Genomic DNA, 68,054 nt, shown 5'->3' with positions numbered 1-68,054 from the left:
TGAGGAGGAGAACTCTGAAGAAGGAGGCATCCTGTGTAGGAGGAGGAGGCCTGAGGAGGAGGAAAAGAAAGAGGAGGACTCCTGAGGAGGAAGAGAAGGAGAAGGACTCCTGAGGAAGTGAAGGAGGAATCCTGAGGAGGAGGAAGAGATGGACTCCTGAGGAGGAAGAGGTAGAGGAGGAGGACTCCTGAATAGAAGGACTCCTCTAGGAGGAAGAGGAGGACTCGAGAAGAGGAGAACTCTGAAGGAGGAGGAGTCCTGAGGAGGAGAAGGAGGGGAACTCCTGATGAAGAGGTGGAAAACTCCTGGACAGGAAGAGAACTTCTGAGGACTCCTGAGGAGGAGGAGGAAGAGAAGGAGGAGGACTCCTGAAGAGCAGGACTTCGGAGTAGGTGAAGGAGGACTCCTGAAGAGGAGTACTCCTGAGGAGGACGAGGACTCCTGAGGAGGAGAATTCTGTAGAAGAAGGAATCCTGAGTAGGAGAAGGAGGAGGATTCCTGAGGAGGAGGAGGAGGAAGACGATGCCTTAGGAGAAGAAGGAGGAAGAGGAGGAGGACTCCTGAGGAGGAGGAGGACTCCTGAGGAGGAGAATCTAGACAAGAAGTGCTGAGGAGGAGGAAGGGTCCTGAGGAGGATGACTCGTATGGAGTAGAAGGAGCACACATGAGGATGAGCGGGAGCACTCCTGAGGAGGATGAGGAGAACTCTTGAGGAGAAAGAAGGAGAAGGACTCCTGAGGAGGAAGAGGAGGAGAAGGACTCCCGAGGAGGAAGAGGACGAGAAGGACTCCTAGGAGTTGAAGGATGAATCCTGAGGAGCGGAAAGAGATGGTCTCCTGAGAAGGAGGAGGAGGAGTCCTGAGGAGAAGAACTCTTTTGAAGGAGGAGTCCTGAGGAGGAGAAAGAGGGGAAGTCCTGATGAAGAAGTGGAAAATTCCTGAATAGGAAGAGAACTTCTGAGGAGGACATAGGAGGACTCCTGAAGAGGAGGAAGAGAAAGAGGAGGACTCCTGAAGAGGAGGACTTCTGAGTAGGTGAAGGAGGACTTCTGAGGAGGAGGAAGAGGAGGAGGACTCCTGAAGAGGAGTTCTCCTGAGGAGGACAAAGACTCCTGAGGAGAATTCTGTACAAGAAGGAGTCCTGAGTAGGAGAAGGGGGATTCCTGATGATGATGAGGAAGAAGACGACTCCTTAGGAGAAGGAGGAAGAGGACGAGGACTCCTGAGGAGGACGAGGACTCCTGAGGAGAATTCTGTACAAGAAGGAGACCTGAGTAGGAGAAGGATGAGGATTCCTGAGGAAGAGGAGGAGGAGGAATAAGAATACTCCTTAGGAGAAGAAGGAGGAAGAGGAGGAGGACCATTGAGGAGGAGGAGGAGGAAGAGGAGGACCCCTGAGGTGGAGAACCTAGAGAAAGAGAAGTCCTGAGTAGGAGGAGGAGAAAAGGGTCCTGAGGAGGATGACTTGTATAGAGCAGAAGGAGCACTCATGAGGACAAGCGGGAGGACTCCTGAGGAGGATAAGGTCTGAGGAGGAGGAGGAGAACTTTTGAGGAGAAAGAGGGAGTGGACACCTGAGGAGGGCGGGGAGGAGAATTCCTTAGGGGGAAGAGGTAAAGTCCAGAGGAGGAGGTGAAGGAGGACTTCTGAGGAGGAGGAGGTGGAGGAGGAAGAGGACTCCTGAGGGGGCGGAAGGTAAGGAGGAGTTCTGAGGAGGAGTACTCCTGGAGAACTCTGAGGAAGGAGGCATCCTGTGTAGGAGGAGAAGTCCTGAAGAGGAGGACTCCTGAGAAGGGGGAGGAGGAGGAAGAGGAGGACTCCTGAGGAGGAAGCATAGGAGGACTCCTGAGGGGGAGGACTGCTATAAAGGAGGAGGAGGAGGAGGACTCCTGAGGAGGAGGAGGAGGAGGAGGAGGACTCCTGAAGAGGAGGAGGAGGAAGAGGAGGACTCCTGAGCACAAGGGCTTGTGAGGAGGAGGAGGACGAGGAGGAGGAGGAGAAGTGGAAGAGGAGGAGGAGGAGAGGGGGCAGGAGGCATCCTGAGGAGGGGGAGGACTCTGGATAGTCACGCCGTCGATGCTGCAGTCGTTACCCAGCGCTCCTCCAGTGACGGGTGGCAGCGGCAGAGCCGCGGCAGAGGCCGTGTCTCGGTGCCGGTCCCGCTGCCGCACACGGCCCCTCCTCCCGGCGCACTTCGCTCCGTGGCGGCGGGCAGCAGCCCCGCTGCAGCGTGTCCCTGCGGGAGCCCCCGCCCCGCAGCTCCCCGCCCCTCCGCCCCGCGGCCCGGCCCGGCTCCGTCCCCGTCCCCGTCCCCGTCCCCCCGCCGCCCCGTTCTCCCCCGGCCCCGCTCCCCGCCGGGCCGCGCTGCCGGGGCTCCCCGCGGCGGGGGCGGAGCCGGCCTGAGCGGCGGCTCATGAATATTCATGAGGGCGGGCGGGGCGGCCCCGGCCCCGGGAGGCGGCAGCGGCCGGAACCGGCGGTGCGGGAGCGCGGCGGGGCCGGGGCGGGAGCGCCCGGGGCGGGGAGAGCTTTGTCCCGAAGCCCCCAAATTTCACCCGGTTCTGGGTTTTACGTCGTTGAAGGTCCGTTGCCAGAGCCCGCGCTGTTCAGGCGTGCTGGTGTGCGACTGAGTTGGCCTTTTCCCTCGGATTTGGCAGGTTTTTGGTGTCCGTGAGGGTACGTTGTGTCCATAGGGTTTGTCGGTCGGATGAATGGTGGGAAAGTTAATTTCCGCCCTTTAGTTCAAGTGTGGAAAAAAGGACACGCTCAATGCTTGCTGCTCTTTGTGGTGACGTGAATTGGGTGGTTTTAGGGTGATGAAGCAGCCTCAGAGTGGTGTTGCAGAGGGTGGGAGCTCCCGGAGCCAAGGTGCATCCATCAGAAGCCGGCACGAAGCCGGGAGGCGAGAGCTGGCCCCGGGCGGGTTCTTGCCTTCTGCCTGCGGGAGGGGTTCCCACAGCTCGCGGGTGCTGGGAGAGGCTGGGGGTGGGCACGGGGGTGTCCTGGGGCCCAGCGCCTTTGCAGAGCCTTGCTGCTCCTCTGGCTTCCAGGATGGAGAGAGTTCCGTTTCTGCGGTGAGCTTTTCAGTTGCACGTTTTTCAAAAGACAAAGTCTGTTTTTTCGAGTTCGAACATTCAGAAAATAATCTCCTTACACCTGCGGACGGAGCAGAAACCTGAAGTCATTAAGGTACAAGAAGTAATTGGAACGTGCTGAAAGTTTCTATGTGCTGCAAAGCTGGGAGTGCTTCTGATTGGGAAATATGGCAGCAGCACTTGCTCTGAGACTGGAAATAACTGCAGTAACGTTGTGGCTGTTGATGGCTATAAATGCGATGTCACTAATTGCCATCGTTTTTCTCTGCAAGCTTGTACCGCCTGATGTGCTGCCAGCCTGCCGGTTGTCACCTCGCTGCTGCATGACCGCTCCTGGGTGCTTCTCTGGGGTCCCCTGTGCACCCAGGCTTTTAAGGCAGCCTTGCTGCTGCCCCTTCCCGGTACCCAACCCCTGACCCAGCCCTCCTGCCCCAGTGACATACATCCCTGGGCATCCTCGGCGAGTCCCCGGTTCCTTCCTTGCAGCGGCTCCTCCGTGCTTCTCCTGGGCCGTCCTTCTGCCCAAGGGCAGCTCCTGGGGCTGCTCCTCGTCCTAAGGAGACAACGGGGACTGTCACAGGCTGCTCTGTGCTGTGCACTTCTCACAGCTGCATCTTCTTAAATGTTGAAAAAATGCCTGTGTGAAAATAAAATTAATAATCAGAGTAATTGATAAGGAATTACTAACCAAGAATTAATTGAGATTTAAACAAAATAGTTCTTCTTCCGAACACTTCTGTAGTTCAACTTGCCTATCTTTTCTTCACCTCGCCTTCAAGGTCCTGCTCAGTTCTGCTTTGTCCTGCATCTCTCGTTGTTTCTCGTACCGATCTCATGTAGCCAGGCAGACCGATTTCCTCCTCCTTTTCCCCCCTTTTCGCCCTCTGAATCTGTTCTGTCATCGCCTGGTCTTTGTGGAAAGACGTTTAAAAACTGCAGTTGCATGCTCCGGCCTTCCAGGAGGTGCCTGTAGCTGCAGGGATGCCGTGCGAAGCAGGTGGGACAGGCCTGGTGTCTGCTCCGGGTCGGTGTTTCCTCCCCTCTGGTGCTGCTGAAGGCAGGGTGCTGTGGACACGCAGCTGCAGCTCGGGTTCAGAGCAGAACCGGGTCTGCGGAGGGAAGAGCTGCCGGGTCCCGCTGGGTGAGCCGCCGTGCCGGGCTGGAGCAGCACCGCAGTGCCGGCAGAGCTCTGGTCCCTGGCTGCCTCCTGCCCCGCAGCCCGGTCCCCCAGCAGCGTCCTCTCCCCTCTGCCAGCCTGCTTGCCCTGGGACTGAGCTTGGGCTCAACCTTTTGTTCCTCATTAGTGCGTCAGGGGTTTACCGGGGGTTTTGTTTGTTTGCTTGCTTTTTATCTGCTATGCTCTGTTAAAACCAAAACCCCAAACCCAAACCCTTACTGTAGCTCTTTGGATTTCTGGCATTAAATTAGGTGGTGTTTTATGGGCTGAACTAAAGGAAGTCTGTAGGATTTCTGCCCAGGAGTGAAGTGACCAGAAAGGACTGTCCTGGTACGCTGCTGCCAGCCTTCAGTCTAGTGAAATGGCTGGTCGTGGTGTATGTTTGTTGCAAATACTCTGATTTTTAAATAATCAAGATTTGATCATATAGAAAGGTTAAGTTTGATTAATAAATAAAAGAATAAAATACAAAGGTATAAGTTAGGATTGTTACGTTTGAAACAATAACCATAGGAACCTCACCAGGGAGTCGCTGTTCCATATTAAGGACCTACTTGTAGCGAGATGGAACGATGAAGAATCGAATAGAGCAGTTTTGTCTGGGTCCTGTAACAATGTGACCTGGCCAGTGATGCTGCTTGGAAAGTTCCTTACCTTTCCCACCTTGATTCGAATATCAAGAATGCCAATCAATAAATATTAATAGAAACAACCATTGATTATTTTAAGTATGGCTATTGATAGAACAGTATAATCCAGAGAGCGATTAATAAAAATTAAATTACATATATTCTGTATGAAGGTAACTAGATATGATTTATCTGTGATTTAATCATAAACTAACTGCTGAACAATGTAGCATTGTGAATAGGTAGGATTTGCTTGTCAAGAGAATGACAAATTGTAGGCCTTGTCGGTAAACCGAGGAAAACTTAGGAAGATTCCAAGAATGGAATTTTGCAACCAACCTGAGCCTGCGCAAAGATGGGGTTCGACTAAAGGACACCATGAGGAAGACTATGGCCGACCACCAGAGGACCTTAGACAACCACCTGTGTACCTGGAGGCGCATGCGTCACGAGCATTTACATATATTAATGAGTTCTCAGAAATGGTATGAGTATGTTAATTGTTTCTTGGAAATGTGATGAATATGTATACTTTGATTGTCTATAACTTTTGTAGCAGAGAAACTAAGCACGCACACGAAGTGGAGCGATCCCCTGTGCGTCCAGCGCTGCAATAAAGAAGTGTCTGCTCACCCTCGTACAGTGTGTAGGTGAGTTTTTATATTACAGATTTGTAACATGTTTGACAGTGACGTAACCCAAATGCATGTTACATATACAAGTTTTGCCCTTGTTGCTGATCTGTCTGGGAGATAATTCTCAGGAGGTCATAAATGGTATGTTCTGCTGTGCTTTAAAATAACCTGTCGCCAGAAATGTCTTCCTTAGTGCCTGCGCAGAGCAAGAACCTCCAGTAGCGAGGGCGTGCTGACCCTCGGGCAGCTTCAAAGCAACGAATACTTGTAAATAGGTTAAAAATCCAGTCCCCTGGTAGCAGCGTGTCTAAGTCCACCTCACTCTCCACATTACTCAGCACTCAGTCAAAAGTTTTTGTGGGTAGGGGTGGATGAAGTCGGTATACTCTAGAGGGAGGTGCTAAAACTGGCCAGGCAGTTCATCTAAATAAATCAAAATTTACCTTTGAATGGAGTGGCATGCCTTTAGATGTGGGGGTGGGGTGTGTATTGCTTTTTCCTTCCTTGGTCTGAGCACAGTGTTTCTGAGAGGTGTTTCCACCTGGGGGAGGGAAACTCATCCAACAGCCATCATCAGCCTCAGGGCTTGTGGTCCTTGATGGAATCGTTAAGTGCTTGAGTGCTTGGGATAGCTTTAGTTGTGTGGTGCTTCTCATTCTGCTCCCAGCTTTTCCCATTAACGTTTGCTCTTTGGTTAATTTGTCTGTACAGTGTTTAGTAAACATTCTCCATTCAGAGCTCTGAGTCCCTTTTTTTTTTTTTTTTTTTTTAAAGGCAGGTAAACTACATTTGCCTTTCTTTGAAACCCCATGAATAGCTCTGGAGTTTACCTTGGGGGCAGGGAAAATAGGGACCCTTTAGAGTAGAGAAGAGAATTTAATAGGGGAAGCACTTCAGTGATATGCTGCTTGTGAGGAGGAAAGTACCTGCTTCAACTTCTTTTGGTAGCTTCTGCACTGTTTAGCAATAACTACTTAAAAGACTGACTACTTCAGCGAAAGAAGAAGAAATCACTTCTGATTTCTGTGTCTGACTGAAAGAACTAACCTGAACATACAGAAAACTGATGTGAAGAGCCATTTTTGTCATTATTGGGTCATCAGTGGTGGCCTTTGTATAAATCGGATGATGAGGAGAAATGGCCCTTTAATGCAACCTTGAATTAGAATACCTTGTTGCAATTGATGTTGTTTTTGAGGGGGAGCCGGTACCGCGTTTCCCGGATGGGGGGGAAGCAGGGAAACGTCCCCGCGGTCTCCCCCGGCTGGGGATGGAGCTGGAGCCAAAAAAAACCGCTGTGACGAGGCCCGAGCGCGGTGCTGCGTGGTGTGTGCCCCAACCAGCGCCCAAGGGGGCCCCTCCCGCCTCAGCGGTGCTTCTCGGAGGCAGCAGCCCCGCTGCTCAGAATGACAGAGAAAGGGCAGACCCCGTCCTTGATTTTATTTTCTCAGGATGAAACCTATCAACCAAGCTTTAACACCTACGGATGATGATTTTGTAACGGTACAGGAGCTACTGGCCAAAGTGAAAAGGGGTATTTTTAAAAAACCTCTTTAATTTAGATTGGGAAAACAATTGGGAATACACAAATTCTTATATGTGCCTAACTCACCAAAACCTCTATTGGGGTGAGACTTATTGGAACAACTAAAAGTGGAGATAAAATTTGAGAAAGGAAAAATAGAACTTCGAGTGGGGATGACCAGCTAATTGAACTTCTGAGTCTGGCCCTCAGAGATACTCCTGTTAGCTCAGAAGTACCTGAGGAAATCCAGAACCAAGTATATCCAGGGGTATGGGCCTCAGAAATACCAGGAAAAGCGAAAAATGCCTCCCCAGTAATGGTCAGGCTCAAATCAGGGGCGCGGCCTGTAAGAATTAAGCAATATCCCCTCAGAACTGAAGGTAGGGAAGGAATCCGACCAGTAATCAACCGATTACCAAATAGAGTAAGAACAGAGGAGGGGATAGAGGGTCTTCAGTGGCTGCAGTTTTGATCAGTTTTCTTCCCAGGGGCGCTGGTGCTTTGTGGGCAGAAAACTCTCCCTGGAAGTCCTCCTCCTGAAAGGTCTGTTAGGCACTGTACCTCCCACCTAATTTTTGATCTTTCTTTAATAAACCTTTTTTGTTGTTGTTGTTTGGGGTGTTTCCCCCCTCTCCAGGACGTGATATGCCTCTGTTTTGGAGAAAAGCAAGTAAAAGAGCAGAAGCTGGGACAGGACTAGGTAAGTCGGAGGAGTGGTAGAATATCATGGGCAAAAGCGCATTTGGATTTTGGTCTGCTCCGAAATTTTCGTACTGGCCTTCCAACTCGCTTGTTACTAATGTGGAGGTGATTGTGAATGAAGAGAGGAGGGGAGAGACAAAGGAGTGGAGGGAGCGAGGAAGGGCTCAGGGGATTTGCAACACCTCGTGCTGCATTAATCCATTCAGCAAGAGATCCTCCCCACTGCTCCCGGAGCTGTAATGTGCCGTTCCTCTAGTGTCAGAAGGGGTGACTTGCCAGTGACACTGGAGCTGTCGCTCCTCGCCCCTGACTTCATAATTCCCTTGGAAGCCAGGGCTACAGCCTCTCTCTTAAGAACGTGTGTTAGAGGTGCGAGTGCACAGGGACAGCAACGTGAACGGCGGGCAGTGCGAACAGGCAACGTCTCAGTCCATGGACAGGGAACTTGTTATTCCTGTCTTCTGGTGACGGGATGTCGTGGGCTTTAGCATCTTGCAGAAGGTTGTTCTTGAGAGGATGAGAAACAGGGAAGTGCTCGTCCGTCTTCCTAAGGTGCGGCATTGGGGAGGCACAGTTGGGCTCCCAGCGTGTGGGAGAATCTGCTTTCATACTAATTAGTTAGTATGTATTAAAATGAATTTGTCCTATCCTGCCCATGTAAAACCAATGTGGGGCTGGTCCCCGTGTGGAGCTGCTCCAGGCAATGCTGAGGCAGCCTAGTGACTTCATCCCCAAGGCTTTTCCTTATTTACCTTTTTGGTTCAGACTTCCCACCTTGTTTCCTGAAGTTTAAGACCCATCCCGAAGACCGTGTTGCCGTAACTGTGGTTTGAAGAATACCCAGTGTTCTTGCAAGTGGTTGCAGAAATTGCTGAAGTGATGTCCAGCTTCCTCATTCAGGGCTGTTCTGGATGGAGTAGAAGGGGTGGAAAATTATGATTCCTGTCCTGGAGTTTTCCTGGGGAAGGTTTCCCAAACCCCACATGTTAAGGTTGAAAATTTTCACGGTGGAAATTCATTTACAAATAATCTGGTTCTCCTGAAATCAGAGCGCTCTGTGTTATGCCTCAGTTTTGATGTTTTTCAACGTTGGTGAGTCACTACAACGTTAAAGACATATTTTGGTTTGTGGCACACTTGCTTCCCTCTCAGGCTTTCCCCTCCTGACCCCAGGCTGTACTTTCCTCCCTGTTACCACCTGCGTGAGGGTCCCTGCGGCAGTGTCCGAGGGAAAGGCTGTGCAGGTTTGTGTGTTGCAAGTCCTGCGGCTGGCCTGGCCCACAGCGGTGGGTCTGAGCCAAAAGTCTATTTTTCATAAGGCGATGGAGGTGATTTGGGAAAAAAACTCCACTTTTTCATGAGACTTGATATGAAATTTTTCAAGGTGTTTCAGGAAAGGAAGTAATTTGAGTTGGAGCTACTGTGTCAAGTATTTCTGATTGGTGAAAGTCTAATGATTTTCTCGCAAATACAAAACTTTCCCACAAAAAGCTTAAGCTTTGCAGAATATAAAATCTCTGTCAGGAAGATCTTACCGGCTGGTAATCTGCTCCCGCGCTGTGCATATACACCCTCATAGCACAGATCAGTTTATTCTATCATTCTGCATCTGCTCGTTGAGCGTTACAATCTCTGTCCAAGAGTAATTGAGCGTGCATTTGCAAGATAAGCGTAAGTGACAGTATCACATTTGTGACAGCAAATAACGCTGTCTTGGCCCTATTGCTGGGAGATGGGCCTGTTTGCAGGGAGATGTAATTTGAGATGGCAGACACCCTGCTTCAGAACAGGAGTGGTGCATGGTGCATGGTGGAAATGGTGGCAAGCTTTGTTTACTTCTTCATTTCTAAGCCCTGCAGCTGAGTTCCTACCTTAGAGATGGCAATTCCGGTCGCAGCAACAATGCGGCACAAGGTTCTTGTTCTGGAGGTGCAGCAAGGTCAGTAAGGGACCCAGCCGAGGAGCCTGTCCGGCCGTCTGGGCCATCTTTCCCCAGCTGACGGCAGGGTCGTGGCCTTTGACAGATGTGGAGTTGTTGTCGTTGGCAATCAATACCTCCTCTGCTCAAAGTGTGAGCAGCAGCCAGCCTGCCTCTGTTACAATCTCAGGTGGAGCGGGTCTTTGCAGCTGAGCGGCCGTGCTGTAAATGCAGCTCTACCTCCTGCCCGGTCTGTCTGGCCATGTTCTGGTCTGGGGCAGGAGCCTCAGTTCACATCTGGGGGGTTTGGGCAGCTGGGTGCAGGCTTTCTGTCCTGGCTTTGGGTGAGACGTGCTGTGCCGTAGGTTTCAGCCACTCTGTTTTAGTGTCTTGGAGGCTGCACCCCCACGAGCCAGCCCCGTTCAAGAGCAAACGTGTGCAGGTCCGTGCATCTGGACTCTGCTCTCCTCGCCTGTCCTCTTGCAGTGTGGAGGAAGGTTACTTTAATAAAGTGAGAAGCCTCTTCCATGGCTTAGTCTGCTCCTCTCTGGTTACGCCCAGGGATGATCTCCAGGGACTCCACTCTGCAGGGACCTCTCTCCCCATGTCTCTGGCTTCTTGGTCCTTTGCTTTCTTTCAGGAGATGCAGCTGAACCAAGGCGTCTGGTCCGTGCGAGCGGCAAGTCAGGGGGAAATAGGAGTTACCGGCAGGGCTGAGAAGCTCTGTGGGGTTGGGAGGAGGCTCAGACCATTTGAGGGCAGCGCAAAGCCCGATGTGCAGGGAGCCAGGGCTCACACGTGCCTCAGACTGACCTGCAGCAGTGGGGCAGGACAGGGGTCCCTCTGAGCCCCCCTCATACAAATGCCTGCTGCTGGAGAAGGTCCAGCTCAGTCGCTTGCCCCGTGCCTGGCACACTCACCTCCCAGGACTACCAGAGCCCTCAGCACTGCTGGTGCCCAGGGAAACCCCCAGCACCTCGGCCCTTGCTGGTGCCCCCTCCACAGCAGGACCCTCCCCAGGCCTGGTGTTCCACCCAGTCAGGGGCTTGACTCCCTCTTCCAGCTCCAGCCCCACCTCTGTCAAGGAACGTGACTGTGCAAGGCAGGAGCACGTGTTTGAGCAATCTTTGCAGGGTCTTCAGTTAGGAACACAGGGATGGTGGGACCCCCGGGACAGGGGACCAGAGGCTTACATGGGCTCGCAGCGGGGCCAGGGTGCCCAGCAGCCTGAGGGATGAAACTGCATCTCTGCTGGTGGGCTCCCTGTGTGGAGCTGCCCCTGCCCCACGCAGATGTGCCCAGGCCCGCCGGGGCTGGGGACCAGCACCAGTGGGGCCTGTGTTAGTGGGCAGGGGTCCGATGGGCCAGCCAGAGCCCTCTGCTACACTCTGTCCCTCTGCTCAGCCCCTGAGCCATAGCTGACCCTTTAAGATCCCCCCGACATTCCCTACTTGTCCCCCAGTGCCCCCCTTCTGCCCCCTGACCACACCCCTCTAAACTGCTGTGCCTCCCTTGGTTCTCCCCACCCATCCTCCAGTGCCCCCTACTCCCCCCAGTGCCCCCCTTTTCCCCTGATACCCCCCCACTGTGTCCCTGGGCAAGTGCTGTGGGGGGGCCCAGCATGGCAGGACACCGGGGAGGGCAAAGCCTGCTGTGGTGGTATGGTCAGGGCTCTCCTGGGCTGTTCCCTGCACCAGCCCTTGCTGGTGCCAGAGGTGGTCGTGCCGTGGTGGGAGGGGTGGCAAGGGGATCCCCATGGGCAGTGGGAGGGCACGGCCCCAGGACCCCATGGGGAGACCCCTGCTCTGGGGTCTGTCCCGGCATGACTGCGTTGTGCCCAGCCCACGAAGATCCGGGAGGGGCCATGCAGCTGGCAGCCCCCAGCCTCGGTGTCACCCACATGTGGTCCCGCCAAGCACAAGGGTGCCATCGGGGGAAAAAAGATACACTGCCCTTTAGGCATCTTGTGCTGAGCTTTATTTAATTAACTCCTTGGTGCTGGCTGGAGACAGGTATCGTGGAGAGACTCCTCTAGTGCCTGCTTCACTCGCGGGTCCTTGTTGTGCTGCAGTCCCAAGAGAGCTGGAAGGACACAGGCAGTGCTGTGGGGACCTGGTCCTGGCCAGGCACTCCCCTGTCTGCTCCGTTCCAGGGATCTTCCCACAAAAACAGACGTCCCAAGGAGCCGGATCTCACTAAAACCCTCTGAACCCTTCCTTCCCCACCCCCTGCCTTACCTCAGCAAAGAAGGCTGTAGCTGTCACCCGCAGCTTAACTGAGCAGGAATCCAGCCATGGGAAGAGGGTCTGCTTCAGACAGGGTGATAGAAGCCCAGCCTGGACCAGGACGCTGCGCAAGGGAGCACAAGCGAGGGACACACAGTTACCCAGGAAGGCCAGGTTGCCAAAATTCATGTACACCAATGCAGATACTATTCTTCAGCTCAGGACGGCTTCCCAGGCATGCTGGAAGGGTCCTGCAGGCATTTCCCTGGGCACAGCCCCGCAGGAGGCAGCCATGTGCATCCCTGCGACTCTTACCTGGTCAGGAGACGCACCCCATCAGAATGGGTCAGGGGGTCTTCAAGGAGAGCCCACGCTGCCCGATTCATGAGCAGCCGCATCCACTTCTCTGCCATGCATTTGCCTAGCACCAACTCTAAAGCCATAAGGAAAACCCTGGCAAAAGAAACAAAACACAAACCCAGTCAAAACACAGTCAAACAAAACAAGAAAAAAATCAAAACAGCAGCAGCACCACAAAACCAAAGAAAGATCAAATCACTGCAGTTTAGGGGAAGATTTCTCTTTAGCAGAGCTAAATACCCCGGGAATGATGCTTCGTAGACTGCAGCTAACGACACTGGCATTTTCATCATGCCCCAAACCCACTGAAGCAGAAGAAACTCCACGCCCCTGGACTGACTCCATGCTAGAGAACCAAGGCAACACCTAATACCTCTTCCCACCAGCATTTTGTGAAGAATGATGCCATTGCCCGCAAGAGTCACGCTCCCCCCCGGTGGGGGTCCGCTGAGGGAGTGCAAAGCTATCGTGCATGCAAGGGTATGCAGAAGGCAAGATGACAGCCGTCCACAGCACGAGCTGCCTCAGACCTTCCTGCCTGGGAGCTGGAGTTTCCCCATGAAGGAGCAGAAGTAAACCCAACCACGACGAGCAGTTTGCTCATCTAGGAAGCGGGGCAGGCAAAGCCCTCCCTCAACCCCACAAAGGCACGTGCCTTGGCGAGGGGAACCGAAGCCAGCCCCTCCATCTGCCCCTTCGGCTCCTTACCTGCACGGCTTCTCCTCAAGCACCTGGCCCTTGAGGAACAGTTGTCTTCCGCCTTCTCCCAGGGGGGAAAGCAGCCGCTCCTCGCCCAGGGTTTCGCTGGCCCACCTCAGGAGGCTGGGAAGGAGGTGGGGAAGCAGCTGCCTGAGCTCCTCTGTGCTCCTCAGGGCAAGCACCACTTCGGAGATGGCACGGGTGATCTGCAGAGAAACGTGACCAAGAAGCCCCTCTTCAGGCAAGGCCTTTTCCCACCAGCCTGGTTCCCCTGCCTGCCTGGGGCAGGGGGGTTACTGTCCGCAATTGTCACTTCTGCGACAGCCTTGTGGCTCAGGAGCACAACACTGTCCCAGCTCCCCACACTGCTTGAGGCCGGCCCAGCACAGCGCCCTGGGAGTCTCCAGGGGCATCTGCAAAGGGCACCTGACTCCCCCTTTTCCGAAGCAGGAGTTACAAAGCAGACGCAAAGCTACAGAAACGTGTCTGCCATTGAACGTACCATCAAAGTCTCCAGAGCAGTCTCATGGTTGTGCCACTCACAAGCGGAGGAGTTGGTCCCCAGGCAGTTGTTTCGTGCTCTGTTTAGTTTCTCCACTAAGCACCTCAGGACCTGAATCCCAATGGTGCTTCTCCCCAGGCTCCTCCACAGCTCCACCACGTCACTGCAAGGGAACAGATGTTCACCCCTGAGCCCGTATCTTCGCAGTCCTGCAGTGCCCTCAAACCCTCTCCTCCTCTGCAATGGGGCTTACAACGCCCCAGTCACGGCAGAGACACAAGCACACAGTCTTGCAACACTCAAGACAGCTCAGGCAGAAAAAAGACCTGCTTCTCAACTGGGCCACCCCAGTGCACGCAAGCTGTGGGGTCTCTGTTTGACTACAGTGGGGAAGTGGCTGGTGCACGTACCTGTCCATGGGCAGACCTTTCCGGAGGAGACTGCTGATGACGGGCTCCTGGTGAAAGTGGGCGAGGAGAAACACGGCCCAGAGCAGGAAGGGCCTGTGGGTGCTCTGCCGCATGTAGGTGCAAAGGGTCTTCAGGATTTTTGGCACCTGAATGGAAATGGAGGAGAAAGAAGGGCTCGGTGCATCCTTTACCCCCTCCTGCGGGGCCCAGACACAGTCATTCAGCACAGGAGCAGTGCCTGCTCCCGTGACACAGGGTCCAGACCTAGCTTGAAACCTCACCCCTTCCACCCTGCCTGGCCCTGGCTCACGTCTGGAGCTGGGTGTGCTCTTGGCAACTGTGCACACGTACGCACACATGCATGCGCTCACACGCACAGACTCAGTCACTGCATGTGCCTGGGCCCAACCGTACGAGCAGCTGCGTGCCCTTGTGCACACAGAGGACACGGGCACGTTTCACACCCAACGCTTGAAGAACTCTCCCCACATGTGTGTAGCGATGCAAGAGCAAAACCAAGCACGCTCTTTGAGACCCTGAAGTCGCCTTGCAGGGCCTCTGCAAGGGCACCTGACTCCTTCAGCAGCCCCTTGGCTCGACACACAGGTGGCATTTCTTGAGCCTGTGCCAACTGCACAGGGTGTCGTTAAGCAGCCAACAGGAGCAAAGACAAAGTCAAATGGGAAAAAGGTCGCCTTTACCTCCTGGACTATTTCCTTCCTGCATTCCACCAGGAAGATGAACACCCACTTCCATAGTGGCTTCACACACGTGGGTGTGACGTGCAGCAAGCTGGGCAGGACCGCAGTCAGAAAGTCCGTAGCCTGCGCTGGAGGGATGCACTTGCAAACAGCCTGGAGAGAAGTCAGGAACAAGAGAGACCACGTCACAGCTCTGCTCCAGCAATTCAGAATGGAAAGGAAACTTGACAGAACTGTTAGTTCGGCAGTCGTGCAGGGGGCAATCACTTTTTCCTCCTGCTATGCATACAGTGCTGTTTACATCTGATGCAGCTACCCGATTGGGAAGTGTCGCCCCCCATGTTGTTTGCTTATTATGTACCAAATTTGTATTCTGACAAGAGCAATCACACACGCACACATATACGGTATCTGCTCCAGCATGCCTGAAGGACAGTCTTGTCTCAAAGCCTCCTGCTACTTGCTAACAACAGCCATCCTGGACAGCTTGCTCTGGACACAGCGAGGGACGCTGGAGGGGAGCAGGGAGACGTGCAGGAGCCCAGGAGCTGGGCCCCCACCCCGCTCTTTTGGGGCCAGTTACCTTTGCTATTTTGGCGCAGGTCTGCACGGTGTCTGGGCTGTTCAGCTCCTCACCAAGGCACCTGATCTCATCTGCCTGAGGCACCACCTCCATGGTCCTGGCTGGAACAACCACCAGAAGAAAAGGGGAGTCACGCCCACAGAAAGGCAACCTCTGGCCCTAGATACTGCTAAAGGAGAACGCAGGGGGTGGCAGTGAAAGCCACAGGGAAACCCAGGGCCCTCCTGAACTCGGTGCAGCAGGATTTCCCGAGCCCGATAAATGGCTGACAAATCCCGGGCTGGAAAGAGCCCTCTTCCTCCTTGAACCATTTGTTGGGGCTTCAGGGTTTCAGCAGCTACTGGCCTCTGATCCCAGCAGCTGTGTCCCCTGTTCCCACACAGGCCACCATCGTCTCTGGGAGGCAGGAAACCTCCCCGTGACTGCCTCAGCACAGGCAGACCCTGCTGCCTGAAGAGGAAACGGTTCAAACACAACCCTTTGCGGCACGCCCTGGGTCTGCAGTTCAGATCCCTCTTCCCTGCCCAGTTTGCTCTGGGCAGCAAATTGGTTTCCTCTCTTGTGCTCGGCAGGAGATTTCTTCCCTGGCGGCGATGAGTTTGGATAGTTTGCCTGGGGAGCTGCCTGTCTCTCCAGGCTCAAGGCAGGGAGCAAGGGGGAAGGCACCCTCTGGAATGTCAGGGGCCTCATCCGAGCGAGTTGTCTGACCACCCTCTGTCTCTCCTGGAACATGGAGGGGGGCAGACATGGAGGGGGACAGTCCCCAGCATTGGTGGCAATGTCCTGCTCTCAGACAGCAGTGGGGGATGGCCCTGACCAACCGCACACATGCGCTGCGGAGGTGGGACTCAGCGACCCTCTCCCAGGGATCCTTCCTGACATGTCCAGGGAGGCAGAGGGCTAACAGGGTGGGGGCACAAAACCAGCCAAGCACGTTGCCTCCCGCTTCCCTCCTGGGGACAGGGCCTGGCCCTGCAGGATCCCAGTGGTGCCAGGCCGGGAAGGGAGGGAGGATCAGGCTGAGCAAGGCTGGGAAGCGCCCACTCTCCTTACCTTGCATTTGGAGAAGGTAGCCAAGGCAGACCCATGCCCTCTGGCGGGACGTGGCCAGGCAGTCGCTGGTCAGAGTCGCCAGCAATCCCACCAGGGAGCCGAACCGCTTGCAAGGACGTCCTCTCTGCAGGGGAGAGCAGCAGGAAAAGGGTCGCAGGCAGCCCCAGCACCCGCTCGCCTCTATCGCCCATCCTGCTCCCTGAGCAGCGACTGGGCAGAGGGGCAGGCAGAAGGGCTGCCCCGTAATCCCTGGAGCCCCAAAACCCAGCACCCAGTTGGGCAGGGCTCCCTTCTGGGGCCATGAATGGTGGGAAAAGGGCGCCAGGGCACGCGGGGGGGCTCTACTCACCATGAGCTTGAATCGCTCCTTGCACACTCCCAGCACGTGGGTGCAAACCTGCAGGGCTCTCTCCCGCTCCCATTCGTTGGCTGAGGTGAGCCAGCCCTTCAGGACCTGAGGCAGGGTGCATCTCTCTCACAACAGGCATCTTTCTCTCCCGGAGATCCCTCTCCAACTCCCTCCTTCTCTGGCCCCTTCCCAGTGCCCCACCGAGCACTGGCACTGCTGCCTCCACTGCCTCGCTCCCTCCAGCCGCCTCTGCCCTGAGCCTGCTGTTGCTACCCTGCCGGCATCTCCCCACTCCAGCCTTCCTCCAGGCTGCTCTCAGCCAGCTCAGGGCTGGCTCTGGGCTTTCCCTCCATCAGGGCCCACTGCTCTGCCTGGCCTGAGGCTGCAGTGGCCGGGCGCTCCCGTCCCCCAGCTCAGCCCCTGGCCCCGGCCAGACGCACAGCCTCAGAGCAAGGAGCCAAAGCCCCACGTTCCCGCAGGAAAGGTATCCACCTCCTAACACCCTCTAAGGCCTCCACTCTCTGCCCCTGAAACACTTTCCCTCTTGCCGCACAGCTACTCACATGGACCACGTCATCAAAGCAGGCAGAGGTCACCTCTGCCTCCAGAAAGGTTTCTAGGAGATGGCCTAGATCTTCCACGCATCTCCTGTGCAGAAGCTGAAAGCAGGAAAGCAGAGCTGAGGTTCTGCATCATGGGGGCTGCCGGGGCGCACTGAGGTGGGATCCTGACCCAGGGGTGGGCAGGCACTGGCCAGCGGGTACCTGCATGTTCACAGCTGCCCTCACTGTCTTCCTGCCCTTTTTCATCCGCTCCTTGGAAGGACAGGACAAGACAGTCTGGCAGCACACTGCCAGCAGCTTGTGATTTTCCTCCCGCCTCAGAGGTGGCCTCAGCTTGCTGGCCAGAGGAAAAAGGAAGAGAAAACACAAAGGAGATTTACTGTCTCCAGAGTGGCTCAAACCACACCTGGGTTCCTCCTAATCGAGGGCCCCAAATCCAACACCCCCGCCCACGCCAGCGAGCACTGCCTTCAGCGCCAGCAATTCCTGCCTCCTCCCAGGCAGCAGGCAAACCCCTGCCCCCAGGTTAAGGAACCCCGGGGGCTCCCTTCCTGTGGGAGACACCCGACATGGGGGACACCCTCCCACTCCACAGCCCCAGCAGCTCCCGGCCCCATGCTCAAGGCCACTGGGGCTGCCCCAGCCAGCTGGGATGGGGCACACTGGGAGTCCCCACAGCCCGGGGAACAGACCTCACCTCAACTCCTCCAGGGCCTGGAACACTCCATACACCAGGGAGTCCCAGGGCTCCCCCTTGATCCAGTCCTGCAAGTCCCAGAGAGAGAAGCACAGAGTTGGCAGGGGCACGGGACGGCCCTCCCGCCTCCCCTGGGGACACGTTCTGCTGCCAGGCCTGGGCAGACACTGCCCCGGCACCCCCACGCATCCCCAAAGGCACCGCAGGAGGGCCCCTGCTCCCCAGCCACAGCCACCCAGCACCAGCACTCAAGAGCCCCACCAGCTCCGGACACAGCTCCAGGAGCTCACGTGAAGCCCAGAGACCATCGTGCCTCTGGAATAACGAGTCCGACGGCACAGCCCAAAACTCCCCCGTGCGACCGCCCCGGCTACAGGCACTCACCAGCAAGGTCCACGTTGCCTCCTGCTTTAAGGACAGCTCAAAGCTGCCGCAGTCGCCCACAGCCTGGATGGCACAGCTGACCTCGGTGATGCTCTGCACCAGGGCGAGCTTGAGCTGCAAGTCCTGAGGCCAAAGAGAGCAAAGCACCCCTTCAACTCTTTGAAGGGCTGAGAGGTGGAAGAAGAGCATGGGCAGGGGAAACCCATGGGGGGCTGGATCTGGATGTTGAGGACAAACCCTTCCTTGGGAGATCTTTAGAAAGGGACCGTCCACCTCAGTGCACCCCAGCCCCAAGGGGCTGGAGCTGGGACACCCAGGCATCCCTGCCCTGTGTGCCCCATGCTCCTACCCTCTGTTTAGCTCTGGAGAGCCGCAGGATGTTGCCCACGATTTCTTTATCCACGCGGGTGAGCAGCTGCTCCTTGGGGGCACGCAGTGCAATGCCGCTGTAGGTGCGCATCAGAGCAGCACGAATGGCCTGGGCGCTCTCCATCTTCTGCCACTGCTGGACCTGTGTCAACAGAGATGCCCTGAGAGGTCAGCCCCGGGACTCTGGCAGGCTGCTGCGGCAGGCCCTGCCCCGCACCCTCACCAGCTCCTTGTTTCCCTGGGCACCTCCCAGCAGCTCCCCAAGCCACTCCTCGAGCTGCGAGTTCCAAGGCCAGAAGTTGTTCCCATCCCACAGCTGGGGATCTCGCATGGGGATGGGGATGAGGTGCAGCCAGCATCGCACACACTGCTGGCTCTTTTACCACTGATTTGAGAGGTCGAGGAGCTGCCTGGAACCTTTCTGTGGAAAGGTATCTGACAGAGCCTGTCACGGTCCTGCTCAGACACGCAGCCCATGCTCGTCAGGGGTGCAGATGAGCCCACTCTGCTCACCTCCCCAGGCCAGGCTGCACCGCTCTCTCTGTAGGGCCCTGCCCTGCCCTGAAAGGCTTCCCCACAGCCCCCAGGTGGGGAGCAGAGCCAGCGAGACTTCACCAGGCTCCTGCTCTTGGCCCTCAGCTTTGGGGAAGGGTCAGAGTGTCACACCGTGCCCACCCCCTTGTCGCCAGCTCCTGCTGAAGTTAAGTCAGGGGCAAGGTGGCTGCAAGCAAGCAACCGCTGCAGCTGCCCCAGCTGGGTGGCTCTGATCCACCCGGTGTCAAACCCCCTCCTCTCCAAAGACACCTCAGAGGCCCCAATGCCAGGACGTCCCCTCTGAAACAGAGGTCTCGGCTAGCTCTTACACGAATGCTTATCTCAAGGCAGCTGCCACAACTTGGCTGCTGCAGGTGTAGAAGTGAAAGAAGGCCAAAAAAGGAAAGCCAAACAGGGAAACCCTGGCTCCTTTACCTTCCAGCCCATGGAAGTCTGATAAAACCAGCCTCTGGTGAAAGCCCTGGAGAACATGTTCACCGTGTCCAAGACCAGATGGAAGTGGCTCTCAGCCGTGTGGGACACAACAGAAATCATTCCCTGCAACCACAGAGAAACAGGGAGTTGGCTCCAGCCCAGGCACTGGGCCATGGCCAGCAACAACGGCCAGGCAGGACATTGCGGCAAGGGGGAAATGGCAGCATGGAGGAAATCGAGGTCTGGAGCAGCCCTGCCTCTCCCCCAGGAACAGGCAGGGGATGCGCAGGACAGGAACATCACCTCACCTGGGCTTCAGACAGCTGCACAGGGTTTGTCTCCTGCAGGAACCTCAGCACCTGCCCTTGGACGTGTCTGAGATCCTGACAAGCTGCCAGCACTGTCCCAAGGGCCTTGTACAGGAAAAGCTGCAAGAGAAGAGGCCACGTCCGAGATGTGGTCATGGACCGACCTGTCAGGAAAGGTCTGGCCCCAGACAGACCCGACCACCCCTGGTGGTAGCCAGCCACTGGAGTAGCCCAGGGAGGCGCATTTTGGGGGCAAGAGAAGGGGAAGCAATGAAAACCGCCTGCGTGGGCAGAGCCCCAGCCCTGGCGCGGGGCAGGAGACACACCTTCTCCCAGGAGCCGGGGGCAGAGCTGCCCAGCTGCTGGCTCAGCTCCTGGCTCAGGCCCATGGTCCAGGCCCTGTCCTCGATGGGCTCCAGCGACGCTCGCAGGAACTGTGGGGAACAGAGAGGAAGCGAGTGTTCCCCTGCCCTTGGCCAGGATGCTTTCTACGCTCGCATGTCCCGGGACACTGCTGGGGGGAGCTACTGGGAACGGCAGACTCTTCCCCTGCCCCACCCAGCCCTCTTTTCACCAGCCTCCCTCTTCCCCTAACACCTCAGGCGAGACCCTCCCGGCATGCCAGACATAGAGGAGGAGGCAGTGCTAAGGCGTGTGCCACAGCGATAGAGGGCATTAGCCATCAGCTGTGGCACGGGTGCAGACAGCAGCTCCTCTGAGTGGGCAGGCACCTACTGCGGGGGGAGGCACAGGGCACTCAGGAGGTGCCCCCACCTCCTGCTGCCTACACAGGCAGCCCCGAGCTTCCTCCCACAACTTTGTCTGTTCCCTCTTCTCCCCCTCTATTTGTGACACCCCCCAAGGATGCTGTACCTTGAGCACACGATGCTCCCACTCTGCAGAGTCCAGGGACCTCTTGGTTTTCCCTAGAAAGCAAGGGGAAGCAAAAGCCCTCGCTGCTATTTAAGCTCACACCAAAGACGAGCCCTGTGGTCTCCTCTGCGGTCAGACCTCCCAACATTCCCAGGCCATCAGGCTAGAAAGGGCCTACAAGCACCTACACCAAAGCCCTTGTGAGGCCAAAGACACAGGAGGGATCCCAGGAACATTTGTCAGGGCCACTGATTTGCAGCTCTTCTCCCAGGCTATTGCCAAGGACAGCTGCTGCAAACCTGGCCTGGCCTGGCAACTTGGTTCTCCAAAGCCAGGGGCTGCACCCCCTCCAGGAGCACCAGTCCTGTCCCTCCCCCAAACACCATCCCGGCCAGGACATGGGGGTGCCGCCAAGACCTGCCCTCCAAAAGGACATCAACAGCCCCATCCATCCCCTGGGCCAAATCGACACTGGGGGACGGCTGCCCCCAGCCTCAGCTTTGGCTCCCTGGAAGGGGAAAGGCTGCAGAGCAAGTGCTGGGGAACTGGGGACAATTCTCCTCCGTCACGCTGGGAAGCTGCATTTTCCTGACCCCCTTCCCTCCCCCCAGCCTCTCCCTCCCCACCCGCACTTTACCTTCCAAGTACTGCAGCAGGAGGGGGATCTCGGTAGTCCACACCACCCCCAAGGCTCGGTGTATCCTGCCATGCAGGGCCTGCAGCAGCTGCAAGGCAGCGACTGCACGTTCGCCGCTCTTGTGAGGAGCTGCTGCCACCACCTAGGCGAGGGCAGGAGAGAAGGGTCACTCCTGCCACCAGAGCTGCAGTTTTTCCCGGGAGGGAGGGAGGGAGCTCGATGCCGCTCCTGCACCCGGGGTGCTGCTAGCCCCAAGAAAGGAGTGGGATACCGGACAGGCCCAGGCAGTCTCAGGCACACTGCCTCCTCCTTGGGGGATCCCGGCACGGGCCTCAACAGCATCTCTGCCCTGGGCTCCCCCACCACCCCTGGCCAGAAAAGCTCTTTCCCCCGGGCCCCACTACTCACCAGCAGTCGAGCCAGCAGGGCCTGGGGAGCCGGCAGCCGGGCTGTGGGGAGGAAGAAAGGCTGGGTGAGCCAACAAGCCCCCTCCGTGCCCTGCCCATCGCGCCTCCGATGCCCTGCACAGGGCTGAGGGCTGAGAGCAGCTGTGCTGCCACGGCGCTGACCCGGGAGAAATCCCCAGGGCTGCCCAGCACGGGACGAAGGCAGCTCCAGCATGGCCAGGAATGGGCCCCGGCTCGCCAGGAGAGTGCTGCGAGCAGGAGAGGCAGGCCTCTGCGCTGGGCAAGGGGCAATGCAGGGCAGAGCCCCTCATGCCCAGCAGCAGAGCCTGGCTCCGCCCTTTGGTTCTCCCAGGCTTCTGCTGAGGGCTGGCAGGGTGCATGTAGACACAGACTGGCCAAGCCCCTGGCTGAACCCATTAGCTTCTACCTCGCTCCTGGGAGTCCACGGCGTCAGGCTCCTCCTCGTCTTCTTCACACCCTGTGCTCTCCCGTCTCTCAACTAGGGCTCGGAGACAGCGGGAGAGCGGGATCAGCATGCCGCTGTACTGGGCTGGCACTACGTACTGCAGCAACCTCGGCCACAGGAGCTGCAGAGAAGAACCGGGCAATTCACCACATCAGCATTTCTATTCAGCTCAAAGACAAAAGTGACAGTCTGCGGTTCCCTGAGCCTTGTGTGCTTCAGCACATGTGAGGGGAGAGGTTCACAGCATGGGGAAGCATGAAGAAAAATGTCCTGAAGGCAAGAAGTGGCCACAGCAGCAGGGCACAGGGTGACTTACTTTGGTCATCCCTCTCAGAGAGACGTCCAGCGAGCCCAGGATGTCCACACACAGGGCTCGAAGAGCTCCTTCCTCCGGTGTTACCCAGGCAAAAAGGCCTCCTGCCACCTGTAAGACAGAGTTGGCAAAACCCCTGTTACTCTCAGCTCCCGACCGACAAGGCTCAGGCATGGCCTCACCAGTGCTCCTGCGCCAACCTCCCAGGAGCACTGACCTCCTGAAGGAGGACAAAAATGGCCAGACCCAGCTCGGGAACCACTTCCCAGACCCTGGGAAGGACTAGGAAGCCTGGGAGCAGAAAGAGACACTGCTTGTCTGCACGGTCCCCCAGGGCCCAAATGCTGCTGGCGTGCCATGGTGAGGAACGTGCCCTTCAGCAGGGCTGTGCTCGATGCCAGCCCTGGCAGCAGCACGCCCAGCCCGACAGATGTGGAGGAGAAGCTGGCTCTTTCCTTTGCCCTGCTCCCAAAGCAGAGCCTCCCCAAGCCCTGGAGCAAAGCAACACCCACAGATCCCCTGGTTGGAGGGAGGCTCTAGCCAGAGGGAAGATCCTCAGCAAGTCAGCAAAAGGCTCAGCCATGCCCATCCTTCATCTCCTGGGCACCCAGCTGGAAACACTCACCAAAGGGACTGCCAGACGGCCTGTCCCCTTGCCAGAAGGGATGCGGGTCCCCAGACTGCTATTGGATGGGCAGGGCATGCTTTGGAGGGCCAGAGTCTGAGAACACCACAGAAAGATCCTCTAGCTAGGCCCATTTGGCTGCAGTGGCTGTGTTTTGCTGATTGTCTGTGAGCACTTAAGGATGGAGGATGTCCTGTCCCTAGAAGACCCCTCCCTTTGCAAGGCAGCTTTGCTGAAGGTATCTGTGGGCACAGCTCAGCCTGTGGGGTGCGCAGGCAGCCCCACAGTCCCAGGTGGCACGCCCGGGTGCAAACCCTCATCATTCACTGACGTCTCCACCAACATCAGCACACACACACACGAGGAACAGCCATTTGCAGGTCATTCCAATGGCAGCGCCGGCGCTGATGGCCCTGCAGCGTGGAGCTCTCCATGCTCAAGGATGCCTGCAGAAGCTCTCAGCGCAGGCCAGGCACTGCTGGAAGCCCCAGGTGTCCTGCTCTGCCCTTACCAGTCTGCCTGAGGTCCGGCTGAACTCACTGAAGATGTGCCCCACCACATCCCATGCCCAGCAGCTCTGGGAGCCGGAGCTGAGCAGCTCCCGGATGAACTCCAGAACTGCCCTCCGCACCTGCCAGGGGAGAGCGTGGTTACGGTCCTCCTGTTCAAAACCCAAAGGGAAGCCGCCTTTGCTTGGGGGCAGCCTTTGTGGCTCGCGGAGAGATGACAAGCGCATGGCAGAAGCTTTCGCTCCTGCCATCAGGGCTGGGCTTTAGCACCAGGCTGGACGGGCATTTGCCCCACAGAGCACAGCGACCTCCCCGCTCCACTCTGCCAGCTCTCCCCGGGGACGAGCCATCACCCACTGCCTGGGCAATGTGCCGGCACTTCCCCAGGCACCCCAGCTCTGCCCTGAGGGAAAGGCTTCCTCTGCCTCCCCTGGTGGCACTGTCCCTTCCCAAACCAGCTCACCTGGGCACTGGGGTCGTTGCACACTGACCCCATGGCCTCCATCACCTGGGGCAGCTTCTCTTTCACTGCAGGTGCTGGAAGAGATATGGAGAGGTGTGCATTGAGGCAGAGCCCCAATGGCAGAAGCTTCCAAGTTTTTCGCACACCAACGGGACAGAAAAGCGGGGCCTGACTCTGACTTCACAGGAGGCAGCGGCATAGCCAGAGCGACTCCATTTCCAGAGGCACAGCTGTTTTATAGGGACTGAAAGCTATGGTAATATGGTAACACAGAGCACGTGAGAAATGACTTGGGTACAAGCAGCTCCTGTGCACCAGCCCACCCGCCCACCCACCAGCCTGCCCGTGTTACTGAGCTTGGAGCATCATCCCTGGTGTGCACCATTTCTAACTGCCGGAGGAGAGCTCGAGCCCTGTCGCAGGGCGTCAGCTCGGCTGGGGGACCCGCTCTTTGCAGCTCCTTTTGGGTGCAGGTGCACCGCTTTCAGCCTGTTCCTGCTCTCAGCCCAGCAGCCCCAACCCCTGCCTTCTGTCCCTGGCCCATGGCACTGACCGTCAGAGTGGGCCAGCGCTCCCAGCAGGCCCAGGGCTGCCACGCGACCGGCCTTGCTCCCACCGCTCTCCGGGGAGTGCAGAAACATGCCCGTCTCCTCAGGGCATAGTCGTGCTGCAGGGAAGAAATTGCATTCTGCACTAGCAGGCAGCTGCCTCTGACTGCCGAGGACAGGGAGAGAGCCGCCACAGCACGACGGGGGATCGCCCAGTCTCCTCTCCTTACCCTGCAGCGCGATGCAGCGGGGAAGTTCTGCCTTAGGGGCCAGGCCAGGCTCTTTGGTCACGTCAGGGAGCTGTGGGAACAAGGTCTGTTTTAAAGAAATCTGCATCAGCATTGAGGGGGACTGAAAAGAAAGGGTGCTCTCTGCCCTCCTCTCCCAGAGTCCTGCTGCGACTTGGCTGAGAGGGAAATCACTGTGGGAACAGGGCTGCCCCTCAGGCCCATTCCGAACAGCCAGGATCAGGCCTCCTGCAGCCTTAAGGAACCTACGTGGCACCTGTCTCACAAATCCTGGCGTGTTCCTGGCCTGCAGGAAGGTCTGTGAGACAACGGGGGAGGAAGAGGAGGCTAAAGCTACCTAAAGGCACATCTGGGAGAAGGGGAGTCCCTAACAGCAGCTCCCAGGGAAAACCACAAACCCTCCTGGATGGGGCTTCTTGTTTGCCCTCCCCTCAGAGCAGCATCGGCAGGGTCTCTTTCCTCTGAACAGAGCCCGCTGTTGACAACTCCGTTTCCCAGCACTTCCCACTCATCAGACCTCAGCCCTCACTGGACGGGACTGGACACAGCCCTGGGCATTAGGGCAAAGCTCTTCCCACACACAGAGCCCTACAGAGATGGCAATGCCTCCCTTCCTGAGAAGACGAGCCCCGGGGACTCTTGCCTCCCTTCTGGCCCCTCCCCACATTTCTCTTTTCTTGCCCAAAGAGTGCGGGGAAGTCTCAGGCCTCCTCTGCTCTCCCCCTCCCTGTTCCTTCTCTAAGGCCTTCGCAGCTCCTCCTGGCACCCCACAGCTCCCCAGTGCCTCGTGGCACTCGCGCAGACCCACCCCAGCAGCCACGCCGGGCCCTGCGCAACACCTCACCTTGTTGACCCGGGAGGTGTCTTGGACCTCCTGAGATTGGTGCAGCAGCCAGAGGAGCTGCTCCCAGGCATGCTCGCGGTGCTGCTCCTCACGCAGCAGGACCTCCATCATGGCAGCCACCGCCCTGAGCACAGCCTGCTTGTCCTGAAGAGGGAAGGGAGAGGCTCTGCTTGGAGGGCTGAAGGTCTGCCTAGCACTCAGCATCGCCTGCACACCAGTCTGCCCTTCCCACTGGGAGGGGTTTCCCTTTCCCTTCTGCCCTGCAGCAGAAGGGCTCACTCCAGAGGAGAGAGAGCAGTTCCCCACGCTCGCACCCCAGCCCTCCCTGCAGAAAGGCCCCAGGACTCAGCTGCTTCCTGCCAGAGAGCCTCCAGCCCCAGGCACAGTGACAGCAGGCTCCCGGCCTGGGATGCTTTCTCATTCAGACCGCTGCCTCCCCTCACCCCTCTGCTCGCACCCCACCAGCCACAGACAGACCCACCAACGTGGACATCCCCGCTGTGGCCCCAGGCGTGGAAAGCAGCACTTCTTACCTCTTCTTCCTCGCAGCCCAGCCAATTTACCAGCGCGTAACGGAAGACTGGGTAAATGTCTTCACAGAGCTGCGCTTCCCCGTTGCGAGGGAAGGGGCATTGCTCCCGGCTGCCGAAGTATGTATTGACCCCTTTTGACCATTGCTCCAGAACTGCACCAGGAGAAAGGGAAGGGCAGCACGTGAGAGTCTGCAGCAGGGACGGTACCTTGCACCCTCACCCAAGCCTGCTCTAAGGACGGTCCCAGGCTCGGCAGGGCTCAGCCCAGGACCAGATCTGCATCTGAGGCCAAGCTGTGCCCTTGAGGTGTCTGGTTTCAAACACCCCACCGTTTCTCTCCTCCTCCCCATCCTTTTCCTCCTCAATGGCCTGTTCCCCTCCAGTATTTCCCAGGGGAAACAGGGGAACAGAAGCCATGGGAAGGCACTCAGGAGTTCCCCTGTGCAGCACCGTCGTGTCCTACCCACAGAAACCTCCGGGGCTTCTCCCGCTCCTTCTGCACACTCACAGCTGTTTGGGATCGCCAAGGCCTGACCTCGCTGTGGGCTGACACCTGCCATGTTCCCTCTGAGATCACAGGGACGCATCAAAGGCCACCCCAGCCCCTGACCCTGGGACCCCAGCTAAGGAGGGGACACTCACCACTGCAGACGGCACGCAGGATCCGGCCACTCCCCACCCGGCTCAGCATGGCACGCAGGGCAAGCAGCGTCATTCCCACGAAGGGGATGCACCGCAGGGCTGCAGAGAAGGCAGGGACAAAGGGACCGAGAGGGTCAGTGAGAGACACGGGAGACTGGGGTCGATCCCTGGCAAGGCTGGGGCTGCTGGGCCATGTGGGACATGCCAGAGGGTGTGGGGAGGGCTGCCTTCCCCAAGGGGGACACAGGAAAGCCCTTTAGGGAAATGGGGAGGACAGTGCGGGGCAGAGACCCTGCGGGTTTGTCTCCAGTGGGTTCCCACCCTCCAGGAACCAGGACTGGGCTAGTAAGGCAGAGCTGCCGGCCAGCCCTGGCACAGAGCAAGGAGGCATGGCGACTTCATAGCCCCCCAGTTCAACACAGAGCCTTCAGGAAGGGGGAGGGTGCTTTCTCCCCGTTATCACAGACCCCTACCCAAACCAAGAGGCCCAGGGTGCCGTACCGTAGCTGCGGGCCATTTTGCCCAAGGTGAGGAGCACGATCTCATCAGGGACCTTCCCCATGGCCTTCAGGTGGCTCTGGAGCTCAGACATGACAAAGTGGAAGCGGGAGCGGGCCAGAGCCACCAGGACGTCGCTAGCAGCCATCTTCACATCATCTGTCACACCCTGAAAAAGTGCCACAAGTTAAACACTCCCGAGAAAAAGGCTGAGGCACTCGGACAGGCTGAACGCCCCTGCCTCACCTGCAAGACCCCTTGGGGCAGTTTGCTCAGGCCGGGCGCCTGCTGCCTCTTGTACCCTGGGGTAGGCGAGCAGCTCCCCGGTGAGACCAGGGAGGCTTTTCCCTAGCACAGCCCTGTGCTGCTGCCTTCTCTCCCTCTCTGCAGAGATGCCAGGAACAAACAGTCACAGACTCAAGGACCCCCTGGGGCCTCTCCACGGGGCTGCTGGGTTCCCAGGGCTGTTCCTCAAGTGAGCTTGAACCCAGCTCTCGCTCAGTTAGAAACAGCCCCGCGTCCACCTCTCTGCACTACTCTCTGCATCTCCTCTTCAAATTCCCTATAAGGAGGAGTCCCCTTCGGACCTCCACTGGGTCTGAATAGTTGAGGAACATCTCTGTGCTGCTCTGGATTTCCCCAAAAACCAGGGCCAGAGACAGGCTGCTTTGGCGGCCTTGAAAGAGAACAAGCTCACCTGGGCTGCTCGCATGTCACTGGACACCTCTGCTATCAGGCGGTTCACGACACCGCTCTGCAAACTGCCATCGTCTCCTTGCAAGAAGCTCTCCAGCTCCCGGTATGTCTCCACTCGGTCACCCTGGGGACAGACCACACATGGGAGTGATGGGACTTGCTTTGCCCTCGTTGCCAGGGACCCACGAGAGAGACCTACTGCCCCCCAAATCATCTCTCTGCCATGGGCACGAGGTATGAGCTGCAGGCATCGGTCAGGACAGCCATGGGGAACGGCAAGATCTTCCACGGCACCTCTAACACTACCAGAGAGCCAGACAGGGAGGTTGATTCCACCAGGGTAAAGGGCCATGCGGGAGCCTAGGAAGTCGTTCCTGAGGATGGGGGATGGTGGAGGTCAGACGGACAGTGCCAGGCGAGGAAGGGGAAGATGTGGGAATGAGACCAGTCCCTGAGGAGGGGGAGCCATGAACTCCCTGCACCTTGGGGCACAGTGTCGCTCCCCTCGCACAGGCAGGAGCCCAGGCGCTGGGACAGTTCTGGAACCAAAGCTAAGGTGGGGCCTTGAGCGCTTGGGCAAAGGTGCTGGAGAGATGCTGGGATTTATGCCAGAGGCTTTGCCTTGTCCAGGAGAGCACTGCAAGCTCCCAGGGAAAGGAGGGAGGGAGCAGTGGCATTAGTCCAGCTGGAGCAGCAGGATCGGCGCTTGGGGACGAAGCGCCTGCAGGAGGGCAGAGGTGCCATCAGGCGAGATCCCCCTCTGCCACGGCACCTGGGGAAGTCAAGGGCTTGGAGGGGAGCCCTCGAGCCCCCTTGTCTCACCTCACGGTCTTGCAGCCGCTTTAGCAGAGAAGCCCCACTAGCCACAAAGGTAGTGATGGCTTCAGGGACAGCCTTCTTTGCCCTGCCTCCATCCTCAGGATGTGCAGGTCTGGACTGAGAACCAAAGCACGGGCAGAGAGCTGGAAGAAAAGAAAGAAATGGTTTTGCTGGCTGCAGGGCTTTGCACCAGGGAGGGGGGAGGATCTTCCCAGCCCCTCCCAGCACTAACAGCCCGTGCTGGGCTGTACTGGCAAGAGGGCAGTCACTGGGACAAGGGAAGGGAGTCTTCCCCTCACTGCGGCACTGGGAAGACCGCACTGGGAATACCACACTGGGGGACTGGATCCATTCTGGGCTCCCAGTGACAGAATGGCAGCAATGCGCTAGAGCGAGTCCAGCACGGGGGCCCCGAGCTGGGCGGGACATGGACATGGGACCCTGCAAGGAGGTGCTGGGAGGGCTGGGGCTGGGCAGCCCCGACAAGAGTTGGCCGGGCCAGGTCGTCTTTGAGCAGTCCCCAGCTGCCCCACGGAGGGCAGGGAGAGGATGGAGCCAGAGCCCTCTCGGAGGTGCCTGGCAGCAGGATGAGAGGTGACGGCGACGCAGGCCCCAGCAGGCATCAGCCCCCAGCCCCCCACCACCGCCTCACCTCTGAGTGCTCTCATCCTCCTCAGGGCAGCAGGATCCCCCAGATGGACGCACTGCTCTCTCTGGGTCCTCCTCCTGCGAACGCCATGAGAAACTGGGGCAGCACCAGCCCCTTGGGAAGATATAGAGCCTGGCCATTGTGACACCCGTGCGGGGCGCGGCGCCTCACAGAGGGCTGCTGTGACACAGGGACACGTGCTGGGGACACGCTGCGGGGCGGGGACCAGACACGCAGCACCCTGCGGATCCCCACAGGCCCCGAAATGCAGGATTTCCCCATTCTCCATCACTTGAACTCACTCATGGTCCTCGAACAGTTCTAGCAAGGACTTTCTCCCGAGAGCCCTTCCCAGCCCCGTCCCCGATCCACGTCCCCCTCCAGGGACCCGAGGCCACCGGAGCAGTTTGTGCCACCGCTCACAGCCGCACGGCGTTACTCAGCCATCTGGCAAAGCCTCGCTGGCACCCAGGGCCTGAGAGCATCAGGCCACAAGCCTCCAGTAAACACGCACGGCAAAGTTTTTCCCCATTTTCCCATTTTCAGCCCAGAACAGCAGCGCTGATGGGGGGCCCCAGCCCAGCCTGTCTGGGCCCTCGGGGCACAGCTGCTCCTGGCCCATCCCGCCCTGCGGGCCGTGCTGGGCCTTCTCAGGGGAAGGCCCGGGCCCTCGCCCTGAGGCCTCGCAGCACGAACAGGCGGAAGGTGCCCAGCCCAGCCCCGGTCGGGCGCCCTCCTGCTCCCTCCCTCAGTGCCAGTGTCACCGAAATCGGGAATGAAACCCCTTCACACTGGTCTATTAAAGAGCAGGCATTACTGCATTCGGCGCCGGGTGCGTGGGGGATCTCTCCAGCCAGCATGCACCCCGGGCTGAAATCATGACAGGGATTTAAAACAGGTGACAAAGTTAGTTACGCCTACTGCTCCTACCCCTTAACTAACTATTGGTTAGTACCTTTCTTACTTCATCTTACAGATACAGTTCCAATTCCCTACGCATGCCCAGAGGGGAGGGGGCTTATTTGGGTTGGGGGCGTTTTCTAGCTAGGAGGTGTGGGTTTCACATGACAATGAGGCAGGTCAGCCTTAAAACAGTTTTGGCACTCTATTCTATTTTCCTAGACTTCGACCTTGTGGTAATCCTTACTGTTAGTTAGTGGAGACAGTTTTTAACTGTAATTTTATGTCTACATACCAGGTGCACGCATTACTAAGTATCTTCTTCACATTATTTCCATTCCTTTTACACTACTTTGACCCTGCGTTTCAGGATGTTCTGTAACACCAGCACCAGGCCGAGCCACTGACTGCGGGGGCCTGGGGTTGCGGCCGTCAGCTCCTGCTGAGGCGTAGGAGCCCCCAGGTGTGGGGGGGCCTGGCTCTCAGCCTGCGGAGAAGTGGCCTCACCCTCAGCCTGCGGAGAAGTGGCCTGTGGAGAGGGTCCAGGTCGGGCCGGTGCCCTCCCCTGCCCCAGCCTTACTTTCAGGGGCGCAGCGTGATGCTGTGTGGTTACGCACGGGTGGGCCGGGAGCGGCGAGGGGCTTCTGCAAGTAGGTTCCCAAGAGCTCAGTTACTGTGTTGCTCCTCTTCCATACTGCCCCTTCTGCCTTCCGTGCAGCGGATCAGCCTGGGGCTGAGTCAGGTGGGGCGAGACCTTGGCTGTCCCAAACAGGTATTCCCCCCTCGGGGCAAGACGTCTTGGTGCCAGGCCTCTGCAAAGGGAGGACAGACTCTGGGTTGGAAAGGGCAGAGCCAGCCATCAGAGGGATCCCTCTCTCTCCAGCCAGGTCCCCCGCAAGCCCCTCTCCGGCATCAGGGAACTCCAGTCCAACGCCAGGCTCCAAAACCTGCTTCTGTCTCACGAGGATTGTCAGAGAAGTCCCCTCTTCCCCGCCCCGGGCTGGCCCTGCAGCCGGGGGAAGCACCTTCCCTGTTTGGAGGTACTTACCAGGGCGGCTGCCGCTGCAGCTCTTGCTGCTGCCTGTTGGTCTCAGTGACGTGCTTGAATATGTCCCAGCCTGCTTGATGCAGCTCCAGCCTTTCCAGGACCCGGACCGCTCCTGGAGAAAGGTGGCTGCAACAGCAGGAAAAAGTCATCCCTCAGCTTCTGCTGGAGACCCCTTCTGCCTCCACGCCCGTCCGGCCTCTGCACCCACCCACTCCTCCGTCCACCCGCACTTTCGCCCCGTGGTGAGTTTTAGGCCTTGGCTGTGGGGGGAACCCTGGTCATGCCCATGTTAGGAGGAATTAGGTACACTTGCTTACTCTTTTATTACATGAGCAACAAATCACACACACACACGTAGTCACAGAATCACCAAGGTTGGAAAAGACCTGTAAGATCATCAAGTCCAACCATCAACAAAAAGAAAAACAAACAAACATAAAAACCCAACACACATCACACACCGCCATGCCCATTAAGCCATGTCCCGCAATGCCATGTCCACACATTCCTTGAACACCTCCAGTGAGGGTGACTCCACCACTTCCCCGGGCAGTTTATTCCAGTGTGTCACCATTCTCTCAGTAAAGACATTTTTCCTAATGTAGATGAACAGCAGAAAAGCTTTGGAGAAAAGCACTTCTTCAAATCTGTTATAAAGCTGTTATCTTCAAAAGCTACATACTTATTGGGAAGAGTTGAAGAGATGATTTAAAGGGAATATGTGAGGGAGAAAAAATAGTCTGTCAAGACTTATACCTCCTGTGCTTTCTGCTGATTGTTGTATAGTGTGCAGCACTACATCAGTGATGACACCATGACACTGTGGTGCACTGTGCTGCAACTGGGGGAAGAGCAGTCCCTGGGCACTGCAGACGGTTTTCCTATGCAGGATTATTACTGTGTTTGGATATGGTGTGGTTATGTGAGTAGGGAAAGAAATACCATTTCAGTGTGGTACAGCCAGGGATGGAGGGAAAAGGAACGAGGATCAGGGCAGGTCGCTCATGTGGGGATGAGGCAGTGGTTTGTTTGGGGGCTTAAAGATCTCTTCTGAGATGGAGATGGGGCTGTGTGTGCTTGAGACTGAGCTGAGGGATTCCTGTGAGGTGGGGGGGGGGGCAACTGATCGCAGTGTGAATCTTGGCTGCATTGGAATTGAGTCTGGTGGTTTCTTGCATCAACAACCTTTTCTGCTGTCTTCTGGAGGTAAGAGCCAATTGAGGTGGAATCTCACTGTGACTGTTGGTGCTGAAGTTCTCATCATAGCCTAGTCGGAGAGCTCTGGAGGAGACAGGAGAGGTGTCTTCTTCCAAAAGTTTGGCAGCTTACTGATTTGCTTCCTCACAGTTTATATGGTACACAGGGCAGGCAGGAGACCATCTGATGCCTCAAGGCTTTTATGCACGACCAGGTGAAAGCCTTGTCCAGTGTCCGGAGACAACTTCACACAGCCACAGCTCCCGCCGCGTGACGTGTGCCCAGATATCTCGGGACAGTTGCTGGAATGGGGAGGGAAAATGGTGGTGGAAGTTTCCTGCTCTCTAGTAAATCCTTGTTATCGTCACATTGCTTGTTTTGCTTTTTCCCCTACTGTACATTTCCTGGTACCACCACCATCATACACATTTTCTGGGACTTACAAAGTACTTTCCTTCTGTTTGTCCATGCCTGTGAGACTTCAGCTGCTCTGCCCTGTTGCACGGCTTATTTTGCTTCTCTCTGATCGTGCCTCTTAACTTATCTCTGAGGGCTTGATGCGCTTCCGTATTTTTTCCTCTTTGTCTTTCTCTGCATCTGTGGGTTTTTTTTATTTTTATTATTTTACACTCCTGTGCAGTGGACACCTTTCTTCCCTTCCCTCTGAATGAGCTGGGGCACTTCCTTGTCCCTGTCTGTGCCATTCCCCGCTCTCCTTGGGTAAACGGAGTCTCTGTGGCCTCCCAAGTCCTCACGTTCCTTTGGTGGCTCTTGGGGCCTTAAGTTCCACCGAAAGCCTTTCTCTTGCTGGCAGCGTGTGGTTTCAGATGCATCTTTCCCTTTCTTGTCACTCCTCTGCCCCATCAGAAAGAAGGGTCACATAGATGTTTGGACAAGGTTCTGGAGCAAGTGTTTTCTCATGGTTATTCCTCAGAGCGCCCTCAGTCACGAGGCATTCCCATCACCCTCTTCTTCAGAGCTGGCCTGGTCTCAGACATTGATTGCAACTTTCTTTGCTCCTTAGTTTGGGTGCAAAACACCGCTGGGTACAAAAGAGAGGATGCTGCTCCTGGCAAGAGCTGTTGGTATCAAAACTCCCTTGCATGATGATAGATGCTGTGAAGGGTCTGTGTACGCCCTGTGTCCTGCCTCAACCCGTGTACACGGTGGTAGAAGTCCTGCCTTTTGCTGCTCTTGAGCTTTTGACTGTTAGTGGCCTCTCAGTGGAGTCTTTCTTCTGAGTCCCACTCTTTGTTTTACAACGGGTCTGCACTTGCACACTCCTGTCCTGGCTTGTGGGGTAGCTGCTGATCCTCTCTCATTGCAGCTGTGAGCAGGTGCTGGAGCCTTTTACTGGAAGAGCAGAAATGGATGGAGTGGAGCGATTCAAGACCGTCTTGGGTGGCCTGGAGAGTGGAAAAAAAATTGATTTGGCAATAAAAACTGGCAATCTAACTTGGTTTTTTAGCTGCATGCAGTTTGACTGTCTGCAGGGGTAAATTCACCCCCACGCACATTTAAGCAGTCATGCTTACAAGAAAAGCCAAGAAAGAAATCACCTTCATCAGGGGGAAGCATTCCTGCCTTTTTGTGAAATTTTATCCTTCAGACAGGTAAAAAAAAGGCCCCTTCCTTATACATTGTAAGGTCTTTATTGCACTTGATTTTAACCACACACATTTATTTCAACTCAGACTAACGTCTTCATTTGCCAAATTATAAAGACCGGGGATTTCGGTGCCACAAAAATCTTACTTAGCATCTGTATGGAAGCTCAGGCTGAACTAGCAAGTTACTCTCAAAACTCAGGGAAGGTTGTTTGCTTTTAGTTTGCATAGTAGATACCTGTATAAAAAGTCTTCTATGGGTAGGTATTTCCCGCAGCAAAAAATAGAAATTAAAAAGGAAAAAGAAAAACAACAACAACAAAAAATCTAAAAAATACCCATAACATTTGATGAACTTTATTCTTTGACTAATAGCTGTTGCTATAACTAAGATCGCGAGATGTTGTTTCCAAAACTTTCAGACATTTTTCAGTACAGTTAGCTAAGTTTCATTAATCTGAGATTTGTTTATTTGTTTTGCAGCAGGTTTTATACTAATGTGTGTCTTTAAGAAAATTTCCAGGTTTTCTGTTTGGAAGGAATTGGGATTTGTACAGTCGCATAGGAAGGAACTGCAATGAAATTACTTCAGAAATAATTGGTAAGTGGTTGTCATCCTCAGGCCTGGAGGTACTGAAAAACCAGCGCATCCTCTGCAATGTTAATTAGCTATCAATAATAAGCATAAAACTCATTTGTACAGAGGTGATTAAACCTGGCTGCGTACAGAAGCGGGCTGAGTTCCCAACAGCGGCCCCGCCACTGACTTCAGTCCTCCACCAAACTCCTTTTTTCTTCTCCACCGCAATAAAACTAGCCTTTCCTGTACTGCTGTAACCTTAGTTCCCCCTTACGGCACATCCATTTCTCCCACCCAGAGAATAACCCGTTTCCCTCCATACGCCGTGGTCTCCCTACTGCAATAGGTGCTGGGGCCCAGAAGGTACCATAAAGGGGCAGTTCCCAATTCCCCAAACAATAAATGCAAATAACTGCTGGACAGCAATACACCACGGAAGGTGGTATGAAAGTTATTTTACTGCAGCCGCTACAGTACGTCACCGTACGATGCTGAGCTAGAACACTGCAAGGGAATGGGAAATGGCTTGGAGAAAAACTCTTGTGATTGCCCCTAGAGCTTCAGCAAGAAATGCAAAGATGAAAGCTGAGTTTTAAAAAGCACCTGCCATTTTTGACATAATTATCAGTCTGATGCAAAACACAATTTTTCACTGCTAACTGGAAACTCTTCAAGTGATTCTGGATTCCAAGTAAGATGTACCTTCCGTCAAGATATATTGAGGATTTGATGAGTTTACTGTATAGCCACAATTCTTCAGATTATGATGGTTTATATTGCTTTGTGTATGTGAAAGTCAATGAACTTTTTTGTCCCTTGCATGAAGTAGTCAAAACCTTTCTCCTTGTAAAAAAAATAAAATAAAATAAAAAAGGTTGTTGAAGTGATCAGAAAAGACTCTACTCAGTTTTAAATATAGAATATACAATGGCCTAAACTCTGCAATAAAAAAATACTGTAACTCTTGATTTCCGTGACAGTCGAGCCAAACCGTTCACTTCACCTTACCATCAAAAGTCAGCAGTTTCCACAGTTTCAAAACTATGTGTTGCAGGACGCACGCAGTGCTCTTCAGGGAGGACTCGCTCCCTGACTGATCGAGCAAGGCTTTTAACCGGCAGGATTACAATTCCACCTCTTAAAAGTTCAGTTTTCTTCCCCTGAATCCAAACTCATCTAACTAAAGAGGTCCTTCTTGCTAACAACAGCTTGAGGGCTTCTGAGGGTGCTTCCTGCTCCTCAATGTCTTTTTTTACCCCCCTCGACCACACTGTTCTGAGCAGAATTTTTTTATTTTTCTTTTTTAGCCTTTTGTCTACCCAGCTCCTTGAGTCTCTGCTCAACAGGGCAGCTGAGCCCACAGACTTTGTCAGGTCCCTGCTGACACAACTCCTAAGGATACTGAGGATAATTAGTACAAAAATAAATGCTTTTCATGTAAAAAGATACTTCAGTGGTGCATTAATAAGCGATGTCTCACAATGCAGCTACGTGTTTAAAGTGTTGAATCTTGAATTGGTACAAAGAAAGCCTCTGAGGTGTCATGGAGTATATTAGTGTTCATGTGGACTGATAATTACCCCATGGAACCTGATAATGAATCTGTTTGTTGCAAAACTAGTCCAGCAACTGATTAAATAAACCTAATCTACATTTTACTGCTAATTGGCTTTTCTTCTTTGCATGATGATGGAAAAAATTCAGTATAGAAATGGACAAAACCTTCACAAAGTGAGCATGCCAGGAACAGACCGAAGGGGAAAGAGGGAGGAGAAATTTTCTTTCCAATGTTATGAGACATTCACGAGGATGTCTTTTTTTAACTCCATTTGATGACTTGCACATCCTGATAATAAATGCTAATTTATTGAAGGCTTCCTGAGACAATGGGGAAAAAAAAAATTACTTACCAGATTTGATCAGACACAGAAACACTAAGGTAAATATAAAACTATGTAACAACAGCAAAAGAAGAACCCAAACAACAAACACCACAGGTTTTCTTGGAAACCGGAATTTATCTAACAACAGTAAATTCATTCCCAGAGAGAAAGTAAGATGGCGACAACTAGGGAACGCACACAGAAGCATACGGAGCAATTAGCAGACACAGGAGTTCATACATGCATCCTTTCATCTAGCAAAGACATGGGACATGGTTTTTCCTGTTGTTATAAGGCAATATATTTGGTTTGTGACACTTGAATTTTTGAAAGGTTTATGCTAGCTCATTGGAAGACAATACTGAAGCTGTGCTTTGCATTCCCCTAACGGAAATGAAGTGAAAGGATTTGCACATGTATTATGAGACAGAACTTTGAACAATGACTTTGAACGCTGTCTTATCGTGGGCTTTGGTGACTTTTTTGCAAGATAATAATTTTTGCAATGATTATTAGAGGACTCAAAACTCAGTAGATTTATTTCTTTTCCCTCCTGGTCTGGGAACTTGTAAAGCAGTTTACTCCACCACTGTCACGGGCACTGAATCGGACTCAACAGGTAGCACTTCACAAGCAAATTTCTGCCCAGGGAAGCAATACCTAATCTAAGGTGCAGATCACAGGCTGTTAACTTAGCTCTGTGTCCGTGCTTCAGCAGCGGTGAGGCAGTTTAGCCCACACTTACCACTCACCTACCGCAGGATTAAGCATTCAGAATAGCTCACGTGCTGCAAAAACATCCAAAGTTTGTTTACTCTGAACTACGAGTTTCTGCCTCCTCTACAAAGTTGCAGAAGCACCTCACAAGCATTTGATACCAGAGGCACTGATGTTTATATGACCTTAGCTGTGATCCTAGACCTAGTAAGGCCATGATAGCAATCAATTACAGTAGCTCATTGGTGGCACTGCAAAAGTGACACTCACAAAACCAGGCAACCACCAATGAAGATCGTCGCACCTTGTGGCAAAGCTCGGTCGGTTACAGGCAGCACCCAGCTGACCGAGAAGGGACTCTCACAACATTTCACCCTATATGCACACCCAGAGAGGACCATGAGATGACCTTTGGCTCTGCTTGGAAGACCTGCAGCTTCGGGGGAATTTACACTGTCTGTGCAAATGGCAGAACTGCAAACCAGGTTTTTACAAGTGTATAAACTGTAATTATACAGCACTGGGCCCAGCCTGGAGCAGATTTAATAATATTATTATTAATACTGCCATGAGTCAGACCAACTCTCAGAGGGCATAGTGTAAACCTTGATATTGTTCTTCAGGAAAATAAATTGCTTCTCTGGTAACAAAGAGATCCATTAATTTTGCCGGCCTTTTCCATCTCTGCACACCAAAGACCATAAACAAAGCTCACACTGTACGGATTCTTCATTGCCAATCTATCCAACTGCTTTAGAGCGTCGAAGGGAAAGAAGCTTGGAAAGGAAATATGATTCTGACCTCAGTAAATTCATGGATAGATGCCAGCTAAAGGTAAGTAATTGCGCAAGACTGAACAAAAATATTATTCTTACCAGTTACATGAAATGCTTTACTTTAGGGGTCAGCTGAGTAGATGTCTTGCCCTGTAAAGCAGGACTTCTTTTTCAAGCTACTGCTTCTGAATAATTCATACTTCAACTTTGTTCTAGAGTCATTAATATTCCTTCTCATGTTCATTGAAAAATTAAAAAGCAAATTAAAAAAAAAAAAGATGGTATTGGACTAAAAATAGTCCTTTGGCCTATGTAGTGGCTACCATCAAAAAACCCTCAGCAATCAGCATTCTGTTCCTTTTGCTACACACACTGGAGGTTCAACACCTACAGTGCAGTAAATTTTGATCTTTAAAAAAACCAAAACAACTGGTGCGAGTCACTTCAGACAAATCATTCTGAGGAGCGTATTGGCTACTATCAGCTTGTATATAACCTGACATCATAGTTAAAGTCTTACAGCATCACGGACTCAGATGGGTCTCGTCTATGTGGTGCAATGCAGCCGTTTCACATCACGCAGAAGGCTCCAACCTATCTCTGAACGAGGTCCTCTGCCCAGGCTGCTTTGTCAGATCAGAGCATCACAGGAGTCCACTGCCAGCCCCTGGCTAGTCCAGATGCTCAGGCTTCTCTGCACTTTATCACACTGCTTTTTGCAGCACAAATGTACTACATTTATTTACTAGCTGAATCTTTTTAGGTACCATCCATATCTTCTAAAGGAATTATCATTTACAAGTCAGGTAAAGATTTGAGGTACCAAGGTAAAACTTTGAGTTCAAACATCCTTCTTCCACTTCAGTTTATCAAAATTGCTACAGCACTCCAAATAGATAAACAGCAAAGAGCCGGTAGTTTATCAACAGAACCGGTTTCTTATTTCATAGATCAGATTTCTCAAAGTGCAGTTTGACACAAAAAAGCCAAAAAGCAAACACAAAAAGCCGACACCTGAACAGATTGTAGCTTATGAAGTTAAACGAATACATTTGGCAACTCAGCACCTAAATCACTAGTCAGATTTTTCCTAGCCTAGACACGCTCCTTGGCAGACACTGCTTTGTCTCCCAGCACAGCGTATGTGCCTGACGAAGGGCAGGAACGCATACAGAGCTGGATTCCTTTCATCTGTGAGAGCTGTATCAGGAAAATTCTATGATCTGCATTATACCTTAAGATAACCAGACAAAAACCAAGGTAACGACCAAACAGCGGTTATTAATAATTTCTGCCTCACTGCCTCTGTACTGGGCACTCCATCATATCTGTGCAGATACAATGGGGTCATACTCTTGTCACCCTGCATAGTTTGGGTGCCCTAGTAACCCTGATGAGGCCGCATACTCAGCTGGACAGTAACTTGTGGTAGCCCAGTTTCCTTAAAATGACACTAAGCCCAAGCCAAATTAATGTAAAATTTAAAGAAAAGCATTTATTCACAAAGTCAAAAACAAACAACACAGTTACAAAGGGTTATCAAATGCCAACATGTAGAAGTGCAAAAAAAAGAAGTGTAAGTCAATATAACAAGGTTAAATATGGAACATCTCTCCCCTTCCCTTTCACAGCTGATTTGCTGCTGTTACAAGCTGAATATCAAGGCTCCAGTCTTGCTACACCTTACAAATCAGGCTGCAGCTGTTAGGAAGTGATTCTCCAGTAGAGAGAAATCACCTCTGTTGGAGGTGCACGTGCCCTGCAAGACCCAGTCTTCTCCCAGAAGTTTCCCAAAGGGTCCAGACAGACTTATACCACCTCCCCGAAGCTTGTTCCAGCCCTCCCTTATCCAGAAGGCACACTAATCACACACCTTGATTACAATAAGCCCTGTCTTACCTCCTTGAGATTGCACTGGTTATTAAACCAGAGCCTGTACTGTTAACCTGTGCAGAAGCAATTGATCAACTGCTGTATATTAGACACAATTTCGGCTGGTCCTAAAATGAATAAAACAACTGTGGGAGATTCTGAAACTCGCTAAGAGTATCATCTGAATCAACCAAGCACAGTGGCAGCAGTGCTTGGTGACCCTGCTCAAGCATATTTGCAGCGGGACCCTGAGGCCAGACAAAGCAGGAAACCGTAACGTGCAGGTTGGCAAAAGACTACGAGGCACAGGACGGCAAGGATGAGTAAGGCAGAGAGGATGAGTAAGGCAGAGAGGATGAGTAAGGCAGAGAGGATGAGTAAGGCAGAGAGGATGAGTAAGGCAGAGGATAGCAAGAACCTCCACACTTAGAGCCTAAACCTCCCCCGTCTCCTGGTCGGAGGAAGCAGAACAGAGAGCGTGTCCTGCAATGAACAAGGGAAGTCATGATCTTAATGTCAATACTCAATGTTCTCTTAATGTCAATGTCAATCCGGAGGGGTAATACCTAGTGATTCAATTGGTTCTCCCTTTTCTTATTCTGAAATACATGAATCAAAGGTCATATATCAATATCAGTCAGGAAATTAATTCTTCTGCTTCACCCACCACAGAGACACACATCTCCATTATACCAAGCAGCAGTTCTCCTGTAAGGAAGGGGAGTTGGCACCATCTTTCATCAAGAAATTATAAAGCTCTCAGCTGCCCCTTTTTGTGATTCACTCTGCATGTTCCAGTGTGAAATGAGCCTCACGCTGACCTTTATCCCTACCCTAACTGACGCATTAACCGATCTACTTAGTGCAAGCATTTACATGAGAAAAAACATTGCTCTTTAGTGCCTCTTGATTGAAACCAGACCGTAGCAACACACAATCTTTTCAGGGACTAGTGACTAATGCTTCCTCTTCCAAAAAATCTTTCTCCTAAGGTCTGTAACAAGCCTGAATGGAATAATGTGTCAAGTCCCTTCTCAAAGGTGCTTCTTCAGGGTATTTCGAGAGCAAAACACGGACACATCAGGAAAAGCAATTCCACAATTTACCAAATTTCAGAGAGACTCAGCCCTTGTAGGAAACAAGCAGTTTGCCACTGTATCAAAGCTAGAACTGCACCATCTAGTCCTACATACCTCTTACCACGGTTTTCTTTTGTTTAGCACATAAAATGTGGCATAAAGCGTACGTGACCTTTCTAGTTACAGTTCTCAACTGTGTCCACAGAAAAAGACGACGGTCGCTTGCAAAATAAACGTATAAAAATAAAATGTATTTTATAACTATATATATGCATTTTACAATATATACAATATAATAATGGATTTTATATACATTTTTATATCTATTAAAAATATATATATAATAAAAATAACATAAAAAATAAACATATAAAACTCGCAAAAAATCAAGAGGACTTACAGGATCAGTCAGTTCTGGCAAGCTCGCTTGGTAGGTGAGAGGTCTACAGTCACAAGTATTATTCACCAAGACACAGGGAAGAAACATTGGTCCCACATCGTCCCCATCGAGCACATCTACTGTCAGGCTGGTTGTACTTGTCCTTCGCTCATTAAGATTCTGTCCTCAGTCCTGTGGAGCAAATGAGTTACATCTGGTGAGACTTTCTGAACTCAGAATCTACAAAAAAGTCTGAAGTTAAAGCGAAGGGCAAAACATATAAGCACCATAATTATCCAGGTTCTAGGAAATAGCTAATTACAGAAACTTCCGCCTCCGAGCTACAGCCTTTAATTTCATAAAGGCTCAGAAATACAATTAAGAGGTAAAAATTTACCTCTTGAATTAAGAAATGGTGTGAGACATCTATTACTCAGAAATAATACAGTTTTGAGAAATTAATTCTCAGGAAATGTGTGAGATGAAGATACATGTCTTGTTAAATATATATAAAAATGGAGCGTATTTGTATGACATAGAGAGTCCCTCGTGCCTTACTTAAAATCTGAAATGTACTCTTATGCTGCCTTGTGTAGCTCTACCGGATCCTATCTGTAAGTAAAAGGACTTTCACTTACAGAAACAGAAAGCATAAGCAGTAACAGCTACTTTTCTAATTGGCAGTGGGAAGGCCATGGACTGTAATGCTCAATCCACCTCTGCATGCCACATTTTAGGAAAGATTTAGCACCTCCTTCCCCGCCTCCCCCCCCCCAAAAAAATAACCAGCCAGAGGACAGCAATGAGATTGATCTAAGATCTCCAAACTGTACTCCATGTGGAAAGCTGATTTGTCTAGAGAATGAGTTATACTGCTCATGGTTTAAAGGTTGAAGAACACTTCTGTCCACAATAAAGCAGCTACAATGCTGCATCCCAAAAAAGTCTCCATGCTGCATGACAGGTTCTTTTCAATCTATCATGGTTTCACTTTTTTTGTTTGTTTGTTTGTTTTGGGTTTTTTTAACTCTTTGGGTACACAAGACACCATTGACTACTGCAACTTCTTTATTGTCTCTTTTTTCTCTTTCCAGGTGGTACAGAATAAAACTATACTTTCCTGAATTGTGGGAACCACCCGGATTATTTTTACACGCTGAACAATGTACACGCTAGCAACAGTTCACCGTTCCTTTCTTTCTTCTTTTGTTATCACAGCAAAAAACCAGCATGACTCTCCAATACTTTTTTTTTAAATAGTCAAAAATATTTCCATTTTCATGAAGCAACTGTTGTGATAGCTTTTCTTTACAAAAAGAAAATCTTGCGGAGGGAGTATGGGCCATTAGCTAAGTCTTGCCCTCCTATCCGAGGATAACACTGACAGAAAAAAGCAATTTTTTTTAAGTATTTATGCTGTTTAATATCGTCATCTGCGTAAGACGAATAGGTCATTGCTCTGAATCAGACTGGGTACTTACATTTTTTTTCCTATTTTGGAGTCCACTCAGTTCTTGGAACCCCTTTACCTTTACAGTTACTAAATACGTGAATTTCTGAATTCAGTTTTCTTCATGGTCAATGATGAAAAACAGTAACAGCTACAAGGAGCAGCCTTCATCATCAACCAATCTTTTCTACATTCCCCCAATATGTGCTCTTGAGTAATACTGGGTCAAAGCACAGATACAGAGTTATTGATTTCATAAGAAAACACATGGCCTTGCAAGACATTTCCATCATGCAAGCTGCCCTATGATAAAAAAACACGATACAGAGGCTATCAGCACAGCTCTAGTCCCAAACCCAGTACCACAAAGGTGACAATTTACTGTCTAAGGACATATATTCAAAGGAACGAACAAATTAAGATGAGATTGCTTTGTTGTACTGCCACCATGGATCCCAAGCTATGCCTTCACCAGTTGCTCTCCCAGCGTGACAGACTTCCCTCCTCACGCGAGGTGTTCGCACTGCTGCACGCCATGCCCGTCTCTTGAAAACCACGACCTGCTCAACTACCCCAGTTACTTTTCTAGGAGTGCTGTGTCTCATGAAACTCACAGCTCTGACATCAAAGGAAAAGAGCAGAATAAATGCAGAATAAATTATTGGTAAAACAACAAGGCAAATCAGTTCTGAGCCTTCACGTATTCCTTTTCAAGAGATCAGCAAGTTACGTTACCCGGGTAAAACGACTTGTTGCAACAGCCGTAACTGTGTGGGCCAGGAGCATCTTTAAATATATCTGAGTGCGAGAAGCACCGAGACATCCTCGGAGCCTGTCTTCTATTGGGGGAATGCTGAACATGCCACAAAATATGTAGGGAAGTGGATTGTAAAATGTATTTACAATTCTGTATCAGAAGGATGACAGTAATATAAATGCGTGAATTCAGGAGCAAGCTATCTAAAGTTGCTTCAGAGCATTCTCATTTTCCCACAAACAAAGTAGTGTCACAACAGAGGTAAACAACAGAGGAGAAGTTTTCGTTTCGGCTATTGTCGGAAGGACAAAAAGGGAAAAAAGCTTTCACAGCCTTCAAGGGCACCAAAAAACTTCCCTGATGACAGATACATAAGATACAGTTTAAACATCACTCTTCTCCGTATGCATTATCCACTGCCAGCCACTCTATCAAAACCTCCACATACGCTTGCAAGACAACTTGAAAGAAAAATCATACCTTCATAGAAAAATGCATTTCAAACCTGAAGGATACAACCAAATTATAGCCATTAAACTCATCTGAGATCAAATTAGCATCGCTAGATTTGTTAGAAAATGAACACTTAGTGACACCAGAAGGCACTTTTCTGCATGGGCTGTACTATGAATTTGCAACTTGCTCCTTGTGCCAAAAAGGTTGTCTTGTTACACACACTGAGCAAGCTTTTTTAACCAGTAATAATATGTCTAAGCTTTCAGCAACCCAGATAAATCTTAAATAAGATCTTCAGGAGAAGAGTATTATCAGACCTGGTAGTTCAGCGAGACTTTTCCTTTCCTTTGAAAAATCTCAATCTCTAAACTAAACCCCCCCCAAATCAGTGGCACAAATGGTCGTTAAGAGAGCTATACTTACATTTGCTTGAACAATGACAAAATAATGTGTCTTTTCTTCGTAATTTAGTCTTTCCCATAGAATACTGCTCCGGACAAAGTGAGAGGAATATCAAAGGTGCTGCTGGAAGTCTGAAAAAGTTAAAACAGTACGATAAAATTGAACATGCTTCGAAGTTAAAACATGTTTCAGATAGGACACAACGAGATGATCGATTGGATGGCACACCAAAATTGCATATGCTTTCCACATTAGAGATTTTAAAGTCTTCTATGTTTTCTCCCCGCCCAATTTACTCTTTAAGAACCCCACAATAAATAATCTGTACGTAACAGAATTCTGATTCTTTGCATATACATTATTACTTCCAACCACAAACTGAAGTCTAACTATCCTGCTTCTTGCAGATTTGCCATGCTGAATTAGCAGCGGTGTGTTCAGAAAAGCTTTCTCTATTTGTCAGCTGACAGTTCAGGTCTTCCGTTTCTACGGTTTGGCGTGCCTTCATCTATTTTTTCCCACTATTGTAGAAAGTATCAAGTATTAGAGATTAAGAAATCCACGTCACTGTACTTATCTTCTCTTTATTCTGGCTTTCAAGAGGGCAAGGAAGTAGTAAACATGCGGAGAACATTAAAGCTACACGCATAGGTGCCAGTTCACAGTGGCAGTTATGCACTTGTTCATAAGGTAGTAAATTCAGATTTCACAGTGTCCCGCCAGTGAGTAGGCTGGGGGTGCACAAGAAGCTGGGGGGGTACACACGGTTGGGACAGCTGACCCCAACTGACCAAAGGGATTTTCCATACCATAGGATGTCATGCTCAGCAATAAAACTGGGGGGGAGGGTGGCAGGGGGGCCACTGCTCTGGGTCTGGCTGAGCATCGGTCAGTTGGTGGGGAGCAATTCTTTTCATTTGCATCACTTGTTTTTCTTGGGTTTTATTTTCCTCTCTCTGTTGTTTGGGGGTTTTTTTCCTTAGGTTTTTTTTTTTTAATTTCTTTTTATTTATTAAACTTTTTATCTCAACTCACAAGTTTCTTTCTCACTTTTACCCTTCTGATTCTCAACCCCATCGCACCAGATTTTGTTATTACCATCCTGCTAATGACACAATAGATCCTGCCAAACCTACAACCTGCAAAATGTGAAGACCAACTTAGGCAAGACACGTTCCAGAAATTACAGTCAGCACAGGGAACCAGATGTATCTATCTTGTTCTGTCCTTGCCAGAACTGCTGGGTGACCTGTCATCAGCCCCAGTGACTAACAGCAAGCAACAATCTCTAATCTGCCTTAGCTGAGATGCAGCTCCTAGGAAAACAGCTCTTTCAGAAAGTCACGCCTTGTGATTTTGGGAAAGTGTTTCAAGGAAATGTTTTTAACACTCTAGAATGGTAAGACTAAGCATGGGAATCTCACTCCAAGTTCTAGCTCTGTCACAAATTACCTTTTTCTTTTTTTCTTTTCACCAGAAGCATGGCACTTCTTTCTGAATGCAAGATGAGTTACATGGGCTACACAGACAGCCCAATGAAAACTGAGAAATGAGTCATTCCCATCCCCCTTCCTTGGCACTCCAACACTCCTTTCACACTCCCTTCCCTGCCCGCAGGCAGGCCTTACGCAGTCTGCGCAACACGTACAAGAGGATGACTCCACCAGATATTGCCCAAATCATCTCCTATTTGAGTTTGATCAGCTCAGCTGCTGCCACAGCCTTTTCTGGCCTTACATGCAGTCTTGCCCCATTCTGGCCCTCTCAGAAAGCTCCTACAGGGAGTATCTCACTCGCTGCCTTAATCACAACTGACAGTCTCCTTAAAACCCTCAAGTTGTTTCCGTCACTTCGCACATACAGTTAATACGGCCTCTCCTGGCTCCAGTAAAACCATCCACCCTCTGTACCCCCATTTCCCAAAAGCCGGCAGCACAGCGTCGGTGGGGGGAAAGGCACATATCAGAACCTGGGGCTGAGAGAGAGGCACCAACATCTGCCAAAGGGAGCTGCCTCCAACCAGGGCCGCTCCCCACCGAGTTCTCTGACAACAAAGCCCCGGTGCATGGTCTCACCAGGAGCGAGAAACAGCTTCCACGTCTGGAAAGCCCCCTTTATGAAAGGCTGTCAACAGCGATGGGGTTGTCCATGAGCATGAGACCCGCTTCAAGGCCTGGGGACAGCAAAGGCACCCGGTCTGTCCCCACCAGAGCACGCCTGCTCCACAGCTTGGAGCCGCCCCTCGGCGAGGAGGCAACTCTGCCCTCCCCTGGCCTGCCGACAGGCAACACTCACCTCCAGCTGTCCGGGCTCCAGCTGGGGACCCCCGGGGCAGCAGCAGGAACCGCTCTGACCCTGGCTGTGGGGCTGAGCACTCGGGCCCAGGGCTGGCGAGGGCCCCGCCCTCCCCTCCTCCTCCTCAGCCTGCTCAGCCTCTGCCCCCTCCGGCCCCGCCTCAGGCTGCCTGGGGCTGACAGGCTGCCGCCAGCTCCGCTGATTGGCTCAGCCACGGCCAATGGCGTGGCTGTTGTTGGGTGGGCACAGGCAGCCCGGGCTCCTCGCCGAGCTGCCCCGTGCCTGCTGCCCCGCTGTGCTGCAGCGCAGTGCTCAGCCGGCCGGGACGCCGGGCCTGGGGGAGAGGGCCTTCGAGCAGGGCCCTTCGAGCAGGGCCCTTCGAGCAGGGCCCTTGCACCGGGGGCTGTTCGCTCCGCAGCACGAGGCGCGTGCACAGCTCTGCCCTCCCTGTCCCTGAGTGCTCTCAGGGGTCTGGGCCTGCTCGGGGAGGGGAGAGGGAGCGGGGCAGGAGGGGCGCTCCCTTGGATCTGCTCTGGCGTGGTCAGTCTCTCCAGAAAAGCAGGTGTGCCTGTGCTGCCAGCCACAGCCCTGGGCAGGAGGAGCTGCGTGATGGGAGCCTCTCGCATCGGCCAGGCCGGCACCTGGCAGGAGGCAGGGCTCTGCGCTGAGCCCAGGGCCTTCCTCAGGCCTCGCCTTCCTCTGGGCAATGAGGAGGAGAGACACCCCGTCCTGGCGCGGCCCAGGACATCCTCCTGTGGCCAGAGGGAAGGACAGAGCCCCCGTCGCTCTCCCCGCGGGGACTGGCCGCTGTCCTTCGCTTCTGTTCCCGAAGCTCCCCCGTGCTGGCAGGCCCCACAGAACTTCAGGGCCAAGCAAATGCCGGAGCGCTGGGGGCTCCTGGGGCTCAGGGCAGGTTTGGGCATCTCCGAAGCCAAGGTGCGGCTGCCCCTTTGCTTCTGCAGATGCAGTTACTTGCTGCCCCCTTAGTGGTCAAAACTGCTTCTCTTCATGGCACACGGACTGGACAGAAGCCACTTCCCTGTTAGTCTGAGAGGACTTCAGGGAAACGAGGAAGTCAAAGCATGCACGCATGTATGAGGACAATGAAAAGGAGCTGCGTCAAGGTTTTTCTGCTGTTCCAGATCTGAACTCAGACATTTGTGTGCATCCCAGCACCAAGTCAGGTTTTCTTCCTCCAAGCTGCACAGCTTTTCGCCAGCGAAAGTGAGTTGGGCTGAGATGGTCTTTGGGATCACTCGGCTCCTTTCTTTTTTAATTGGGTGCCTACACTTCCCTTTTTTTCAGCAATTTCTTTCTCTCTCCCCCCCTTCCCCCCCTTCAGTTCCACCCTCTTTCAAAGGTAATTATGATTTGACTTTCTGGACAGATCATCGCATAGGCAGACACAAGATATAAGTATAGGCTGGTCTATACCTTCAGAGCTGTAGGCTGAGCTATTCTACTCTACCTTTGAAGGCTAGATAGGTATGGGCTATGGGTAGAGTTACTCTTTGCCAGTTATTATTTCTTTTGGGGTCCTGTGACAGTGATGGTAAGGTCATCAGCCTGCAGCTCACTGAAAGAATTTTGATGGCGAATGCTGTTCTGTGTGTTTCATTTTCAATAATCATTGCATTGAGCTAGAATTATTTCTATGCCATTAGGTGATGGGAATCTTCTTGCACTCGTCTTCTGTTTCTGGATCGCGTCCTGACAGCCATTGTCATTCAAAGCTTTCCTGTCTGTTCCCGAGAGGAGTGATGGCCACGACATGGAACAACTCCTGTGAGTAATGGCTTCACCAGTAGGCTTGGATTTAGTGAATCCCCATGGACAAAGGGATGTAGCAGGTGCTCCATCCAAGAATTTTGATGTGCTGACACTCTAGTGTGAATGTGGAGGTGTTTCTTCCTCCTCCTCCTCCTCCTCCTCCTTTTCCTCCTCCTCTGCTGGTTCTTCATCATCATCATCGTCCTCCTCCTCCCATTCCTCTTACTTCTGTTCTTCCTCCTCCTCCTCTTCCCTCCTCCTCCATCCTTCTCCCTGCTTCTATTACCTTCTGTTTTTCTTCCTCCTCTTCCTGTTATGCAGTTATGCTGTTAACACTCCTCTTCCTTACCCTCATCCTCCTGTTCCTTCTGTTCTTTTTCTTCTTTTTCTTCCTCTTATTCCTCCTCCTCTCTTCCTCTTTCTCTTCCGCCTCATCCTCCTATCCCCCCTCCTACTTTTTCTTCCTTCACCTTCTCCTCCTCTTCTTCTTATTGCTGTTCCTTTTCCTATTTCTTCTCCTCCTGTTCCTCCTCCACCACCTCGTCTTCCTCCGCTTGCTCATTTCTCATTTTTCTCCTCCTCCGCCACGTTCTGTTCCTTTTCATCCTCATCCTATTTTTTCCTCCTCCTTATCCTCATCTTCCTTCTTGTGTTCCTCCTTCTCTTTCTCCAACTTTTCTTGCATTTTCTCCTCATCCATTTCCTTTTGTTTCTCCTCATCCTTTCCTTGCATTTTCTCCTGGCCAATTGTATGAGGTTCCACAAGGCCAAGTGCCGGGTCCTGCACTCAGGTCGTAACAACCCCATGCAACGCTCCAGGCTTGGGGAAGAGTGGCTGGAAAGCTGCCCGGCAGAAAAGGACCTGGGGGTGTTGGTCGACAGCCGGCTGAATATGAGCCAGCAGTGTGCCCAGGTGGCCACGAAGACCAGTGGCATCCTGGCCTGTATCAGAAATAGTGTGGGCAGCAGGAGTAGGGAGGTGATCGTGCCCCTGTACTCAGCACTGGTGAGGCCACACCTCAAATGCTGTGTTCAGTTTTGGGCCCCTCACTCCAAGAAGGACATTGAGGTGCTGGAGCGTGTCCAGAGAAGGGCGACGAAGCTGGTGAGGGGTCTGGAGCACAAGTCTTGTGAGGAGCGGCTGAGGGAACTGGGGTTGTTTCGCCTGGAGAGGAGGAGGCTGAGGGGAGACCTCATCGCTCTCCACAACTACCTGAAAGGGGGTTATGGTGAGGTGGGTCTTGGTCTCTTCTCCCATGTAACTAGCGATAGAATGAGAGGAAATGGCCTCAAGCTGCGCCAGGGGAGGTTTATACTGGAAAGCACAGGAGGTGTAAGTCTTTACAGACTATTTTTTCTCCTTCACATATTCCCTTTAAATCATCTCTTCAACTCTTCCCAATAAGTATGTATCTTTTAAAGATAACAGCTTTATAACAGATTTGAAGAAGTGCTTTTCTCCAAAGCTTTTCCGCTGTTCATCTACATTAGGAAAAATGTCTTTACTGAGAGAGTGGTGACACACTGGAATAAACTGCCCGGGGAAGTGGTGGAGTCACCCTCACTGGAGGTGTTCAAGGAACGTGTGGACGTGGCATTGCGGGACATGGCTTAATGGGCATGGCGGTGTGTGGTGTGTGTTGGGTTTTTTTGTTTGTTTGTTTTGGGGTTTTTTTTTGTTGATGGTTGGACTTGATGATCTTACAGGTCTTTTCCAACCTTGGTGATGCTGTGACTATGTGTGTGTGTGATTCGTTGCTCCTGTAATAAAAGAGTAAGCAAGTGTACCTAATTCCTCCTAACATGGGCATGACCAGGGTTCCCCCCACAGCCAAGGCCTAAAACTCACCACGGGGCGAAAGTGCGGGTGGACGGAGGAGTGGGTGGGTGCAGAGGCCGGACGGGCGTGGAGGCAGAAGGGGTCTCCAGCAGAAGCTGAGGGATGACTTTTCCCTGCTGTTGCAGCCACCTTTCTCCAGGAGCGGTCCGGGTCCTGGAAAGGCTGGAGCTGCATCAAGCAGGCTGGGACATATTCAAGCACGTCACTGAGACCAACAGGCAGCAGCAAGAGCTGCAGCGGCAGCTGCCCTGGTAAGTACCTCCCTGACGCCGGAGAGGGGCTTGCTGGGCACCTGAATTGTCTTTTTGTGGGGGACCTGGCTGGAGAGAGAGGGACCCCTCTGATGGCTGGCTCTGCCCTTTCCAACCCAGAGTCTGTCCTCCCTTTGCAGAGGCCTGGCACCAAGACGCCTTGCCCCGAGGGGGGAATACCAGTTTGGGACAGCCAAGGTCTCGCCCCACCTGACTCAGCCCCAGGCTGATCCGCTGCACGGAAGGCAGAAGGGGCAGTATGGAAGAGGAGCAACACAGTAACTGAGCTCTTGGGAACCTACTTGCAGAAGCCCCTCGCCGCTCCCGGCCCACCCGTGCGTAACCACACAGCATCACGCTGCGCCCCTGAAAGTAAGGCTGGGGCAGGGGAGGGCACCGGCCCGACCTGGACCCTCTCCACAGGCCACTTCTCCGCAGGCTGAGGGTGAGGCCACTTCTCCGCAGGCTGTGGGCCAGGCCCCCCCACACCTGGGGGCTCCTACGCCTCAGCAGGAGCTGACGGCCGCAACCCCAGGCCCCCGCAGTCAGTGGCTCGGCCTGGTGCTGGTGTTACAGAACATCCCGAAACGCAGGGTCAAAGTAGTGTAAAAGGAATGGAAATAATGTGAAGAAGATACTTTGTAATGCGTGCACCTGGTATGTAGACATAAAATTACAGTTAAAAACTGTCTCCACTAACTAACAGTGAGGATTACCACAAGGTCGAAGTCTAGGAAAATAGAATAGAGTGCCAAAACTGTTTTAAGGCTGACCTGCCTCATTGTCATGTGAAACCCACACCTCCTAGCTAGAAAACGCCCCCAACCCAAATAAGCCCCCTCCCCTCTGGGCATGCGTAGGGAATTGGAACTGTATCTGTAAGATGAAGTAAGAAAGGTACTAACCAATAGTTAGTTAAGGGGTAGGAGCAGTAGGCGTAACTAACATTGTCACCTGTTTTAAATCCCTGTCATGATTTCAGCCAGGGGTGCATGCTGGCTGGAGAGATCCCCCACGCACCCGGTGCCGAATGAAGTAATGCCTGCTCTTTAATAGACCAGTGTGAAGGGGTTTCATTCCCGATTTCGGTGACACTGGCACTGAGGGAGGGAGCAGGAGGGCGCCCGACCGGGACTGGGCTGGGCACCCTCCGCCTGTTCGTGCTGTGAGGCCTCAGGGCGAGGGCCCGCGCCTTCCCCTGAGAAGGCCCAGCACGGCCCGCAGGGCTGGATGGGCCAGGAGCAGCTGTGCCCCGAGGGCCCAGACAGGCTGGGCTGGGGCCCATGAGTGAGTTCAAGTGATGGAGAATGGGGAAATCCTGCATTTCGGGGCCTGTGGAGATCCGCAGGGTGCTGGGTGTCTGGTCCCCGCCCCACAGCGTGTCCCCAGCACGTGTCCCTTGTCACAGCAGCCCTCTGTGAGGCGCCGCGCCCCGCACGGGTGTCACAATGGCCAGGCTCTATATCTTCCCAAGGGGCTGGTGCTGCCCCAGTTTCTCATGGCGTTCGCAGGAGGAGGACCCAGAGAGAGCAGTGCGTCCATCTGGGGGATCCTGCTGCCCTGAGGAGGATGAGAGCACTCAGAGGTGAGGGGGTGGTGGGGGGCTGGGGGCTGCTGCCTGCTGGGGGCTGCGTCCCCGTCACCTCTCATCCTGCTGCCAGGCACCTCCGAGAGGGCTCTGGCTCCATCCTCTCCCTGCCCTCCGTGGGGCATCTGGGGACTGCTCAAAGACGACCTGGCCCGGCCAACTCTTGTCGGGGCTGCCCAGCCCCAGCCCTCCCAGCGCCTCCTTGCAGGGTCCCATGTCCATGTCCCGCCCAGCTCGGGGCCCCCGTGCTGGACTCGCTCTAGCACATTGCTGCCATTCTGTCACTGGGGAGCCCAGAATGGATCCAGTCCCCCAGTGTGGTATCCCCAGTGCGGTCTTCCCAGTGCCGCAGTGAGGGGAAGACTCCCTTCCCTTGTCCCAGTGACTGCCCTCTTGCCAGTACAGCCCAGCACGGGCTGTTAGTGCTGGGAGGGGCTGGGAAGATCCTCTCCCCTCCCTGGTGCAAAGCCCTGCACCCAGCAAAACCATTTCTTTCTTTTCTTCCAGCTCTCTGCCCGTGCTTTGGTTCTCAGTCCAGACCTGCACATCCTGAGAATGGAGGCAGGGCAAAGAAGGCTGTCCCTGAAGCCGTCACTACCTTTGTGGCTAGTGGGGCTTCTCTGCTAAAGCGGCTGCAAGACCATGAGGTGAGACAAGGGGGCTCGAGGGCTCCCCTCCAAGCCCTTGACTTCCCCAGGTGCCGTGGCAGAGGGGGATCTCGCCTGATGGCACCTCTGCCCTCCTGCAGGCGCTTCGTCCCCAAGCGCCGATCCTGCCGCTCCAGCTGGACTAATGCCACTGCTCCCTCCCTCCTTTCCCTGGGAGCTTGCAGTGCTCTCCTGGACAAGGCAAAGCCTCTGGCATAAATCCCAGCATCTCTCCAGCACCTTTGCCCAAGTGCTCAAGGCCCCACCTTAGCTTTGGTTCCAGAACTGTCCCAGCGCCTGGGCTCCTGCCTGTGCGAGGGGAGCGACACTGTGCCCCAAGGTGCAGGGAGTTCATGGCTCCCCCTCCTCAGGGACTGGTCTCATTCCCACATCTTCCCCTTCCTCGCCTGGCACTGTCCGTCTGACCTCCACCATCCCCCATCCTCAGGAACGACTTCCTAGGCTCCCGCATGGCCCTTTACCCTGGTGGAATCAACCTCCCTGTCTGGCTCTCTGGTAGTGTTAGAGGTGCCGTGGAAGATCTTGCCGTTCCCCATGGCTGTCCTGACCGATGCCTGCAGCTCGTACCTCGTGCCCATGGCAGAGAGATGATTTGGGGGGCAGTAGGTCTCTCTCGTGGGTCCCTGGCAACGAGGGCAAAGCAAGTCCCATCACTCCTATGTGTGGTCTGTCCCCAGGGTGACCGAGTGGAGACATACCGGGAGCTGGAGAGCTTCTTGCAAGGAGACGATGGCAGTTTGCAGAGCGGTGTCGTGAACCGCCTGATAGCAGAGGTGTCCAGTGACATGCGAGCAGCCCAGGTGAGCTTGTTCTCTTTCAAGGCCGCCAAAGCAGCCTGTCTCTGGCCCTGGTTTTTGGGGAAATCCAGAGCAGCACAGAGATGTTCCTCAACTATTCAGACCCAGTGGAGGTCCGAAGGGGACTCCTCCTTATAGGGAATTTGAAGAGGAGATGCAGAGAGTAGTGCAGAGAGGTGGACGCGGGGCTGTTTCTAACTGAGTGAGAGCTGGGTTCAAGCTCACTTGAGGAACAGCCCTGGGAACCCAGCAGCCCCGTGGAGAGGCCCCAGGGGGTCCTTGAGTCTGTGACAGTTTGTTCCTGGCATCTCTGCAGAGAGGGAGAGAAGGCAGCAGCACAGGGCTGTGCTAGGGAAAAGCCTCCCTCGTCTCACCGGGGAGCTGCTCGCCTACCCCAGGGTACAAGAGGCAGCAGGCGCCCGGCCTGAGCAAACTGCCTCGTGGGGTCTTGCAGGTGAGGCAGGGGCGTTCAGCCTGTCCGAGTGCCTCAGCCTTTTTCTCGGGAGTGTTTAACTTGTGGCACTTTTTCAGGGTGTGACAGATGATGTGAAGATGGCTGCTAGCGACGTCCTGGTGGCTCTGGCCCGCTCCCGCTTCCACTTTGTCATGTCTGAGCTCCAGAGCCACCTGAAGGCCATGGGGAAGGTCCCTGATGAGATCGTGCTCCTCACCTTGGGCAAAATGGCCCGCAGCTACGGTACGGCACCCTGGGCCTCTTGGTTTGGGTAGGGGTCTGAGATAACGGGGAGAAAGCACCCTCCCCCTTCCTGAAGGCTCTGTGTTGAACTGGGGGGCTATGAAGTCGCCATGCCTCCTTGCTCTGTGCCAGGGCTGGCCGGCAGCTCTGCCTTACTAGCCCAGTCCTGGTTCCTGGAGGGTGGGAACCCACTGGAGACAAACCCGCAGGGTCTCTGCCCCGCACTGTCCTCCCCATTTCCCTAAAGGGCTTTCCTGTGTCCCCCTTGGGGAAGGCAGCCCTCCCCACACCCTCTGGCATGTCCCACATGGCCCAGCAGCCCCAGCCTTGCCAGGGATCGACCCCGGTCTCCCGTGTCTCTCACTGACCCTCTCGGTCCCTCTGTCCCTGCCTTCTCTGCAGCCCTGCGGTGCATCCCCTTCATGGGAATGACGCTGCTTGCCCTGCGTGCCATGCTGAGCCGGGTGGGGAGTGGCCGGATCCTGCGCGCCGTCTGCAGTGGTGAGTGTCGGCTCCTTAGCTGGGGTCCCAGGGTCAGGGGCTGGGGTGGCCTTTGATGCCTCCATGTGATCTCAGAGGGAACATGGCAGGTGTCAGCCCACAGTGAGGTCAGGCCTTGGCGATCCCAAACCACTGTGAGTGTGCAGAAGGAGCGGGAGAAGCCCCGGAGGTTTCTGTGGGCAGGACGCGACGGTGCTGCACAGGGGAACTCCTGGGTCCCTTCCCATGGCTTCTGTTCCCCTGTTTACCCTGGGAAATACTGGAGGGGAACAGGCCATTGAGGAGGAAAAGGATGGGGAGGAGGAGAGAAACGGTGGGATGTTTGAAACCAGACACCTCAAGGGCACAGCTTGGCCTCAGATGCAGATCTGGTCCTGGGCTGAGCCCTGCCGAGCCTGGGACCATCCTTAGAGCAGGCTTGGGTGAGGGTGCAAGGTTCCGTCCCTGCTGCAGACTCTCACGTGCTGCCCTTCCCTTTCTCCTGGTGCAGTTCTGGAGCAATGGTCAAAAGGGGTCAATACATACTTCGGCAGCCAGGAGCAATGCCCCTTCCCTCGCAACGGGGAAGCGCAGCTCTGTGAAGACATTTACCCAGTCTTCCGTTACGCGCTGGTAAATTGGCTGGGCTGCGAGGAAGAAGAGGTAAGAAGTGCTGCTTTCCACGCCTGGGGCCACAGCGGGGATGTCCACGTTGGTGGGTCTGTCTGTGGCTGGTGGGGTGCGAGCAGAGGGGTGAGGGGAGGGAGCGGTCTGAATGAGAAAGCATCCCAGGCCGGGAGCCTGCTGTCACTGTGCCTGGGGCTGGAGGCTCTCTGGCAGGAAGCAGCCGAGTCCTGGGGCCTTTCTGCAGGGAGGGCTGGGGTGCGAGCGTGGGGAACTGCTCTCTCTCCTCTGGAGTGAGCCCTTCTGCTGCAGGGCAGAAGGGAAAGGGAAACCCCTCCCAGTGGGAAGGGCAGACTGGTGTGCAGGCGATGCTGAGTGCTAGGCAGACCTTCAGCCCTCCAAGCAGAGCCTCTCCCTTCCCTCTTCAGGACAAGCAGGCTGTGCTCAGGGCGGTGGCTGCCATGATGGAGGTCCTGCTGCGTGAGGAGCAGCACCGCGAGCATGCCTGGGAGCAGCTCCTCTGGCTGCTGCACCAATCTGAGGAGGTCCGAGACACCTCCCGGGTCAACAAGGTGAGGTGTTGCGCAGGGCCCGGCGTGGCTGCTGGGGTGGGTCTGCGCGAGTGCCACGAGGCACTGGGGAGCTGTGGGGTGCCAGGAGGAGCTGGGAAGGCCTTAGAGAAGGAACAGGGAGGGGGAGAGCAGAGGAGGCCTGAGACTTCCCCGCACTCTTTGGGCAAGAAAAGAGAAATGCGGGGAGGGGCCAGAAGGGAGGCAAGAGTCCCCGGGGCTTGTCTTCTCAGGAAGGGAGGCATTGCCATCTCTGTAGGGCTCTGTGTGTGGGAAGAGCTTTGCCCTAATGCCCAGGGCCGTGTCCAGTCCCGTCCAGTGAGGGCTGAGGTCTGATGAGTGGGAAGTGCCGGGAAACGGAGTTGTCAACAGCGGGCTCTGTTCAGAGGAAAGAGACCCTGCCGATGCTGCTCTGAGGGGAGGGCAAACAAGAAGCCCCATCCACGAGGGTTTGTGGTTTTCCCTGGGAGCTGCTGTTAGGGACTCCCCTTCTCCCAGATGTGCCTTTAGGTAGCTTTAGCCTCCTCTTCCTCCCCCGTTGTCTCACAGACCTTCCTGCAGGCCAGGAACATGGCAGGATTTGTGAGACAGGTGCCACGTAGGTTCCTTAAGGCTGCAGGAGGCCTGATCCTGGCTGTTCGGAATGGGCCTGAGGGGCAGCCCTGTTCCCACAGTGATTTCCCTCTCAGCCAAGTCGCAGCAGGACTCTGGGAGAGGAGGGCAGAGAGCACCCTTTCTTTTCAGTCCCCCTCAATGCTGATGCAGATTTCTTTAAAACAGACCTTGTTCCCACAGCTCCCTGACGTGACCAAAGAGCCTGGCCTGGCCCCTAAGGCAGAACTTCCCCGCTGCATCGCGCTGCAGGGTAAGGAGAGGAGACTGGGCGATCCCCCGTCGTGCTGTGGCGGCTCTCTCCCTGTCCTCGGCAGTCAGAGGCAGCTGCCTGCTAGTGCAGAATGCGATTTCTTCCCTGCAGCACGAATATGCCCTGAGGAGACGGGCATGTTTCTGCACTCCCCGGAGAGCGGTGGGAGCAAGGCCGGTCGCGTGGCAGCCCTGGGCCTGCTGGGAGCACTGGCCCACTCTGACGGTCAGTGCCATGGGCAGGGACAGAAGGCAGGGGTTGGGGCTGCTGGGCTGAGAGCAGGAACGGGCTGAAAGCGGTGCACCTGCACCCAAAAGGAGCTGCAAAGAGCGGGTCCCCCAGCCGAGCTGACGCCCTGCGACAGGGCTCGAGCTCTCCTCCGGCAGTTAGAAATGGTGCACACCAGGGATGATGCTCCAACCTCAGTAACACGGGCAGGCTGGTGGGTGGGCGGGTGGGCTGCTGTGCACAGGAGCTGCTTGTACCCAAGTCATTTCTCACGTGCTCTGTGTTACCATATTACCATAGCTTTCAGTCCCTATAAAACAGCTGTGCCTCTAGAAATGGAGTCGCTCTGGCTACACTGCTGCCTCCTGTGAAGTCAGAGTCAGGCCCCGCTTTTCTGTCCCGTTGGTGTGCGAAAAACCTGGAAGCTTCTGCCATTGGGGCTCTGCCTCAATGCACACCTCTCCATATCTCTTCCAGCACCTGCAGTGAGAGAGAAGCTGCCCCAGGTGATGGAGGCCATGGGGTCAGTGTGCAACGACCCCAGTGCCCAGGTGAGCTGGTTTGGGAAGGGACAGTGCCACCAGGGGAGGCAGAGGAAGCCTTTCCCTCAGGGCAGAGCTGGGGTGCCTGGGGAGGTGCCGGCGCATTGCCCAGGCAGTGGGTGATGGCTCCTCCCCGGGGAGAGCTGGCAGAGTGGAGCGGGGAGGTCGCTGTGCTCTGTGGGGCAAATGCCCGTCCAGCCTGGTGCTAAAGCCCAGCCCTGATGGCAGGAGCGAAAGCTTCTGCCATGCGCTTGTCATCTCTCCGCGAGCCACAGAGGCTGCCCCCAAGCAAAGGCGGCTTCCCTTTGGATTTTGAACAGGAGGACCGTAACCACGCTCTCCCCTGGCAGGTGCGGAGGGCAGTTCTGGAGTTCATCCGGGAGCTGCTCAGCTCCGGCTCCCAGAGCTGCTGGGCATGGGATGTGGTGGGGCACATCTTCAGCGAGTTCAGCCGGACCTCAGGCAGACTGGTAAGGGCAGAGCGGGACACCTGGGGCTTCCAGCAGTGCCTGGCCTGTGCTGAGAGCTTCTGCAGGCATCCTTGAGCATGGAGAGCTCCACGCTGCAGGGCCATCAGCGCCGGCGCTGCCATTGGAATGACCTGCAAATGGCTGTTCCTCATGTGTGTGTGTGTGTGTGCTGATGTTGGTGGAGACGTCCATGAATGATGAGGGTTTGCACCCGGGCGTGCCACCTGGGACTGTGGGGCTGCCTGCGCACCCCACAGGCTAAGCTGTGCCCACAGACACCTTCAGCAAAGCTGCCTTGCAAAGGGAGGGGTCTTCTAGGGACAGGACATCCTCCATCCTTAAGTGCTCACAGACAATCAGCAAAACACAGCCACTGCAGCCAGATGGGCCTGGCTAGAGGATCTTTCTGTGGTGTTCTCATACTCTGGCCCTCCAAAGCATGCCCTGCCCATCCAATAGCAGTCTGGGGACCCGCATCCCTTCTGGCAAGGGGACAGGCCGTCTGGCAGTCCCTTTGGTGAGTGTTTCCATCTGGGTGCCCAGGAGATGAAGGATGGGCATGGCTGAGCCTTTTGCTGACTTGCTGAGGATCTTCCCTCTGGCTAGAGCCTCCCTCCAACCAGGGGATCTGTGGGTGTTGCTTTGCTCCAGGGCTCGGGGAGGCTCTGCTTTGGGAGCAGGGCAAAGGAAAGAGCCAGCTTCTCCTCCACATCTGTCGGGCTGGGCGTGCTGCTGCCAGGGCTGGCATCGAGCACAGCCCTGCTGAAGGGCATGTTCCTCACCATGGCACGACAGCAGCATTTGGGCCCTGGGGGACCGTGCAGACAAGCAGTGTCTCTTTCTGCTCCCAGGCTTCCTAGTCCTTCCCAGGGTCTGGGAAGTGGTTCCCGAGCTGGGTCTGGCCATTCTTGTCCTCCTTCTGGAGGTCAGTGCTCCTGGGAGGTTGGCGCAGGAGCACTGGTGAGGCCATGCCTGAGCCTTGTCGGTCAGGATCTGAGAGTAACATGGGTTTTGCCAACTCTGTCTTACAGGTGGCAGGAGGCCTTTTTGCCTGGGTAACACCGGAGGAAGGAGCTCTTCGAGCCCTGTGTGTGGACATCCTGGGCTCGCTGGACGTCTCTCTGAGAGGGATGACCAAAGTAAGTCGCCCTGTGCCCTGCTGCTGTGGCCACTTCTTGCCTTCAGGGCATTTTTCCTCGTGCTTCCCCATGCTGTGAACCTCTCCCCTCACATGTGCTGAAGCACACAAGGCTCAGGGAACCGCAGACTGTCACTTTTGTCTTTGAGCTGAATAGAAATGCTGATGTGGTGAATTGCCCGGTTCTTCTCTGCAGCTCCTGTGGCCGAGGTTGCTGCAGTACGTAGTGCCAGCCCAGTACAGCGGCATGCTGATCCCGCTCTCCCGCTGTCTCCGAGCCCTAGTTGAGAGACGGGAGAGTGCAGGGTGTGAAGAAGACGAGGAGGAGCCTGACGCCGTGGACTCCCAGGAGCGAGGTAGAAGCTAATGGGTTCAGCCAGGGGCTTGGCCAGTCTGTGTCTACATGCACCCTGCCAGCCCTCAGCAGAAGCCTGGGAGAACCAAAGGGCGGAGCCAGGCTCTGCTGCTGGGCACGAGGGGCTCTGCCCTGCATTGCCCCTTGCCCAGCGCAGAGGCCTGCCTCTCCTGCTCGCAGCACTCTCCTGGCGAGCCGGGGCCCATTCCTGGCCATGCTGGAGCTGCCTTCGTCCCGTGCTGGGCAGCCCTGGGGATTTCTCCCGGGTCAGCGCCGTGGCAGCACAGCTGCTCTCAGCCCTCAGCCCTGTGTGGGGCATCGGAGGCGCGATGGGCAGGGCACGGAGGGGGCTTGTTGGCTCACCTAGCCTTTCTTCCTCCCCACAGCCCGGCTGCCGGCTCCCCAGGCCCTGCTGGCTCGGCTGCTGGTGAGTAGTGGGGCCCGGGGGAAAGAGCTTTTCTGGCCAGGGGTGGTGGGGGAGCCCAGGGCAGAGATGCTGTTGAGGCCCGTGCCGGGATCCCCCAAGGAGGAGGCAGTGTGCCTGAGACTGCCTGGGCCTGTCCGGTATCCCACTCCTTTCTTGGGGCTAGCAGCACCCCGGGTGCAGGAGCGTCATCGAGCTCCCTCCCTCCCTCCCGGGAAAAACTGCAGCTCTGGTGGCAGGAGTGACCCTTCTCTCCTGCCCTCGCCTAGGTGGTGGCAGCAGCTCCTCACAAGAGCGGCGAACGTGCAGTCGCTGCCTTGCAGCTGCTGCAGGCCCTGCATGGCAGGATACACCGAGCCTTGGGGGTGGTGTGGACTACCGAGATCCCTCTCCTGCTGCAGTACTTGGAAGGTAAAGTGCGGGTGGGGAGGGAGAGGCTGGGGGGAGGGAAGGGGGTCAGGAAAATGCAGCTTCCCAGCGTGACGGAGGAGAATTGTCCCCAGTTCCCCAGCACTTGCTCTGCAGCCTTTCCCCTTCCAGGGAGCCAAAGCTGAGGCTGGGGGCAGCCGTCCCCCAGTGTCGATTTGGCCCAGGGGATGGATGGGGCTGTTGATGTCCTTTTGGAGGGCAGGTCTTGGCGGCACCCCCATGTCCTGGCCGGGACGGTGTTTGGGGGAGGGACAGGACTGGTGCTCCTGGAGGGGGTGCAGCCCCTGGCTTTGGAGAACCAAGTTGCCAGGCCAGGCCAGGTTTGCAGCAGCTGTCCTTGGCAATAGCCTGGGAGAAGAGCTGCAAATCAGTGGCCCTGACAAATGTTCCTGGGATCCCTCCTGTGTCTTTGGCCTCACAAGGGCTTTGGTGTAGGTGCTTGTAGGCCCTTTCTAGCCTGATGGCCTGGGAATGTTGGGAGGTCTGACCGCAGAGGAGACCACAGGGCTCGTCTTTGGTGTGAGCTTAAATAGCAGCGAGGGCTTTTGCTTCCTCTTGCTTTCTAGGGAAAACCAAGAGGTCCCTGGACTCTGCAGAGTGGGAGCATCGTGTGCTCAAGGTACAGCATCCTTGGGGGGTGTCACAAATAGAGGGGGAGAAGAGGGAACAGACAAAGTTGTGGGAGGAAGCTCGGGGCTGCCTGTGTAGGCAGCAGGAGGTGGGGGCACCTCCTGAGTGCCCTGTGCCTCCCCCCGCAGTAGGTGCCTGCCCGCTCAGAGGAGCTGCTGTCTGCGCACGTGCCACGGCTGATGGCTAATGCCCTCTATCGCTGTGGCACACGCCTTAGCACTGCCTCCTCCTCTATGTCTGGCATGCCGGGAGGGTCTCGCCTGAGGTGTTAGGGGAAGAGGGAGGCTGGTGAAAAGAGGGCTGGGTGGGGCAGGGGAAGAGTCTGCCGTTCCCAGTAGCTCCCCCCAGCAGTGTCCCGGGACATGCGAGCGTAGAAAGCATCCTGGCCAAGGGCAGGGGAACACTCGCTTCCTCTCTGTTCCCCACAGTTCCTGCGAGCGTCGCTGGAGCCCATCGAGGACAGGGCCTGGACCATGGGCCTGAGCCAGGAGCTGAGCCAGCAGCTGGGCAGCTCTGCCCCCGGCTCCTGGGAGAAGGTGTGTCTCCTGCCCCGCGCCAGGGCTGGGGCTCTGCCCACGCAGGCGGTTTTCATTGCTTCCCCTTCTCTTGCCCCCAAAATGCGCCTCCCTGGGCTACTCCAGTGGCTGGCTACCACCAGGGGTGGTCGGGTCTGTCTGGGGCCAGACCTTTCCTGACAGGTCGGGCCGTGACCACATCTCGGACGTGGCCTCTTCTCTTTCAGCTTTTCCTGTACAAGGCCCTTGGGACAGTGCTGGCAGCTTGTCGGGATCTCAGACACGTCCAAGGGCAGGTGCTGAGGTTCCTGCAGGAGACAAACCCTGTGGAGCTGTCTGAAGCCCAGGTGAGGTGATGTTCATGTCCTGTGCATCCCCTGCCTGTTCCTGGGGGAGAGGGAGGGCTGCTCCAGACCTCAATTTCCCCCTTACTGCCATTTTCCCCTTGCTGCAACGTCCTGCCTGGCTGTTGTTGCTGGCCATGGCCGAGTGCCTGGGCTGGAGCCAACTCCCTGTTTCTCTGTGGTTGCAGGGAATGGTTTCTGTTGTGTCCCACACGGCTGAGAGCCACTTCCATCTGGTCTTGGACACGGTGAACATGTTCTCCACCGCTTTCACCAGAGGCTGGTTTTATCAGACTTCCATGGGCTGGAAGGTAAAGGAGCCAGGGTTTCCCTGTTTGGCTTTCCTTTTTTGGCCTTCTTTCACTTCTACACCTGCAGCAGCCAAGTTGTGGCAGCTGCCTTGAGATAAGCATTCGTGTAAGAGCTAGCCGAGACCTCTGTTTCAGAGGGGATGTCCTGACATTGGGGCCCCTGAGGTGTCTTTGGAGAGGAGGGGGTTTGACACCGGGTGGATCAGAGCCACCCAGCTGGGGCAGCTGCAGCGGTTGCTTGCTTGCAGCCACCTTGCCCCTGACTTAACTTCAGCAGGAGCTGGCGACAAGGGGGTGGGCACGGTGTGACACTCTGACCCTTCCCCAAAGCTGAGGGCCAAGAGCAGGAGCCTGGTGAAGTCTCGCTGGCTCTGCTCCCCACCTGGGGGCTGTGGGGAAGCCTTTCAGGGCAGGGCAGGGCCCTACAGAGAGAGCGGTGCAGCCTGGCCTGGGGAGGTGAGCAGAGTGGGCTCATCTGCACCCCTGACGAGCATGGGCTGCGTGTCTGAGCAGGACCGTGACAGGCTCTGTCAGATACCTTTCCACAGAAAGGTTCCAGGCAGCTCCTCGACCTCTCAAATCAGTGGTAAAAGAGCCAGCAGTGTGTGCGATGCTGGCTGCACCTCATCCCCATCCCCATGCGAGATCCCAAGCTGTGGGATGGGAACAACTTCTGGCCTTGGAACTCGCAGCTCGAGGAGTGGCTTGGGGAGCTGCTGGGAGGTGCCCAGGGAAACAAGGAGCTGGTGAGGGTGCAGGGCAGGGCCTGCCGCAGGAGCCTGCCAGAGTCCCGGGGCTGACCTCTCAGGGCATCTCTGTTGACACAGGTCCAGCGGTGGCAGAAGATGGAGAGCGCCCAGGCCATTCGTGCTGCTCTGATGCGCACCTACAGCGGCATTGCACTGCGTGCCCCCAAGGAGCAGCTGCTCACCCGCGTGGATAAAGAAATCGTGGGCAACATCCTGCGGCTCTCCAGAGCTAAACAGAGGGTAGGAGCATGGGGCACACAGGGCAGGGATGCCTGGGTGTCCCAGCTCCAGCCCCTTGGGGCTGGGGTGCACTGAGGTGGACGGTCCCTTTCTAAAGATCTCCCAAGGAAGGGTTTGTCCTCAACATCCAGATCCAGCCCCCCATGGGTTTCCCCTGCCCATGCTCTTCTTCCACCTCTCAGCCCTTCAAAGAGTTGAAGGGGTGCTTTGCTCTCTTTGGCCTCAGGACTTGCAGCTCAAGCTCGCCCTGGTGCAGAGCATCACCGAGGTCAGCTGTGCCATCCAGGCTGTGGGCAACTGCGGCAGCTTTGAGCTGTCCTTAAAGCAGGAGGCAACGTGGACCTTGCTGGTGAGTGCCTGTAGCCGGGGCGGTCGCACGGGGGAGTTTTGGGCTGTGCCATTGGACTCCTTACCCCAGAGGCACGATGCTCTCTGGGCTTCACGTGAGCTCCTGGAGCTGTGTCCGGAGCTGGTGGGGCTCTTGAGTGCTGGTGCTGGGTGGCTGTGGCTGGGGAGCAGGGTCCCTCCTGCAGTGCCTTTGGGGATGCGTGGGGGTGACGGGGCAGTGTCTACCCAGGCCTGGCAGCAGAGCCTGTCCCCAGGGGAGGCGGGAGGGCTGTCCCGTGCCCCTGCCAACTCTGTGCTTCTCTCTCTGGGACTTGCAGGACTGGATCAAGGGGGAGCCCTGGGACTCCCTGGTGTATGGAGTGTTCCAGGCCCTGGAGGAGTTGAGGTGAGGTCTGTTCCCCGGGCTGTGGGGACTCCCAGTGTGCCCCATCCCAGCTGGCTGGGGCAGCCCCAGTGGCCTTGAGCATGGGGCCGGGAGCTGCTGGGGCTGTGGAGTGGGAGGGTGTCCCCCATGTCGGGTGTCTCCCACAGGAAGGGAGCCCCCGGGGTTCCTTAACCTGGGAGCAGGGGTTTGCCTGCTGCCTGGGAGGAGGCAGGAATTGCTGGCGCTGAAGGCAGTGCTTGCTGGCGTGGGCGGGGGTGTTGGATTTGGGGTCCTCGATTAGGAGGAACCCAGGTGTGGTTTGAGCCACTCTGGAGACAGTAAATCTCCTTTGTGTTTTCTCTTCCTTTTTCCTCTGGCCAGCAAGCTGAGGCCACCTCTGAGGCGGGAGGAAAATCACAAGCTGCTGGCAGTGTGCTGCCAGACTGTCTTGTCCTGTCCTTCCAAGGAGCGGATGAAAAAGGGCAGGAAGACAGTGAGGGCAGCTGTGAACATGCAGGTACCCGCCGGCCAGTGCCTGCCCACCCCTGGGTCAGGATCCCACCTCAGTGCGCCCCGGCAGCCCCCATGATGCAGAACCTCAGCTCTGCTTTCCTGCTTTCAGCTTCTGCACAGGAGATGCGTGGAAGATCTGGGCCATCTCCTAGAGACCTTTCTGGAGGCAGAGGTGACCTCTGCCTGCTTTGATGACGTGGTCCATGTGAGTAGCCATGAGGCAAGAGGGAAAGTGTTGCAGGGGCAGAGAGTGGAGGCCTTAGAGGGTGTTAGGAGGTGGATACCTTTCCTGCAGGAACGTGGGGCTTTGGCTCCTCACTCTGAGGCTGTGCGTCTGGCCGGGGCCAGGGGCTGAGCTGGGGGACGGGAGCGCCCGGCCACTGCAGCCTCTGGCCAGGCAGAGCAGTGGGCCCTGATGGAGGGAAAGCCCAGAGCCAGCCCTGAGCTGGCTGAGAGCAGCCTGGAGGAAGGCTGGAGTGGGGAGACGCCGGCAGGGTAGCAACAGCAGGCTCAGGGCAGAGGCGGCTGGAGGGAGCGAGGCAGTGGAGGCAGCAGTGCCAGTGCTCGGTGGGGCACTGGGAAGGGGCCAGAGAAGGACGGAGTTGGAGAGGGATCTCAGGGAGAGAAAGATGCCTGTTGTGAGAGAGATGCACCCTGCCTCAGGTCCTGAAGGGCTGGCTCACCTCAGCCAAAGAATGGGAGCGGGAGAGAGCCCTGCAGGTTTGCACCCACGTGCTGGGAGTGTGCAAGGAGCGATTCGAGCTCATGGTGAGTAGAGCGCCACCGCGTGCCCTGGCGCCCTTTTCCCACCATTCATGGCCCCAGAAGGGAGCCCTGCCCAACTGGGTGCTGGGTTTTGGGGCTCCAGGGATTACGGGGCAGCCCTTCTGCCTGCCCCTCTGCCCGGTCGCTGCTCAGGGAGCAGGATGGGCGATAGAGGCGAGCGGGTGCTGGGGCTGCCTGCGACCCTTTTCCTGCTGCTCTCCCCTGCAGAGAGGACGTCCTTGCAAGCGGTTCGGCTCCCTGGTGGGATTGCTGGCGACTCTGACCAGCGACTGCCTGGCCACGTCCCGCCAGAGGGCATGGGTCTGCCTTGGCTACCTTCTCCAAATGCAAGGTAAGGAGAGTGGGCGCTTCCCAGCCTTGCTCAGCCTGATCCTCCCTCCCTTCCTGGCCTGGCACCACTGGGATCCTGCAGGGCCAGGCCCTGTCCCCAGGAGGGAAGCGGGAGGCAACGTGCTTGGCTGGTTTTGTGCCCCCACCCTGTTAGCCCTCTGCCTCCCTGGACATGTCAGGAAGGATCCCTGGGAGAGGGTCGCTGAGTCCCACCTCCGCAGCGCATGTGTGCGGTTGGTCAGGGCCATCCCCCACTGCTGTCTGAGAGCAGGACATTGCCACCAATGCTGGGGACTGTCCCCCTCCATGTCTGCCCCCCTCCACGTTCCAGGAGAGACAGAGGGTGGTCAGACAACTCGCTCGGATGAGGCCCCTGACATTCCAGAGGGTGCCTTCCCCCTTGCTCCCTGCCTTGAGCCTGGAGAGACAGGCAGCTCCCCAGGCAAACTATCCAAACTCATCGCCGCCAGGGAAGAAATCTCCTGCCGAGCACAAGAGAGGAAACGAATTTGCTGCCCAGAGCAAACTGGGCAGGGAAGAGGGATCTGAACTGCAGGCCCGGGGCGTGCCGCAAAGGGTTGTGTTTGAACCGTTTCCTCTTCAGGCAGCAGGGTCTGCCTGTGCTGAGGCAGTCACGGGGAGGTTTCCTGCCTCCCAGAGACGATGGTGGCCTGTGTGGGAACAGGGGACACAGCTGCTGGGATCAGAGGCCAGTAGCTGCTGAAACCCTGAAGCCCCAACAAATGGTTCAAGGAGGAAGAGGGCTCTTTCCAGCCTGGGATTTGTCAGCCATTTATCGGGCTCGGGAAATCCTGCTGCACCGAGTTCAGGAGGGCCCTGGGTTTCCCTGTGGCTTTCACTGCCACCCCCTGGGTTCTCCTTTAGCAGTATCTAGGGCCAGAGGTTGGGTTTCTGTGGGCGTGACTCCCCTTTTCTTCTGGTGTTTGTTCCAGCCAGGACCATGGAGGTGGTGCCTCAGGCAGATGAGATCAGGTGTCTTGGTGAGGAGCTGAACAGCCCAGACACCGTGCAGACCTGCGCCAAAATAGCAAAGGTAACTGGCCCCAAAAGAGCGGGGTGGGGGCCCAGCTCCTGGGCTCCTGCACATCTCCCTGCTCCCCTCCAGCGTCCCTCGCTGTCTCCAGAGCAAGCTGTCCAGGATGGCTGTTGTTAGCAAGTAGCAGGAGGCTTTGAGACAAGACTGTCCTTTAGGCATGCTGGAGCAGATACCGTATATGTGTGCGTGTGTGATTGCTCTTGTCAGAATACAAATTTGGTACATAATAAGCAAACAACATGGGGGGTGACACTTCCCAATCGGGTAGCTGCATCAGATGTGAAGAGCACTGTATGCATAGCAGGAGGGAAAAGTGATTGCCCCCTGCACGACTGCCGAACTAACAGTTCTGTCAAGTTTCCTTTCCATTCTGAATTGCTGGAGCAGAGCTGTGACATGGTCTCTCTTGTTCCTGACTTCTCTCCAGGCTGTTTGCAAGTGCATCCCTCCAGCGCAGGCTACGGACTTTCTGACTGCGGTCCTGCCCAGCTTGCTGCACGTCACACCCACGTGTGTGAAGCCACTATGGAAGTGGGTGTTCATCTTCCTGGTGGAATGCAGGAAGGAAATAGTCCAGGAGGTAAAGGCGACCTTTTTCCCATTTGACTTTGTCTTTGCTCCTGTTGGCTGTTTAACGACACCCTGTGCAGTTGGCACAGGCTCAAGAAATGCCACCTGTGTGTCGAGCCAAGGGGCTGCTGAAGGAGTCAGGTGCCCTTGCAGAGGCCCTGCAAGGCGTCTTCAGGGTCTCAAAGAGCGTGTTTGGTTTTGCTCTTGCATCGCTACACACATGTGGGGAGAGTTCTTCAAGTGTTGGGTGTGAAACGTGCCCGTGTCCTCTGTGTGCACAAGGGCACGCAGCTGCTCGTACGGTTGGGCCCAGGCACATGCAGTGACTGAGTCTGTGCGTGTGAGCGCGTGCATGTGTGCGTACGTGTGCACAGTTGCCAAGAGCACACCCAGCTCCAGACGTGAGCCAGGGCCAGGCAGGGTGGAAGGGGTGAGGTTTCAAGCTAGGTCTGGACTCTGTGTCACGGGAGCAGGCACTGCTCCTGTGCTGAATGACTGTGTCTGGGCCCCGCAGGAGGGGGTAAAGGATGCACCGAGCCCTT

The 68,054-nt window shown here is 55.0% G+C and overlaps 2 protein-coding genes and 3 long non-coding RNA genes across 5 annotated transcripts; 2 read left to right on the top strand and 3 right to left on the bottom strand.

The window, feature by feature from the left end:
• Positions 1–11,643: 11,643 nt before the first annotated feature.
• Positions 11,644–29,928, bottom strand: LOC132317251 (maestro heat-like repeat-containing protein family member 2B). Its single transcript, XM_059819096.1, has 34 exons — positions 29,925–29,928; positions 28,977–29,116; positions 28,156–28,278; positions 27,462–27,627; positions 26,961–27,059; positions 26,319–26,470; positions 25,786–25,929; positions 24,924–25,008; positions 24,699–24,812; positions 24,146–24,219; positions 23,685–23,804; positions 22,552–22,659; positions 22,197–22,356; positions 21,771–21,811; positions 21,363–21,504; positions 20,726–20,778; positions 20,179–20,286; positions 19,853–19,972; positions 19,545–19,667; positions 18,556–18,717; positions 18,207–18,329; positions 17,823–17,890; positions 17,327–17,462; positions 17,126–17,221; positions 16,563–16,667; positions 16,214–16,337; positions 15,161–15,261; positions 14,578–14,730; positions 13,877–14,022; positions 13,467–13,629; positions 12,974–13,170; positions 12,221–12,358; positions 11,918–12,029; positions 11,644–11,762 (listed from the first exon to the last, which is right to left on the bottom strand). The coding sequence occupies exons 1-34, from the start codon at positions 29,926–29,928 to the stop codon at positions 11,724–11,726; spliced, it is 3,939 nt and encodes a 1,312-aa protein (XP_059675079.1). The 3' UTR covers positions 11,644–11,723.
• A 1,137-nt stretch (positions 29,929–31,065) lies between these two features.
• Positions 31,066–33,160, bottom strand: LOC132317222 (uncharacterized). The gene is made up of 3 exons (XR_009484039.1): positions 32,756–33,160; positions 31,571–31,696; positions 31,066–31,334 (listed from the first exon to the last, which is right to left on the bottom strand). It is a non-coding gene; the product is annotated as an uncharacterized LOC132317222 (long non-coding RNA).
• Positions 33,161–33,563: 403 nt separating this feature from the next.
• LOC132317235 (uncharacterized) lies at positions 33,564–44,795 on the bottom strand. Its single transcript, XR_009484041.1, has 3 exons — positions 44,747–44,795; positions 41,682–41,852; positions 33,564–34,173 (listed from the first exon to the last, which is right to left on the bottom strand). It is a non-coding gene; the product is annotated as an uncharacterized LOC132317235 (long non-coding RNA).
• Positions 44,796–53,030: 8,235 nt separating this feature from the next.
• On the top strand, positions 53,031–64,645 carry LOC132317250 (maestro heat-like repeat-containing protein family member 2B). The gene is made up of 20 exons (XM_059819095.1): positions 53,031–53,116; positions 53,815–53,937; positions 54,466–54,631; positions 55,034–55,132; positions 55,623–55,774; positions 56,164–56,307; positions 57,100–57,169; positions 57,281–57,394; positions 57,875–57,948; positions 58,290–58,409; positions 59,441–59,548; positions 59,744–59,903; positions 60,289–60,329; positions 60,596–60,737; positions 61,322–61,374; positions 61,814–61,921; positions 62,128–62,247; positions 62,433–62,555; positions 63,383–63,509; positions 64,638–64,645. The coding sequence occupies exons 2-20, from the start codon at positions 53,923–53,925 to the stop codon at positions 64,643–64,645; spliced, it is 1,944 nt and encodes a 647-aa protein (XP_059675078.1). The 5' UTR covers positions 53,031–53,116; positions 53,815–53,922.
• Positions 64,646–64,935: 290 nt separating this feature from the next.
• LOC132317177 (uncharacterized) lies at positions 64,936–66,872 on the top strand. Its single transcript, XR_009484028.1, has 4 exons — positions 64,936–64,974; positions 65,433–65,537; positions 65,763–65,886; positions 66,839–66,872. It is a non-coding gene; the product is annotated as an uncharacterized LOC132317177 (long non-coding RNA).
• The last annotated feature ends 1,182 nt before the right edge of the window (positions 66,873–68,054 follow it).

This window comes from Gavia stellata, chromosome 6 (genome assembly GCF_030936135.1).
Source record: "Gavia stellata isolate bGavSte3 chromosome 6, bGavSte3.hap2, whole genome shotgun sequence".
Lineage (NCBI taxonomy): Eukaryota > Metazoa > Chordata > Aves > Gaviiformes > Gaviidae > Gavia > Gavia stellata.
The sequence above is the reverse complement of the archived record's forward strand: the minus strand, read 5'-3'. Positions and strand labels throughout refer to the sequence as shown.

Excerpts from the sequence above, each read along its gene's own strand:
- LOC132317251 (XM_059819096.1), bottom strand. Across the intron at positions 20,287-20,725 it reads GGGAGCATCGTGTGCTCAAG|TTCCTGCGAGCGTCGCTGGA; the intron begins GTACAGCATCCT and ends TGTTCCCCACAG. Across the intron at positions 19,668-19,852 it reads TGCAGCTGTCTGAAGCCCAG|GGAATGATTTCTGTTGTGTC; the intron begins GTGAGGTGATGT and ends CTGTGGTTGCAG.
- LOC132317250 (XM_059819095.1), top strand. Across the intron at positions 61,375-61,813 it reads GGGAGCATCGTGTGCTCAAG|TTCCTGCGAGCGTCGCTGGA; the intron begins GTACAGCATCCT and ends TGTTCCCCACAG. Across the intron at positions 61,922-62,127 it reads CCCCCGGCTCCTGGGAGAAG|CTTTTCCTGTACAAGGCCCT; the intron begins GTGTGTCTCCTG and ends CTTCTCTTTCAG.